At 43.5% G+C, this 72,089-nt stretch overlaps 1 protein-coding gene across 1 annotated transcript; it reads left to right on the top strand.

Annotated features, from left to right (window-relative positions):
- The first annotated feature begins 20,212 nt into the window (after positions 1-20,212).
- Positions 20,213-45,733, top strand: LOC147455837 (receptor-like cytoplasmic kinase 176). Its single transcript, XM_086514487.1, has 6 exons — positions 20,213-20,586; positions 22,030-22,346; positions 43,417-43,552; positions 43,897-44,039; positions 44,219-44,342; positions 44,689-45,733. Exons 1-6 carry the CDS (start codon positions 20,529-20,531, stop codon positions 45,273-45,275), a joined length of 1,365 nt encoding a protein of 454 aa, XP_086370613.1. The 5' UTR covers positions 20,213-20,528; the 3' UTR covers positions 45,276-45,733.
- Positions 45,734-72,089: the final 26,356 nt, after the last annotated feature.

The raw sequence follows: 72,089 nt of genomic DNA, 5'->3' as shown, positions 1-72,089 counted from the left end.
ACACTTCTACACACACACACACACATACTTATTTCTCTCAATCCCTCACTCAAACCTGCACCTTCCATGGTTTCCCTTACCTTCTTGACCATTAACCTCCCCTCTTACTTTCATAGCTCTCATATGAGCTCTACATGTATATACACCATCTCTATGCCTCTCTTTATTACTTCCAAAGTACAATTCCATCTTACCCCTTCTCTATATACATAAAATTAAGCATGTAAACCATGCTTAAACTCTGCAAATTAAGAGATCTCATCAACCGAATTTCCATTTTCCTCGTGATAATCAACCTTGGTGGCAGTGGCGTAAAGAAGAGAAGACGAAGAAGATGATCGATAGTCATTTTGGGAACCGACACAAGTAAGTACTTCTTCAAGCTTCACCATCACAAGGATTTCCTCACTTCATTCAACCATCTTATTTCAACCATCCACCCCATTCTACCCATTGTAAATATATCATTAAATTTCTAGTGATTACTAACACTAACCACTAACATACTAACACAAAATAGCCATTGACCTAACCATAAAAAACACCTCACCTCAAGACATGTGCATAGTAACTCTCTCTCTCTCTCTCTCTCTCTCTCTCTCTCTCTCTCTTCTTAAAACTCTACTTTCACCTTATCTACCATCAATAATGCTCTCTTTTGAGCCCACATCCATGACTTAAGGAGACAAAGAAGACCCGCAATGTTTTGATATTCAAAAAAATCATAATTTTGATTTGTTAGCTTGTAAATTAGGATTTCCAATAATCTTAATGAGGGGTCTCCAACCTATAAATAGGCCCCTCTCCTTCTTGTAAAACAACCTCCAATATCTCACATAGCACCCCGACACTCTATGCGTGAGGAGAGACTTAGGCGTAGCAACCACTTTGTGAGCTTCACTTTTGGTGTAAGAGAAGCTTTCAAGCTACACATTGCAAGTGAAAGAGTGTGAGTTCAAAAATCTCAAAATCACTATTGTATATGTTCCTCCATCATCAATGAATTGAGGTTTGGTACATCAAATGCGTGATTCGACGTTCAAATCTTCGTCCTTCCACTTGTGCAATATGGTTTGGTAATTTCAAGGTGACTTGTGTATTTTGAGTTTCTATCGTTTGATCCTTGTTTTAAAAAATGTTTTAGTGTGTTTCCATTGCCAATTTTGTGTCCATTGTAAGAGGGTATTGTGGTGAGAGGTCTCCCACACCCTAAGACAGTGTGTGGGTGTATTGACACAATGTTTAGCATTCACTAAGCATTGAGTTAGTTTTACACAAGCTCTACGATAGCATCAATAACCAACCATTTCTTTGCAAGTCACAAATAAGGTATTATGTAAGATCCATTCCTCTCTCTCTCTTCCCTTTGCTCTAGCTCTCTCTGGTCCATTTTGTGTGCGTCTTGGTGTGAGGTTGTTTCTGTGTGTTTTGTGGCACATCTTCTTGGTTGTGACAAAATCTCTCTTGCGTCCTAGTTCGCATACCATAACTAGGTGGTGCCCCTATCTTGTTTGGGTTTGGCTGTGGGTTTGTTGTTATGTTGTGCTTGTGGTTGCCTCAACCCCAATTGAGCAGCATGGGAGCTTTGAGGGGTGTTTAGAGGTCGCCTCTCTTGTTGCCCACCCCGGCCAACCTCAACAATATTAACTTTTGGTCGTGAAAGTGTATCAGCCACTTGATTGTGCTTACCAGCAATGTGAGCAATGTGGAAATTAGATTGTGAAAGAATCTTTGCCCACCTCATTTGTTTGTCGGAAAGCTTTGTTTGCGTCATGAAGTACTTGAGACTTTGATGGTCTGTTCGTAAGATGAATGGAGTCCCCAATAGATAGTGCTTCCATGTGTCTAGGACATGTAGAACAACTAACAGCTCTTTCTCATAAATGCCTAAGACCCATTCATCCGTGTTGAGCCTTCAGCTCTCATATGCTATGGCATGCCCTTCTTGAAGCAAGACTGCTCCAAGGCAATCACCACAAGCATCACATTGGACCTCAAATGGATTTGAGAAATCCGGAAGCATAAGGACTGGTTGGGAGATAAGCTTCTCTTTGAGATTGTCAAAAGCACTTTGCTCCTTAGTAGTCCATGAATACTTAACGTTTTTCTTTATTAAATCATGTAATGGTCCTGCTATTTGAGAAAATTTTGCTATGAAGCGAACATAATATGCACACATACCAATACAACTTCTTAGCTCATGTAGATTCCTTGGATTAGGCTATGCTTTTATTACCTCCAACTTTGATGATCCATACGGATATCATCTTGAGAGATAATATGACCTAAGTATTGAATCTCTTGAAGGAAAAATTCGCTTTTCTTTTGATTGAGAAAAAGCTTATTCTCCCTTGATGCTTGAAAAATCACTTAGAGATGTTGCTTGTGTTCCTCTAAGAAATTGGAGTACATGATGATATCATGAAAGAACACTCTAGTGAATGTGCGATAGGATCTAAATTTTTTCTCCATTAATCGATTGAATGTAGCTGGTGCATTAGTCAAGCCAAAAGGCATAACTAGATATTCAAAAAGGCCAAACGTTGTACGAAATGCGATCTTTAGGATATCTTCATTCACTATCCTTATTTGATGGTAGCCACTTTTAAGGTCAATTCTACCAAAGTAGTTAGAGCCTTGTAGCTTATCAAACAGATCTTCTACCCGAGGTACGAGAAATCTATTTTTGATAGTTATATGGTTTAGTGCGCGATAGTCCACACAAATGCGGTATGTACCATCTTTCTTTTGCACTAAAAGGACTAGAGAGCAAAAGGGAGAGGAGCTAGGCCTCACCATTCCTTTGTCTACCAATTCTTGTACTTGCCTCATGATCTCCTCTTTTGAGCTTGTGAAACTTGATAGGGAGGTTTGTTAGGCGGTGAGCTTCCTGATAGGAGCTCAATTCGATGGTCATCATCCCCTCATTTTGGAGGTAAGTCCATAGGGATATCATCAATGAACACATCTTGGAATCCTTTTAGAAAGTTAGGTAAGTTTAACTCTTCTTGATTCCTACCATTCACCTTTGATGAAACATTAGGACCTTTTAGGGATTCTTTGACAAAAATCATGTATGCAGAAACTCAGCTTTTCATTGATTTATCAAGGGCGAGAGGATTTACAAGTGGTATAGTACGACCAGACTCATTAGCATCCATATACATATTCTTTCCCCTGTAGGTGAAGTAGATTCTCCTTTCAGGGAACTTCATGTTGGCAGCCATGCGGTTGAACCATGGTATCCCTAGGATAGCATCCTCATGTTGGAGAGGAGAGATAAAGAAGTCTTCTTTGTCGACATAGCTTTGGACATGAAGCTTCAACTTCCCAATCAAGGGAGTAACGGAGGCTTGCTGTCCCTTGAAAGCGGCATTGGCAGTTACAACATCTCCCATCTCAAAAGCTTGAATGCCCAACTTGGTGGCCAACTCCATTGATATGAAGTTGAGAGTAGAACCAGGGTCAAACAAGATGAAGGTATCATGCTCCCTTACCTTTTCCCAAGCATAGGAGAGAGGTGATCCTTGCAATGAGTATCCTCTTTTGGAGCTTTGATGGTGGAAGCTCTAGGAGTTTCATTGCGAGCATTTCTTTTGGGGCAAGAACGATAGCCATGTCCTTGCTCCCCACACTTAAAACATTTGTGATCCTTGTGAAAAGTTTCAAGATCTTTAGGAGAGAGAGTTTATTTTTACCTTTGTAAACTCCTTTCTCCTTGGACCGATTATTGTTGTGTTGTTGGAATGGCCGTGGGAAAAATTTTGGGCATTAATTTTTCCCTTTGCATCACTTTTGTCTTTATTTTCCATGGGTTTGACATTCCGTCTAACGCCTTATTGGAAATTGATGCGTGAAGCAACCATGGTATGGTGGATTACTTCGCTGATAGAGTCAGGCCGTTGAGTTGACATACTCGGCCATCTCTTCAGGTAATCCCGCACAAAATTGTTATTTTTGCTTAGCAAAGTCTATGTTTTGAAAGACAGTAGCCTTGAGATGTAAATCTTAAAACTTGTCCACATATTTGTGGATAGACTCATGAGAGAGAAGCCTTAAACTCCGCCATTAGGTGAGCACTTTGTCCTTTGCATCACTTGTAAGGAATTGCTTCATGATGGAAACTTGTAGAGTTTTCCATGTCTTTGGGGCTTCGCCATTGCCTCGAAGGCTAGTTCACCATTGACGAGCCAATTTTTGGAAGTGCATAGCAACATGGCGTAGCTTGGAGGAATCCGTGAAGCCCTCGTCTCCAAAGGTCGCATCAAATTGTTGGATGAAGGCCAATACTTTGTCGGTAGCACCAAAGCTGCCATCATAGAGGAGAAAAGAGATAGTCTTTCCTCCCTCTTTGAACTTCTTGAGTTTTTGTGACCTTCGCCATGCAGGGTAAGATTTGTGATGTCCTCCCCTCTTATATTCTCTAGGAGAATAGCCATAGCTTTCATCCGTAGAGGAGGAAGGTGAAGAAGAAGGAGAAGAGGGTGACCTCTTTCTTGCCCTTTTCTTCCTTGGTTTCCTCTCTTCCCTTTTGGAGCGACGAGGAGAAGGACTATGGGTTAACCGTTTCCTCTTGGGAGGAGTTGGCGATCGTTTAGTCCTCCTTCTTCGTGGAGCCACATCTTCAGAGGAATTTAGGGATTCATTGCTTTCTTGAGCTTTGGATTCCTCCTCTCGTATGGGAGAGAGTCTTCTTTTGGGGGTCTCTTCAAGAGGCCTCGTAAGCTCTCTCTCCTCTTGGAGAGGAAAGGAAATCCCATAAGCACGAAGTTGTTGAGTAACTTCGGCTTGCAAAGTGGGGTTGCCCATAGCTTGTTGCAACCTAGTGACAAGATAATTAATAAACATGGGGGCATCATCATTGGCAACTTCATGTGCAAAATCAAACTTATCAATGTTCATTCTCCTCTCTTGGTTATTGTCAACCATGCTAATTAAACTTATGTGTTTACTTAGTGTATACTTTCGCAATTCAAAACCTTAGTTGCTACTCCTCTTAGCCTTTGAAAATAGGCACTTAAGTATCTACACCCACAACTCGAATTGGTTAATTATAGAGAGTAGTGGAGTGAGTCTAACATAGCGAAGTTGTCGAGGGATAGCTCCTTTCCGACTTCTTATGGCTCAATAAAAGTAAAGCCGTAGGCCAGTCTAAAAGAACTCCATTATTAAGACCAGAGCTCCCGAGGTGTGCACCATATCCCACATAGTGGGCTCAACAAAACCGATAATAGATCCCAGACCCACTTACCCTAATATAATTAACAAAAACAACCATTAATAGGCTACTTAAGGACCTGTCTTTTTAAGCAAGAAAAGAGAAACCAAATGCTCTGATACCAATGTAATGGAAATTACCTATGAACTTTGAGAGTAGCGGAATTAAGAAATTAGGTACAACACTCTTGAGAGATTCTTGTGAGCATAGCGGTTGAACTTAATTGATGGTAGCAACATACACATGGTACTTAGTTAACTTGGCATGAACAATAATTTTGCAAGAGAGAGAGTTTAGAGAACATGACAATAGTTGAGGACCGGATTCGTATAGAGCCGGTCCCCCTTCCAATAGGCATTTGTATTATAGTTTCTCCCATCAAGAGAGAATTTGTACAATAAAATCATTGTGTTCCTTGTAACCTAGGTGATACAATGAAGATGGAAAGCTTCATGCATCACAAGCATAACATAAACTTGAAGAAAGCATTAACTATCCCAAGCCTCAGTCCCAAGGCCTCAAACACCCTCGAAGGTGGAGAGAGCTAGCAGGGAATGAGGAAGAAGAAATATTCCATAGGAGAAAGAAATAGTTCCTCGCTTATCATTACTCTTCTTGCTAGCATACATAATAGCATAGTAATGAAGATGGAGAAGATGGCAGGTTTAAGCATTGAAGCATGACTCTTGGTTGGATTTGCATACCATAGCCAAGAGTGTTGGTGTAGGCTTTCACTCTCCCAAGCTTGGAGAAGGAGGTGGTGTTCCTCAACATTCACCAAGTGAGAATGGCCTTGCAAATGAGTGTGTGTGTGGAGTATATCCCCCTAGCACCCCCCCTCCTTGCTTTGGGCGAGTGGTGACCTTTCTGGATGTTGCAAGCTCATTGGACCCCTCTCCCCTAGCCAATCACATGCAGCATGCAGTCAAGTACATGGGTAGTCTTTTGACAAGTGTCCTCCTTACCCCTTAGAGAGAGAAACCTTGAAAATATCTAGATATTTGTTAGATGGAAGTAGAATCTCATTGGATCCCTCTTTAGCCCAACCAATAGCATTCAAGCACACCATGTGGTTAAGCTTAGTGAGAGTCTGACATGTGTCCCATGTGCTCTTTTAAAATTCCCCTAACTTTGAGATTTTTATGCATATGAAGTTTCTCAAGCAACTTCCCGATTAAGTGTGTAGGTTCTCTTTTTGACTCAAGCATCTTACCTCCCATGCATAGGTAGCTTCTCAAGCAACTTCCTCATTAAATGTGACAAGTACCTTAAGTACCTTAGTCATCAAGCATGACAAGCACCTTAGGTGGAGTTCCCACCTCAAGCACAGCCCTAGCTTGCTTATGTTTAGGTCAGGTTCCCACCTCAAGCACAGCCCTAGCTTGCTTAAGGTTCCCACCTCAAGCACATCCCTAGCTTGCTTAAGTTTAGGTCGGGTTCCCACCTCAAGCTCAGCCCTAGTTTGCTTAAGGTCAAATGACTTTTAACACTAACCATTGGAGGTCTTTAATGAAGCTAACCCTAAGGTCTTTTAAGCTTCATTAATTAACCTTACTCTTTGACAGAGCATCTCTCATTTGGGCCCCTTTACCATTGGCCCCGCGTTGAGATAGATCCGTAAGCACATGTCTATATTCTAACCCTTGTTCCCGTTTATTATCCCATATTAAATGATCAATTTAATATGAGAAAATCATTTGGGTTGGTTGAATATTAGATATTTAATGACATTTTCTGTGGGCTTAAAATTTCTTTAGCCTCTGTTTGGAAATTGATTCGAGAGGCCACTATAGTATGGTGTATAACCACCGATATGGTGCGTGGCCTTTGGGAGTTGACATACTTTGCCATTTCTTCAGTTAAGGCCACACAAAATTTGTTGCTTTTGCTCTCCAAAATCTAACTTCTTGAAGACAGTGGATTTGAGTTGTAAGTCCCAAAACTTGTGTACATATTTGTGAATGGATTCATAGGAGAGAGCTTCAAGCTTCGCCATTCAGTGAGTACTTTGTCTTTGGCATCTGTGGCCAAAAAATGCTTCATAACGGAAGCTCTTAAAGCTTTCCATGTTTGTGGAGCTTCACCGTTGGCCCATAGGCTAGACCACCATTGCCTGGTGGACTTTTGAAAGTGCATAGCTACATGGCGTAGCTTAGAGGACTCCTGAAGCCCTCATCTCCAAACGCCGCATCGAACTGTTAGATAAAGGCCAAGATTTTGTCCGTAGCACCAAAGGTGCCATCGTAGGTAAGGAAAGAGATGCTCTTCCCTCCCTCTTTGAACTTCTTGAGCTTGGAAAACCTCTTCCACACGGCATAGGATTTCCTATGGCCTCTTCTTTTTGATGGTTCAAAGGTTGCACCATCACTTTCTTCAGAAGGTGAAGAATTTGAGGAAGATGGAGAAGAGGGTGACCTCTTTCTCGCCTTGATCTTCTTTGTCTTCAGCATCACTTTCATAAGAGGAAGAGGATGAAGAAGAGGGTGTCGTCTTTCTTGCCTTTTTTCTTCTCTTGCTTTTTGTCATCCCTCTTTGAAGTAGGGTGTGGAGAAGTATGTGATGGTTTTCTCCGTTTTGGAGGTGATGGAGAGCGTTTAGCCCGCTGTCTTCGTGGAGCCATCTCTGTCGAGGTGGCAGGAGACTCACTTCTTTCTCGTTCCTTCGGTGGGGGCTCTTGAATTCTCCTTTGAGAAGGAGATGCATCATCAAAGAGCAAAATTTTGAGACCTTCATTTGGATCCTCTTCTTCTTCCCGAATCGAAGAGAGGCCTCTTTTGGAAGTCTCGCAAGGAGGCTTCCTAGGTGCTCTCACGTGAACTCCCTCATGCATAAAGGATTGACCCATGGGGACGTCGCCATGTGAAAATCCCCTTAAACCAATGCATAACAGGCACTACAATACATCACGATCGCAAACACGTGTGAAAATGCAACCATTGATTGGTACCATCGCCACCATGTGGCACATGAAACGTGCACACATAGTTCACCGAGCGGGTGAAGTCACCACCATAGCTGCCTTCAATGGAGCTTCCTCGGCGGGGGCGGGGATGCTTCGCCTTTGAATATCCATGGAGATGCCACAAATGCTATTTAGATACCCCATGAGTTGTTTGGTTGACATAACATGTGGAATTACATGGCACCCCCACATTCCTTCAACTCTTTTAAACCTTAAAAGCGTCAAATCATAACCAAGAAATTTGGTTTTTGGCCATAAAACTCTCTTTTGGAATCCAAATGGAGTATCAAAAATCTCAATTGGACATGAGACTCCATGCCCACAATCCAAAGTATAGTTTTGATTGTCAAATCATCAAATTCATCAATCATTGCATAGTATTGGCACACATCTATAGTTTCTCGAAACTCATAAAATCCACATAAATGGTGCTATTTTCATCATATAGGGCCCGTTATGAATTTGATTCAAGCTCAAAAACATCAGATTCATTTCTAGAATCAAGTTCCACCCATTTGGCTTCGTTTTCAAAAAAAAAGGTACAACAACGTGGCTGCATGAAACCACGATGGAGGATGGGGGTAGAATTTAATAGGAGAGCTATATCGGTGTTTCCGTGTGCTACATGACAACACTCCATAGAGCTGCAAGAAACTCCCTTGAGGTATAGGATGCCACGAAGCTAAGGGCGTTGTGATTGAAGTGTGGAGAGAATGGTTATTTAAACCCAACCCTCCTACACTCGCCCCTCATGATCCTTCTATCATACACTCCAATCTTGATGTTCGACCTCCTACCCCACACACACACACACACACACACACAAAAAAACAAGGCCAAAGTGCCATTAGAGGTAGGTAATTGGGTAGCAAACACCCCCCCCCTCTCTCTCTCTCTCTCTCCCTCTCTGGTCGGGATTCATAGTTCGGGACAAGCAATATGGCACGTGTCTTAGTAGAAAGATTTGACTTGCCAAAGGATCTCATGGAGGAGATGATTGAACCAAACTTTCTTTTCAAGGGTTTTTAGCCTATGTATAGTAATCAAGGATGCTAAGTGAATGCAATAAAAGACCAAAAACTTGCATGCATCCAACAAATGAGGTGTTCATGGCATCGACTATATTCAAGTTTCAGACTACTAGTTTCTACTACTCGGTGCAAAATCAAAGAATTCGTTAATTAATTGGGAAGATTCCCTTTTTCTCAGATCGAAAAGTTGAAGTCTTTCCATTGTCCGCGATTCTTGCACCTCACCCCATCGTTGCCCTTGCGATCGTCATCACTAGACTCTGCTCCCCGCCTTCCCCTACCATCGCCATGGTATGCTTCCATGCGCTCCGTGAGGCGATGAGCTTTGTGTTTGTCTCTCCTCATGTCCCAACTCCCCCAATTTGCCAAAGTAAAGCACGTTGACCCAAACCAAGTCCGCTCTGCTCTCGCACGATGTTCACTCCCTGCCTGGGTATTTGCTGCAAGACATAACGTTCCGCCCGATGCGAAGCTGTTGCCCTTCCCTTACTATCCCCCAACTGAGCTACCCCGTGGAGATGCACTGGCCTTGCTAGAGTGCTTGCCGTATCCTCCGCTCCAGACACACACACGCAGGCATAGTGCCAAGGGAGATGTCCGTCGTGCTAAGCAAAATAATATCCCATTTTCTCCACCTACGCTTGAGACACCACGAGGTGTTGCCTCTGCGAGGTCTTTGCCGTTTGTTGACCTGACAAGATTGTCTCTCTCTCGCGTCCACGTATTACCTCCTTGGCTTTTCACTTGAAAGAAAACCACTCCAAAATGACGAGCAAATACTCTATCATAGACCGTGCTAAAATTCGAGCTGTTTATGAATTGGTTCAATATTTTTAGACATCATTGCCTTTTGTGCAAGGTATTTTGTGACAAATTACATGCTAAGCACTCAAAAACGGATCTCAATTGTCAAACCGAATCTCTGAAGATTCAATGCATAGATCTACAACCACGAATGGGTAACTTTAAAAAAAAAAATTGATACTGCACCTTAGCCCGCGCAACAAGTATCCCTCCTCACCCCAACTCACACACCCTCCCGTTGGGTTGCCTTGCGATAGCTTGCATAACATGGCCGCACACGTCCCCCCAAAAAACAAAAACAAAAAAAAACCAAGTCAACTTATGAAACCAATAAAGGAAAAGTTTTCCCTTTGCTTTTCAATTAAAACTAAAACACTCAACTTTATTTCAAAAGTATCTCCTAAGATTCTACCCAAACAATTGGTTTCAAAAATTGGGTGGGCCTATTGGATAGATTCCTTCCCTTGTTCAACACTTTCCCAAAAGAAAGGGAGTTGGTATCCCCGTCATCACCCTACATGCTCCTGTGCACCTTGCGGTGCCCCCCAACCTACATCCATCCATGATCCCCTCCTGCTAGTTGAAGTCGCGGAGCGGAGCGTGGATCTACTCACACACACACACACACACACACACAGATACACAGAGAGCTTACACAGTAAGCAGAGAATCGTTTGAAGGGTTATCTCCCAAAACCCTATTATCCACAAAAGTATATGTGAGTATATACAAAGAGTTAGTGATAAGTGAGTTAGGCGGGCGGGCGGCCATATCCGTATAAGACGCCACTTGGGCTTTAATCCCAACAACCTCCCACTTAAATAAATGTACAAAGATTTACATGGCTGCCACCTATCCAATGCCCAATAACTCACGACAATGCACAAAGCCCTCTCTTGGAAGTCCCTTTGTGAGTAGATCAGCAGGATTGTCCTTGGTGTGGATCTTCAGCAGTTGTATCTGCTTGTCTTCAAGTACTTCTCTAATGAAATGATATTTCACATCAATATGCTTAGTCTTCAAATGGAACACTGGATTCTTTGCCAATTGTATAGCACTTTGACTATCACAATATAACTCTGGCATATCTACTTTGATTCCCAAGTGTGCTACCAATCTACCAAGCCAAATAGCTTCTTTGCATGCCTCATTTGTTGCAACATACTCAACTTCTATAGTAGACTACGTAACACAATCTTGTAATCAAGATCACCATGATATGGCACCTCCAGCCAATGTAAAGACATAGCCTGATGTAGATCTCCTCTTATCCAAGTCTCCTGCATAATCTGAGTCAGTGTATCCTCTGACACTCAAATCGTGACTACCATAGCATATGCGCATACTCTTTGTATGTTTTAAGTATCTCATGATACCTTTCACTGCCTACCAATGTTTCTAGCCCGGATTTGACATATATTTGCTAACCACTCCCACTGCAAATGCAATATCCGGACGTGTAGCAATCATTGCATACATCAAACTACCCACTGCAGACGCATATGGAATCTTGTACGTTTCAGCCTTTTCTTCCTCGGACACAGGACAATCTTGTTTGCTAAGTTTCACATATGGTGGCAATGGAACACTCAATGCCTTTCCCTTCTCCATATTGAAACGTTGCAAAACCTTGTCAACATACTCTGTTTGAGATAACCAAACCAACTTCTTTGATTTGTCTCTCTCAATGCGCATACCAAGTATATGACTTGCCTCACCCATGTCTTTCATGTCAAACGATTTTTCCATCTTTGACTTCAAAGCTGAAATTTCTTCCAAGTGTTTGCCAACAATCAACATGTCATCCACATACAGAATAAGGATCAACCAACTGCCATCCTTAGCCTTCTTTGTATATAGACAGTGATCGAACTCACTACGTTTGTAGCCTTGAGAAAGCATAAACTGGTGGAACTTATGGTACCATGCCCTCGGTGATTGTTTTAAGCCATAAAGACTCTTTAACAACTGGCATACCAAATCTTCCTTGCCTTTCTCAATAAACCCTTCTGGCTGCTGCATGTAAATTTCCACATCTAAATCACCATGCAAGAACGCTGTCTTGACATCCATTTGGTGCAACACCAAATCCAATATGGCAACCAATGCAAGAAAGCATATCAATTTAGTCATCTTGACCACTGGAGAGAAGACTTCATCAAAGTTAATGCCTTGTTCTTCTTAAAGCCCTTGGCAATAAGCCTTGCTTTGTACTTTGGCTGACTATCATGAGCAGTGATCTTATACCTGTAAACCCATTTACAAGGTAGAGCCTTTTTGCCCTGTGGTAATTTAACTAGCTTCCATGTCTGGTTTTTATGCAGAGCTGTCATCTCTGACTGCATGGCCAACTGCCATTTTTTCGAGTCAACCAATTGTAATGCTTCCTTGTAACAAGATAACCACAACTGATTCTGCCTCTCTATCCACTATAGGCTGTTCCTGAGCCTGACCATGCTGTCTTGATGTGCTAGCACTAGGTCCATCTTCCCTGAAGACAACTCTTCTGATCTCCTCTGCCTTCTCTGGCTTAGCGTGAAACTTGGCTTCATTGAAATGCACATCATTGCTACGAATATCTTTTCTAGACTCAGGATCCCAAAGTCGGTAACCCATCTCGCCCGATTCTTCGTAGCCAAGAAATATACACTTCTTGCTCTTTGGTTCTAACTTATTCCTGAACTCCTTAGGAATATGGCTATAAGCTTCACAACCAAAGACTCTGAGATGCTTATATGAAGGTGCCTTGCCTGTCCATAGCATCTTTGCCACTTCACTCTTATCCAGAACCCTACTAGGAGACCTGTTGATCAAATGGACTGCTGTAGCCACTGCTTCCGCCCAAAATCCATTAGGCAACTCAGCATTTGACAACATGCTTCTGACCTTCTCTTGTATGGTCCTATTCATACGTTTTGTAACCCCATTCTGTGAAAGATTATATGGTGCAGTAAGTTCCCGCTTAATCCCTTTTGCTTCACAAAAGTCTTGAAAGGCTTTGGAAACGTACTCTCCACCATTGTCAGTTCTCAAGCACTTCAGCTTCTGACCACTCTGATTCTCCACAAGCTGCAAGAATGTCTTAAAGACCTTGAACACCTCATCCTTGTGCTTCAAGAAGTAAACCCATACTTTGCGAGAATAGTCATCTATGAATGTACAAAAGTACACTGCTCCCCCTAGTGACAAACTAGGCATTGGTCCGCATAGATCACTGTGCACAAGAGCTAACCGTTCGTCCCTACGATTCCTCTTTGATCTGTGCGGTTCCTGTGTTTGCTTACCATAAACACAATGCTCACAAAACTCGAAATCTTGAAATGAAAAGCTAGGCAAATAACCATAATGAGAAAGTATTTCCATTCCTCTTTTTGGCACATGTCCTAGCCTACGATGCCACAATGACACACTTGGTTGCTCAATCACATTAATTACATGGTTTTTAACCTCTGAAACATGTAAAGTGTACAGAGTTCTTGATTTGCTGCCATGTGCTACAGTCATCGAACCTTTGGAGATCTTCCAAGCGCTGTTCCCAAAAACTGTCACATAACCCGCATCATCCAACTTCTCTGTACTGATCAAGCTCTTTCAGATTGCTGGAACATGTCTGACATTCTTGAGCCATAAAGAAGAGCCATCCTGAGACTTCAATTGCACATCTCCCACTCCAAGTATGTCACAAACCTGCTCATTGCCAAGTCTGACATAATCTTTAGTAGTCACATATGATGTAAACCACTCTTTGTGTGGAGAAACATGTAAAGATGCCCCTGAGTCGATAATCCAAGCACTCATAGCATGTCCATCCTGTGCAGTCAAGAAAACCGAATCAAGATTTCTTGTGAGGAAGATGTCACCAGCTGCTATGCCAAAATCACTATTTGAACCAAATCCTGTGACATTCACCTCTTCAATCTTCACTGAACTCTTCTTTTCATCTTGCTCAGAACTCTTTGTTTTGCCTTTTTCTTCTTTCCACTTCGTACAGTCTCTCTTCATGTGACCCTTCTTGCCACAATGGTAGCATTCTATGTCATCCTTTTACTTCGAGTCACGAGACTTACTTCGGTTTTGTGCCTTCATACCCTTCTTCTCTTTAGACTGTTGTCTCCCTCGAACGACCAAAGCACTGTTGCCTTTGCCTTTGTCAATGTTCTTCCTGTTCACTTCCTCTGTGAGCAAGCTGCCTTCTACATTGGCACTTGTAAGACCTTCTGGCGCGACAGAATTACTTAACGCTGTGCGAAAAGTATCTCAATTTTCTAGCAAAGTGATTAAGAGAAACATAGCCTTCACTGAATCTGGAAAGATTATCTCCTGTGCTGTTAACTGGCTGAAAATTGTGTGAAATTCATTGAGATGATTTGACATGGCTGTCCCTTCCTTCATCTTCAAATCCACCAATTTCTTGAGCCAGTAAATCTGAGAAGCAGCACTTTGTTTCTCGTACATACCACATAGCTTTTGCCATACGCCATACGCTGTAGTCTCTTATGTTACGTTGAAGTAAACATTTTCTGCCAATGTCAGCATGATTGTAGAACAAGCTAACTAGTCAAGCTCTTCCCACTCATCTTTAGCCATACCTTCTGGTCTCTCTCCTTTGAGCTTCAGTGGCTTCACTTGTTTTTTCTGCACCAAAACCTTCCAAATCTGCTTCTTCCAGAATGGAAAGTTTGTGCCATCCAGCTTCTTTATGTTGTAAAGAGTCTCACTTTGAGAAGATGCCCTATCTGCCAAACTGTTTACTTCTGGGAAAAATCTAGCAGAGTTTCCCCTGTAAACTGGCCTCTGTACACAGTAAACAAGCTGAATACCTCTCCTCAGGAACTGTCAGTATTTTGAAAAATTTTGACAGAGTCTCCCCTGTAAACTGAGCTCTAGAAACCAAAAGATATCTCAAAAAACAACCATAAATAGTTGACCACTGACAAATCTAAGAATCTCTGTAATATGCTATCCTGTAAGCATACACTGTCTCCTGTCTGGGCGATCACAGAACCTGTATTTGTCTCAAGACTGAACCCTGAACAATGCCTCAACGGCCTGATGCATAAGATGCAATCCAGTGTCTACACAAAGTCATACATCCTATGGGATAAAAGTCGTCGAAGAGGATGCGTGTAGAGGGGAACTCCAACAACCTAATCCACCTCACACTGGGTAACCCAACCCCCAGTGCTTGGCTTCAAAAAACCTTACACACGACCCTCACAGATGGCTCAGCAAACTGCCCAGAACTAGCATACATCCTACAATAGACCAATCACTGTCCTATGACCGCTGCGGTGTCTGTCTGCTAGCGTGACTCACAACTAGCAGACCCACAATCACAGTACATCAATCTGCAATACATGCCAGTGGTGTCAAGCCGTCGTATGGCCACACCTCCCCTGGAACTTGGCAAGCATAAGAAGTAGCAATGCAAACTGCAATATATATATATATATATATATGATGATATATATGTGTACCTGGTCTATAGATGATGCTTTGAAGATGAATGAGTGATGTATGTCAATGCCGGTTTTGATGCCGACCACCTCCTGCTTGCCAATCTACACAAGACGGGTTTCTTTGCGACTGAAACCTATCTTCTGATGTAGTGCTCATAATGAAATTATGAGGGCATAAACGGCTTTGAAAGGGGGGTAAAACGGTAGGCGCCAAGTGTGAATTTCCAAGCTTCGGATCCAGAATCTGCCCGAAAAGTGCGCGCGCGCGATTACGCAAAAATGCACTACACCTCGCTCTGATACCAATTGAAGTCGCGGAGCAGAGTGTGGATCGACTCACACACACACACACACACACACACAAAGATACACAGAGAGCTTACACAGTATGCAGAGAATCGTTTGAAGGGTTATCTCCCAAAACCCTATTATCCACAAAAGTACATGTGAGCATATACAAAGAGTTAGTGATAAGTGAGTTAGGCGGGCGGGCGGCCATATCCGTATAAGAGGCCACTTGGGCTTTAATCCCAACACTAGTGAGCTGCGCAATGTAGATAGATAGATAGATAGATAGATAGATAGATAGATAGAGAGAGAGAGAGAGAGAGAGAGAGAGAGAGAGAGAGAGAGAGAGAGAGAGAGAGAGAGAGAATCAATTGCCTCTCTTTCTAGTTCATGCGGCCCTGCAAAAATGTGCCCTAGAATGAGCTGCTCTACATGCAGGTTCTTCTCGACCCCTTGGCCCCTGTCCGTCCAATCCTAGTGTCTGCACAGCTTCTTCCTCTCGATGCATACCATTCCTACCTCCTTGCAGACTAGTCCATTGTTGATCCATTGCTTTCGAGCACACGCACATACACACGCACATATGCCCTATGGAAACATGCGCGCATGTGAGCAGAGAGAGACAACATGGACAGAACCGATCCGAGAGAGAGAGAGAGAGAGAGAGAGAGAGAGAGAGAGAGAGAGAGAGAGAGAGAGAATTTGAGATAGTCTTCGCCCTTGCCCTCCCAGCTCTTCTACGATCCCAACTCTGGCCCTTCCCCCTTCCCATTGCGCCTCTTGCACTCCAAACCCCTGCAACCATTACACTCCTGCTAATTGCAGTGCTCTGCGGCCCAAATGCTTGCAAAGCCCGCCTTGAGAGTGTGGCCCCTTCACTTCACCACACCTTGCAGCACTTGCAGGGCACCTTTCCGTGGCATTGTAGCAGAGCAAAATGATCGACCACTTTGATCTTTCTTCCTTCCATCACACAATCGTCTGTGGATGCTCTCAATGCAATCGACCGCCTTCCATCGAACTGAGAAAAAATCATCTCTCTCTTGCACCAATATGCACCTTTCTCCCTCCTCCACACGTCATCCCTCCTATCTCCCCTCAAAGCGTTGAATTCTTCGCCTTTTCCTTGCCATTCGAATCAAAATATCTTTGGTTGTGCCGCGTGTCATTTCCCTCATTTTTCCTTTAAATGCAAAACAAGCATCTACTCAGATTCCGCTTAATGCACCTCTTTCCCAAAAATTGGGAGGACCTATTGGATCAATTTCGTTGTTTCATTATAATGTGGAGATGTGACCAAGACTATATATGCATTGCAATCATTAACATCATTAGAAGCTGAGATTGTGTATTAAGTTGAAGTCAATTTATTGAAACGATATTGGTTTTGAGCTTCCATCATAATCCCCATTAGAAAGAGTTTAGAATAATGGCTTAGAAAATATGGACATTTGATTCTAAGTATTCTTTGCACATTGTTATAATGTGCTAGACTTTTGGGCAAAAGACCACTCAAAATGCTCATCTCTTATCATGTGTAGGTGGTACGTTGTGCTCCATGCCATATAGAGGTCATTACTTTTATGTGTACATTTTCCTACCCCATTGGATATAGATACACGTCACCAAATTTAATTTTAACTCTACCTATATTATTTTCTCTCTTTAGAATTGGCCATTCTAAAGCGAGAAAATAAAGAGTGGAATGACAAAAATTACGAAGATAGCTATAAGATGCGTCTCAGAGCTCTACAGTGCCAAAAGGGTGAAGCAACCTTCAAAAGTGCCAATGCACTTATTGGCACTTAGTTTAAGGTGCATTGTAGGACCTTAGGGTACCAAATGTACCAATGGAATTCTTTTCGAAATCAAATGTGCTTTCATGGTATGAAACTAACTAAAAATAGGTCTTGAATGCCTCCAAAAGTGTGAAAGAATGCCAACTAAAAGGGAGATGTGGGCTAGCTTTAAAATGGCTCTAGAACCCTTAATTATCCATGCACATATACTTCTTAAGGAGTAGTGGATACACCTCAGGAAGAAAGTAGTGGGTAAAGAAGTAAAGGAAAGGCCCAAAAGGAGACCCAATGAAACTATTTTCAAAATATCTAATGATAGAGAGCTGAACTCTAAAAATGACTCAAGATTTGGACAAAAAACAACAAGTTCTAAAACTTTTGCGTTGAACACTTTTCGGATAGAGGAGTGTAAGATGGTGAAAAATATGAATTACTATTGCTTAGGAGGCTAATCTCATTGAACTGGTAGTGTCACCTTGTGCATGGCATTTGTAACTTTGACTGGGTGTTAGTGAGTGACGAAAAGCAGGTTGCCGCCTTTTGTGGCGTGTACCCTATTGGTAGATGATGATGATGAATGCAATGATGACGATGGCGAATGTTGCCTACTAGGCATGGGTTAAGGTTGTTTCCATGATTGGGACTAAAATTAGTCTTTTCATGAGGGAGATGGACCAAAATACAAGGCAAGCTCTTCTACCCATGTGTTGACTGTCGTGTTCACTGCTATTTATACAATTTTACAGAGGTTACAAAATAGAAAGAGATAATTTATAAGTTGGGATATTTCTATTATTAAAAGATGGGCCTTATCCATGTGCATATGACATCCTCCATTAAATTATGAAAGATAGTTCAATGATTTAGATTTCCTTCCACTTGTCAATCATACAATAAATATCTTAATGTACCATAAATAGATACCATTACAGTAGTAGTGGTACATCGGGCCTTGAGGCAAGGGTGGCGGCTAGCATTGGTGTTGCGGGCTATTGTTTTGGGCGACAAGCTAGAGGTGGTTATCCCCATCGCAACCAAACTGAAAAAAGTGTGTCTTTAACCTACGCTTAGCTACAGATGCATACATGTGGAAGTAAAACCTTTTAAATAGAAGCATAACTAGATATGTGATATGGGGTGCGGCAAGAGGGGGTAAGTAGCTTTCAGCTTTAAGGTCATGCCAAATGCAAGAAGCTTTTTAGCACTTTTAGGAGGGCAAGCCTCAAAAGACGTAAGTGTCAATCTACTACCCATTAGACAAAGGCATTGAGAAAGTGCCCAAGGACATACTTACTCGAACATACACACACACACACACACATACATATATGTTTGTTTGTATATGTGTGTGTATTATCTCTATTTCCTTGTTCTTCCTATTCTTCCTTTTTGTCATCGTAGGTGGCATTGCCACCTCTGGCAGCGAGAGTCTCACTCGTGTGAATTAGGCCCCTATCACACTTGGGTGGGACAAGTGATGGCCAAGCCGAGGTAGCAATCAACTATTCGTTTAGCCAAAAGGGAAAGATGAACTCACACTGTGTCAGAGGGGCAAACTTCTCTCTCTCTCTCTCTCTCTCTCTCTCTCTCTCTATATATATATATTTGCCACCTTAGCTTGGCCATCACCTACCCACCCCAATGTGACAGAGGCCTAATTCACACGAGTGAGACTCACGCCGCCAGAGAGGGCAATTCCACATATGATGACAAAAAAGAAGAAGAGGAAGAAGAAGGAAAGAGAGATAACACACACACACACACACACACACACACACAGACATATATATATATATATATATATGCCTCTCTGGCGGCGTGAGTCTCACTCGTGTGAATTAGGCCTCTGTCACATTGGGGTGGGTAGGTGATGGCCAAGCTGAGGTGGCAAATAACTATTCTTCTAGCCAAAAGGGAAAGATGCAGGAGGCCAATCGCAAAAAGGGTGGGGAGAGATGCTGTGACGAGGCTTGCAGTGAGCTACATGCGTGGGAGCTCTACCACTTTCCTTAGTGTGATTGGGTGCTCACAATGTCCAACTTTTATCACAAAAGCCTGTGTGACACCGCAATGGTCACCACAAACAAAATGCGAGGGGGATGGGTGCCCCGCTGAGAGCCGGGCCTTATAGCCGTGTCCCACTGAGGGTCATAAAGGACATGTAGCGCTTATGGATTCCCCCTCCAATCCCACTACGCCCTTGGGAAAACTGCATCAACAGCTTCAAATGCCCCCATTCACCACCTCCTGTAAACCCAGCGACTGGCTCTGCATCATAACAAATAATTATGTGGAACATTGTGTGTGTTGAGCCAGAAAAGGTGGCAACGAACAAGGGTGGCATAATTTAAATGGCTACAAAAGGTGAACTCTACGGGCTCGAGCCAATCAAACTCTCCAAGCACTACAAAAATTGAGGGAAATTTGAATTTTTATAGCGCTTGTAGTGTAATTCCCATGCGTTGCATGTCTCCCTCTGTGTTGTGGTGGGACTCAACACATGTGACACCTACAACACGTGAATGTGCTGCAGGTCCCCAGTGGGACGCAGCTCTTAGAGAAGAAAAGCAGCTATGCAAAAGCTCGTGGCAGCAAAAAATGCGGCTGCGTACATACTTTTTATGACCATTTGAGGACATCTATTGATCGAGCTGGTCGGCAGTGCGGCAGAAAGTGTACTCTCTCTCTCTCTCTCTCTCTCTCTCTCTCTCTCTCTCTGTGAATGTGTAGGTGGTGAGAGAGTCCTGATTCCTGAAGAAGATGGGCATTGGGAACCCATCTCTACTCGTGAGAGAGAGCGCCTCGAGCTTCGCGCGCTTGCGTTCAAGCTAAGCTTTGTATCCTATTTGCCAATCCACATTCCAGTAAAATTCTATTCTTCTGTGGAGAAGATCGGCCCCACCCTTTGAATTGCAGAATCGCAGGCAAACTCACACTTTTCATGAGATTGGAGCAAGAAGCACTTCGATGGGCAACTGCTGGGTGGCCCCTGTGAAAGCAGAAAGCCCTGCTCATGAGATTCCAAGTAAGGTTTCTACATGCATCTCTCTCTGTTTGATCTGAGGGGTACGCCAGCTCCTGCATTTTCTGCTATGTATTTGCCTGTTAGTGCACACCACCAGGCACGGAGATGCATATATGCTCACTTACACTTACATAGTCACCGACACACATACATAGAGAAAGCAGGATTCGCCTGTTCTATAGTAGTTATGGAGGTATGATGCATCCATGCACACATACTCTCTCTCTCTCTCTCTCTCTCACACACACACACACACACACACACACACACACACACACACACACACACACACACACACACACGCATGCATGCATGCTCGTGCACACAAGCATCCACGCAGATACAGAAAAGCAGGGTTGAGTTCTAGATGTTATTGATGGTGAAAGTATGAAACGCGTGCACATGCATGTGTGTGTGCATTGGTGCACCCACATGTGGTCTTTTATCAATTACACAGCAAGCCAGGAGCATAGTACTTCTAGACTGGCATACGTCAAGCATTATTGAATGGCACAAAGATTTAACTCTGTGTGTGTTTGCGCGCGCACGCGCGCCCTCCCTTGTTCCACATCCACTCGAGTTCCAACTTTCAGTTCAGATAAACCCTTGAGGTGTGCTAGCACGTCTTTGAATTTTTTGGCCCGACAGTCCAGTGTTTGAAACTAGTTTGCAGTTGTTACTGTGCGTTTTATAGCCCACAATGATAAGCTAGCAATGAGAAGCAGCAGATTAGAACTAGACACAAGCCCAAGGGATAAGCTATGCAAGCCCAGGAAGCCAGTTATAAGGATAATGTTAAGTACACATTTCGATTCTGGTTGTCGCTTCTCAAGTGCAACTGCAGTGACTGACAGTGTACCATGTTCATTTTGACAATGCCCTACATAATGTGCCGAGTCCTTAAATCATTGGCAGTGTATTGGATATTAAGGATGAAAACACTTTCCCTTTGAGCCAGGGTGCACCGCAAATGAAAGCCCTAAACATGGACTTGAAGATGGCGGTGCATTGGATTATGATTGGAGTTTTGAAGGGGTATGGGATGCACTTGAACGAGGAAAAGTATTGCATTTGAAATTGCACCTGTGCAAAACAGCTTTTGACACTCTCGTGACTTGATCCAAATGGCGAGACATATCCACATTTATATGCTTCTTCTAGTCACACTTTGCTGTTCGTTTTGTGCTAGGGAACTTTGTCACCTTTTATTTCTCAGAGCAAGAAGACAATTCACCATTGCAAAACTGTTGGTAATTGGCAAGGACAATTGACACATCACAATTATTGAAGGGTATTAAAGCATCAAACAGGTTGCGACAACATTAATTAAAACAAGTCCAAAGAGCTTGAGATGCTCAATATAGTTTTATGCTATGCAACGTGCACAATTCTATATATACTAATTTTCGAGCAGGCTAAAGTATCTGTACGGTCCATCTGCAGGTCAAGAAGGTAAGAAAAGTGACTCATTTCAGAAGGAGTCTTGCAACGGCAACAAGTATGTACCATGTGCAGATCTGAAAGACCCTTTGAGGACTTCGACAAGCAATAACAATCTAAAAGCTTTTCCTTTCAATGTCTTGAAAACTGCGACCCGCAATTTCCGACCAGACAGTGTTCTAGGTGAAGGTGGCTTTGGGTGTGTTTTCAAGGGCTGGATTGATGAGCAAGGTTACACAGCCAGCCGACCAGGAACAGGATTGGTAATAGCTGTGAAAAAGCTTAATCTAGAAGGATTACAAGGTCACAAGGAATGGCTGGTATGGAGGTGTCTCTATCTTTTGGTTGGTTTGTGTTTCACAGTGTTTTTAAACTTGGAGTCCATGTTAGCTACAATTATCTGCTTTATATATTCAAGTCATTTTCTTTGTGTCGGAAACAACATAGGAGCACTACCTGGCAAGGAAGGTTGTTTTGATTAGTGTGATAACTGACATCTGTTATGTGTATCATTTGCTGTGTCGGACATTGCTGGAGAGCCGGCGAGAGAGAGAGAGAGAGAGAGAGAGAGAGAGAGAGAGAGAGAGATGATATAGAGATTAATGTCTTCAAAAGGCCAAATTGACCTATGAGACAAAAGAGTTTACAAATGGCGAATCTAATACAATGTCTGTGTAAAAGACTGACAAACTGAAAACTGAAAGATTAAAACTGAACTGCACTAAAGTGAAATGGAATGAAAAGGAATGGGATGGGATGAAATGAAATGAAAGGTTGAGATGTTGGAATCAAGATCCTATCTTATGATATCCAGCATCGGTCTTTGGCGGACCTCATCAATGTCCTCAGTTAGTACTCTGATTGGGCGTCTCCCATGTGTGTGTGTGAGAGAGAGAGAGAGAGAGAGAGAGAGAGAGAGAGAGACCCTACTCGCGAAACCTAACCTCCTGTGTCAAAACCCTAACCCTAACCTGCTCGCGTTGCCCTCCTCCACCCTCGAAGCCCTGTCCCGTCGTTGCGTGTCCTAAGTTGCCTTTGTGTTGCCGCTCCTCCACCCGCGTTGCCCTCGTGCCGCATGCTCTACCTCTCCAAGCCTTTCTTGACCTTGTGACGGACCCCTAGCCCTGCCCCATCACTCCCCTGCCCTACCGTGCCTTGCCCACCACTCACCTGCCCAACCCTACCCTGCCACACCCATGCCGCCACTCACCTGCCCATTCCGTCAATCCCTCAACCCGTCCCTTCTTCCTTACCCTGTTCCATCACAACCCGCTTCAACATACCCTCACTATCCTTCATTTACCTAGGGATGAGACGTGAGGAGGGAAAGGTTAAGGTTTTGGCCATTGGCTCCCTCTCAAGTCTTATGGCACCTTCAATGGTTATTCCTGAAGATCTTCAACGTAAGATTGGTGACCGGATTAATATCCTGTCACGTGACACATCCAACCCTATGTGTCCGTGGACAAGCTACAACATAACAGGGTTCAGTCAATCCAGTCAGTTTAGATTAGCAGTGATCTGGCACTTTTGTGAGTCTATTCGTAGACCGTGCATGCCCAGTCACTTAGCAATATATGCATATGCTCCGGTTGCACACAACATGATTATCAATATTCCCTTCAGAATCCATCAGATTCAGTCAGGGGAATTTTCCAGTGCATTTAGCCTATTTTCCCTATTTTTGGTATTTTTCACTTATTATTTTTAAGTGAATTTCCAACAAAAGTAGGTAGGGCAATTTTGCTAAGTTAATATATAAGCAAACCCAAGTTAACACTTTCTGGCAGAAGAGGCAGTAGGAGCTTCCCACTCAACAGGCAACTTCTTAGCAGTACCCCCTCAGCACCCTAGCATTTTCTGGATCGCCACCCTCTAGCCATCCTTGGCGTTTTCCCCCATAGACCATCGCCATCAAGCACCCCTTTCTTGGCGTTTTTCCCTAGGATCGGCAACCTGACACCCTCACAAGCCCTAACGTTTTTCAGCCAAAAACGCTGCAGCTCATTGGCGTTTTTCAGCCCAGCACATAGCAACAAAAACGCAGATTTCAGCAGATAGAAACGTAGCAGATTCAGCCTAAGTGGTTGCGGCAGTTCCCCCAATTTCAGCCCATGAAAACGCAGCCAAAACAGTCATCAACCACCGAAACAATCCCGAAATTCAGCAGTTAGAAGATCTCAGATTTCAGCCATCAAGTCGTCGTCGTCATCACCGTCGTCGCCATCGGCATAGTCCAAGTTGCATCAGTCCATTGCATACATTGTACCACTTTGTGCAATCAAAAGTAGACCACTCTCGCTGATGAGGGTGGGGCCTTCGGAGGAGGGTTTTACAACGTCTCTGGTGTCATATCTCTCTTCTCTCTATCTCTCAGTCTTATAACTTGCACGCACAGTGTCCATTCACTTTGTTCGTGATCATAGCACATTCCATTAAGAACGGAAGGCTCTCCCTTCCATAAGAACTAAAAGGAACCTTGAGCACAGTTCGGAGCACTCATCTTGAGCAAAGCGCAAACAATCATTCCACTGCACCTAACATTGGTATCAGAGCTTTGGTAGTGTTCTGTATCACTCAAGGAAAGAACCACAAGAATCACAAGAAATTTTTTTGCTTGTTGAGGTCGCACGAACCCAAGTTCGCTTGGGTGTGTCAATTCCTAATCGTGTTTTGTTGAAGAGTGACAGGAATCCCAAGAAAGAAGGGCTTGTCCAGCCTCCCCTTGTGTCTCTTTTCACTCATTGAGAGCGGACCGTGCACTTAGCGGTCGGCCAATCGACGTGAGGTGGGAAAAAGCAACCTTGGTGTGAGCGCAAGGCCGCCAAGGGGTGCGTCCGCCGAAAAGAGTAGAACTCGGGTGAAGAGAAGATTCTTCTCAAACGCGATTTGCAAGCGAAAGAAAACCTCAAGAACCCAAGAACCTCAAGAACCTCAAGACCCTCAAGAACCCAAGTTCCTCGTGAACTTAAGAACCAAAGATCATAGTGCATGGTCGTCACCCGAAGCGGTATGGATACTTCGCATACAGGTGATGAGCATGAGAGAGGCGGCGAAGATTTTTCCCCACCAGGAGATTTTTTCGACCCTCCCCCTTCGCCATCTACGCCACGAGTTGTACTAACTCCTATGGAGATGATGGTCAAGTCGATGTTGGATACGATGGCACAACAACAAGACACGAATCGAGTTGCGTTGGCACAACTCGCAAGCAAAGCAGAACAACAAGAAGCTAAGGACCAACCTAAGCTTACTCCAGATGAAAAGGTAGCACAAGGAATTGTAGGAGGATACATCACGTCAGAAGAGCAATGCACTTATTCTATGGAAGGTCGTTGTTTTCATTGTCACATTAAGGGTCACATAAAAAGAACATGTCCTAAGCTTGAATCGAATGAATCTAAAGAATCCACAGAACCCACTTCCTCTGTCAATGCAATGAATGATAACACGAGTGTGCCCCTCGCTTCTCCTGACCCTCCCATTGATGATTCTCTCATTAAATGTTATGGTCGTACGTCGGGGCAACGTTTTGTCATATTATTTGACCCAGGTAGTATGCATGATGTGATCAGTTCCTCTCTTGTTGAGAGAGCCCGTTTCGAAGTTAGTCCGAGATCTCCTATCGAGATCTCTGGCTTTCGTCCCGGTATGGACGCTCTCATCACGGAGGAGTACCTTGATGTGTTGTTTGGAATTCAACAAGTTGCCTTCACTAGAAGATTTGTTGTTTCTCCTCTCGCAGGATGTGATATGATTTTGGGCATTCGATGGTTTTGTTATAATGACGCTCTCATTGATTTTAAGACTAACACTTTAACTCTCAATGCCAAAAGTGATTCTCCTATTGTCATTCATGGAGAGGACATTGTTCATTCTCCATCTCGCATTGCTAATATGCAGGACAAGATTGAAAGGATTCAGGTGTCACCAGCCAGTGGCAATTCCATTTTTGTTTATTTCTCTTTCTTTGGGGAATTTCGTTTGTTTTACCTTTTGGAAACACCCCTCTGGAAATCTAACTGCCCTGCATTGCATAGCCAGTGTGGAACTGTTCAGAGAGAGTCCAGGCGTGAGGGCTAAAGAGCACTAAGGTTGGACAAGGACTATGGTTAGCCAAAGTGGGGTCATTGGCCAGCCAAAGCGGAGTCCTTTGCTACATAGGCTACATTTCAGTTCTGGGTGTGGCTGCAGTGTACAAAGAGGGTCAGATGACCTAGAAGAATGAAATGGCAGAAACTCTTAAATTTTAGGGACTGCTATTTTTGGACGGCAAAATGTCTTCGCGTCATTACGTGCAGTTTGACATGGGGATCATTTTGTTACTCTGTGGCCAAGTCAACACAAGCTGCAGGTGAGATATTTTTAGACCCAAGGATCTAAAGCGGGAAAATGCACAAATGAGTGACACTTGGCACTCTGAGGCCAGTTTACTACTTAAAGAGAAGGCAAAAACGTGATTTTCAGCTGTGAGCTCGTTTTTGAGTGCTGTCATAAGTGGGAGAGCTTCAATGGAGTGCTTGCTTACCCTCTATGTACAGTGAGGTGCAGGATGTCATGACCTGCACACCTCTCACTGCTCTCTCTCTCCCCTATTCTTTATGGTTATGCCCCTCTAGTGGGCTCATCAGATTGACCAATGTACAGTTGTGTGGGTTCATGCGCGATTGCCGAGGCAAGAGCCTCTTGCACAGGTACTGGATTAGCTAGCGGCTAATCCCCCGCAGGTACAGGTGAATTCGGAGAGGTTTCACGCCCGAAATCTTGTTCGATTAAAAGGCAAGTAGCCCTACAGGTGCGGGAGCTCGAGGTCTTGCTACAGATGTGACCGGCACGCGAAACGGAGCCCAAAACAGGGAATTACAGCCTGCTGTGTATTTTTGCAGGTTTAGGGTTTCGGCCCTAAACGGACCCTAATACCCCCAGGAGGTTCGGGGATGCGAGAGGACCGTTGTACAAGTGATCTGGCGCATTTTCGGGGCAGAAAGCAGAGAATTCAGCGTGCTGCAGATTCTCGCCAGGTTTTGCAAAGTGTCCGTATGCGTCGGGAAAGTCATCTAATGTGTGGGGATAGTGACTGTGAAGGGTCCTAGTACAGTTATGCTACCGAAATCGGGCCAGAACAGAAGAAATTCAGCCCAGATTGTGCGGGGCAACTTGTAGGGAACCACAGCTTTTATTCCCTCTTTTAAAGAATAAAGAAATACCGAAAGGGGTGCCTATTTAGGGGCCAATATGATGTCTGACTCGCATACAGATGCATTCTAGCAGCTGTATCCCATTCCCCTCTCTTGTGTCATTATAGCACAGGTAGAATAGACGACTAATAATGGGTGAAAGCTAAATCAAGGTTTGAAGTAAAGTCTATAGCCCTTTTTGGATTGAACAGGCCAGTTACATCAGGAGAAGGAGACTCTCTTAGTCTCTTTTTCTCCACAGCATGACACACAAAATTTGCATGATGATTTGAATGATAATGATGAGCATGGTGATTTGCATGAAGAAGATGTGATTGTTCACAAGGATGATGTGTTAGTGGATGCTTTTTCTAGCGAAGCTAACCTCGTTGCAGATGCGATCAATCACGAAGGATCGATCTTGGCTCTCGAACCTAGATCCAAAGAACCCTCACAGGAAGTAGTTATGTGTTCGCATGATTGATACGTACGCATTGTTCGAATGTTTCATTCGTGATCATTTCTTGTATTTTAGTCAGCATCATTATGTGATCCCTTTTCCTAGGCATGACATATTGTATGTTGAGCATGTTTCACTCATGGATGAGCACGAATGTATGCGGATTTTTCATGAAAAGCTGAAAAGTATGTATGTTAGGAAGTCACATTCCATGTCTCTTCCTTGGCATGAGACAGTTTCCGAACGAGCACATGAAAGTATGAGAACCAAGCATGGGCATTTCCGTTGTGAATTGCCACAGTTGATTGCTCTAGATCATACGAGAAAGATTCGATCTCATTGTTTGCGTGTATGTGGTGAACGGTTTGGCACTCCGTCTATTTGTTCATCCACATTGCATGCACTGTCTTTGAGAAAGCCAAGATTTTTTCCACTCACTTTACATGGAATAGGTATGTTCATGGTTTGTGTTGCAGATGGTTTCAAGAATTTTCAGCTATGGAGATTCTTGAAGACGAAAGAAGCAGGTCTCTAGACGAAGTTGAAGCAAGGAAGGAGCCACAAAAGCCTTTGTGTCGCTTTCGGCGCGGCCCAAAGAAGCAAGCGTTGCAAACATTTATGAAGTTCAAGTATCGCACGACCCACACATCAGAGTGGGCCGACGAAGAGTCCCTTCCAAGATTGCGGATGCTATTGGCGATCTCCCTTGACGCCATACAGTTCGGTACCAGTACCTCACTTTGAAAAGGAGGGGATGTCACGTGACACATCCAACCCTATGTGTCCATGGACAAGCTACAGCATAACAAGGTTCAGTCAGTCCAGTCAGTTTAGATTAGCAGTGATCTGGCACTTTTGTGAGTCTATTCGTAGACCGTGCATGCCTAGTCACTTAGCAATAGATGCATATCCTCCGGTTGCACACAACATGATCGTCAGTATTCCCTTCAGAATCCATTAGATTCAATCAGGGGAATTTTCCAGTGCATTTAGCCTATTTTCCCTATTTTTGGTATTTTTCACTTATTATTTTTAAGTGACTTTCCAACAAAAGTAGGTAGGGCAATTTTGCTAAGTTAATATATAAGCAAACCCAAGTTAGCACTTTCTGGCAGAAGAGGCAGCAGGAGCTTCCCGCTCAACATGCAACTTCTTAGCAGTACCCCCTCAACACCCTAGCGTTTTCTGGATCGCCACCCTCTAGCCATCCTTGGCGTTTTCCCCCACAGACCATCGCCATCAAGCACCCCTTTCATTGCGTTTTTCCCTAGGACCGGCAACCCGACACCCCTCACAAGCCCTAGTGTTTTTCAACCAAAAACACTGCAGCTCATTGGCGTTTTTCAGCCCAGCACATAGCAACAAAAACGCAGATTTCAGGAGATAGAAACGCAGCAGATTCAACCTAAGTGGTTGCAGCAGTGCCCCCAATTTCAGCCCATAAAACGCAGCCAAAACAGTCATTTTCAGCCACCGAAACAGTCCCGAAATTCAGCAGTTAGAAGATCTCAGATTTCAGCCATCAAGTCGTCGTCGTTATCACCGTCGTCATTATCGGCATAGTCCAAGTTGCATCAGTCCATTGCATCGCATTGTACCACTTTGTGCAATCAAAAGTAGACCACTCTCGCCGATCTGCGAGATTGGGGCCTTCGGAGGAGGGTTTTACAACGTCTCTGGTTTCGTATCTCTCTTCTCTCTATCTCTCAATCTCATACACTTGCACACACATTGTCCATTCACTTTGTTCGTGATGATAGCACATTCCATTAAGAACGGAAGGCTCTCCCTTCCATAAGAACTAAAAGGAACCTTGAGAACAGTTCGGAGCACTCATCTTGAGCAAAGCGCAAACAATCATTCCGCTGCACCTAACATATCCCCTCTCAAAGAGGGGTTGTCAACCGCTTAGTGGGATGCTCCTATGTCCGAGTCAACATCCGAGCGTGAATCTCGTGCACTCTAGCTGGTTCGGATGAAGGCAAAGTAGAGGACATCATCTTACTAGGCAAAGGCACTTTCATGGCTATTTTGTTACAGACTTGGGCACCTTGTCACAATTTGCTAACGGATCAAGCCACTGAAGAACGAAGCCGACATGTAGATCTCGACCGAGAGGCCAAAACCCTGAGTGAAGAAGCAGAAGCAGCAGAAGAAGTTTTATCAACTTGCAAGTCTTGTCGAGGGGCCTACCTTTAAAGAAGAGTTCTCACCAACTTATGGGACCTCGTCCGATGGGGCCCAAGTGACATAAAGGCATTAAAATAAAGAAGAACCAGCGCACACACAATTGATGATGTAGCAGCAGCTATATGGAATTCCGTAATTCACGCTGACAAGCTGATGTGGCAGGTAGTACGCTAGTAGTGCCACGTGGCACTTGTACGGATTTCCACGTTTAGTGGGCTGATAGCTTTTGGACAAGATGCTTTTGACTTTAACTGCTTTTCAAGGCCAAGGGCCTTCAAATATGTGTAGAGGGCTCAGTCTTTGGCATGCTTCCTGGAGAAGGTGCAGAGCGCGAGTAACGACATTGTACTGAGCTCAAGTAATATAAAGAAATACCGAAAGAGGCGCCAAGGTTTGGAGCCAATAGTCTTTGGGGTGGAATTTTGCCACTCTGTGTCGCGTGTGCTCTCTCTCTCTCTCTCTTTTAATTTCAGTTGTTATTGAAGTGCTAAAAGTTTGTTCAGTCTGTACTTTTCTATTGGCACGTGATGTCCCTCTTGTGACAGTGGTATCAGTGCATCAAGCGTGTGCTTTTCTAAAAGCATACTGGTATTACAAAAGAGCAGACAAAGCAAACCGGTGCTTCCAAAGTCTATTGGAATATTATTTGAAGAATCTTCGTGCCTCGACCCCAGACTCACTAGCCACTCCCACCCTTCATCACGCATCGGGTGAGCTTCCGTCTTCTCCGCTCATGTCTTACAGGGCATAAGCCATAAAGATCACTTGCAAGAGAAGGATCCAAGATTTGTTTCGAGCTTCTGTTTTTCTCAGATGCAGTGTCATGCAGTGGAGGAAGTTGATAGCTACCAAGCCGCACACACCAAAGACTTGGCAAGCTTTCAATAAATTTTTTGCCCGAAGTTATATGGTTGCAACTTCTGGCAGAGTAGGGTATCTTGAAATGCTTGCCATGGAAACCCTAGCAGATTATAACTTGAAATTTCTCGACATCTCTCAGTAGGTGTCTCTTCTCGAGCTGATAACCTTGGAGGTCCAGTGTGATTGCTATGTCGTGGGACTATCATCATCGCCACAGGAACATTTTCTGTCCAACAGCTTATGAACCATGATGCGGTCGGCTATGACCTTATGGAAGGAATCTAACCCTAATTTTTGGTGCAGGTTTCAAGACAGAAAGTCAATCGACTTTTCGAGCTCGACTGATGTCGAGATTGCTTTTTAAGTTCAACATCTGTTTGAACTTGTTTGGTGATCTTGTTTGGAATTTGTTTGAAATGGATGGTATCTGTTTTGAACCTGTCTTGGTGCCGATTTGAATTTTTTGACTCTAGTTTTAATATTGGTTTCAATGATTGGTTATTTTACTCTTGGGTGGAGTACTGAGAAATAATGTTTGAGAATGCTTATCCATACTCATGGCCGGGACCCTTGTGGTTATTTGTGGGGGGAGTATTGAAATGTTTGAAAAGTGCTGTTTTTACTCATGCCCCGGACCCTTGTGGTTATTTACGGGAGTTACTCATGGCCCGGACCTCGTTGGTTATTTACGGGGGGAGTATGTCTGAGCAGTGGTTACTCTTAGCACCTCCAAACGACGCAGGCTGTGGTTTGGGGGGCGTTTGGTTGTAAAAGACCTCTATATCTCATGGCCCGGACCTTTTTAGGTTATTTGCAGGAGGAGTGATGAGGGAGTCGTTGGACAACTCATGGCTCGGATGTGGATGGTTCTTTGCAAGGAGAGTGTTCATCGGCGACTTAAATGTTTCTATGTCTTGTAACATGCATATGTGAGCATTTGTGTTGCATTGTGATGTGCCAACCATTGAATATTCCCTTTTATATGAGATACTTTTGGGAAGTCAAGGACCCAAGGGCCAGGATATCAAGAGTTCCGCTCAGGAAATCAAGAGCTCCGATTTGGATTGAGAAACTGATTGTCCCTTGAAAATTTTTGAGCTAACTTGATGTTTTGCAGATATGCTGTAATCATGGACGATTATTTTCTTTCAAGGAGGGATGTCACAAATTCCTGATGTGACAAGCCACTAAAGAACGGAGCCACCGGCAGATCCTGGTCGAGGGGCCTAAACCCTAAGTGAAGAAGCAGAAGCAACAGAAGAAGTTTTACCAATCTGCAAAGTCTTACTGAGTCGTCTATTTTTGAAGAAGAGTTATCACCAACTCATGGTACCCCATCCGATGGGGACCAAGTGACATAAAGGTGGTGGCACCTGTACGGATTTCCGCATTTTGCGAGCTGACAGCTTTTGGACAAGATGCTTTTGAGACCGGTTGCTTTTGACTTTAACTACTTTTCATGTAATTGCTTTTCAAGGCCAAGGGCCTTTAAATATGTGCAGAGGGCTCAGTCTCTGGCATGCTTCTTGGAGAAGGTGCAAAGCGCGAGTACCGGCATTGTACTAAGTTCAAGTAATATAAAGAAATACCGAAAGGGGTGCCAAGGTTTGGGGCCAATACTCTCTGGGGTGGAATTCCGCCACTCCGTGTCGCGTGTGCTCTCTCTCTCTCTCTCTTTCAGTTTCAGTTGTTATTGAAGTGATAAAAGTTTGTTCAGTCTGTTCTTTTCTATTGGCACGTAGTGCCCCTCTTGTGACACACTTCAAGTCGGAAATCTGGCACGACACACAAAAGAATCACTTAAAACACTTCACAACTTTATCACACTTTAAAAACAGAGTCGACACGGCCTAGCGTAGTTCTGTACCCAAAGGTATTGGCCCCAAAATCTTGCGCTCCTTTCGGTATTTGTTTTTATATCAATGCTTGAGCAAAGTTACAGAGTCCGAGGGTCCTCTCTGCTCAACTGCTTGTCAGCAGACTGAGTTCAGAAGGCCCTCAAGTTCTTATTTATAGGCCCATGGCCTTTAAAAGCAAAAGCAGTTACACGAAAATCTGCAAACCCAAAAGCAACTGGCCCAAAAGCAGCCAACATGAATTGTGGAAATCCGTATAGCTTGCCACGTGGCACATCGCAAAACGCGGATATCCGTACTATTGCCACGTCAGCATGTCAACACAACGTCCGTACAATTGTCCACGTCATTATTGTCGGGCTACCACATCATCAGTTTGGGACATATCCTCCCTCTTAAAAGAATTGTAATCGCCCTTGATTATGCCTGCAAAACGAGACACTAAGCCGTAAACGAGTTTAGTAGACACTGACTCTTAAGTACCGACGCACTAGACGATACAAATCCAGCAGTTATACAAAGATGACAGTCACATCATATCACATTCAAGTCATGTCTCATAAAATCCATCCAGATCTAGGACAATGATTCCTGGCTACGTATTTAGCAATTGCAGCTAGATCTGGACCGAACCTCACTAATGTCGGATCAGCTAATTCTTATTGTGATCATGTCCATAGATTTTTCAAGACTAAATTGTTGTAGTCATTTCATCTTTCAATCCTGCACTCAAACACAATCACGTGAGTGAGTATTCAAAAATCAGGTTCATTTTCCAGTTCATCAATCACACACTGAGTTCATACTTAACAGAGTAATTCAATCATTTATTCTAGTCATCTTATCGCTGTGTAGCCATCCCATCCCTCTCATCCCTTGGGAATGCTTGATGTGCTCACCATAGTATCGAGTCATATCATTCATTAGCATCATTCAAAATTCATGATTCTTATTTGAATCGTGATCGGGTTCGTTTTGGACCTGTCATTGCTCCCAATTGCATTCATATGCAAATTCATCATCATCTCATTCTCAATTTCACTTGATGTGCTCATCTAATTCTCAATTTCAACTGTTATCTATACACAAATAGCAAGATCTTCCAAAACACATTGATTTCATACATAAATCATAATCATCTTTGGGAATTTCTATTTCAAAATCATTCATTCATAAAGTCATAAACTAAAATACTGTCAGCTCATCAATATCTTTTTCAATTTTCTATCCAGTATCTATTGTGGAGCGAGTATCTCCTCGCCTAGTTTTATTTCAGTCTCGTTTTCATTCTTGTGCCTTTTTGGGGCACGACACATATATATGTCCTTTTCCCACAGTCAAAACACTTCCCCGATTTGAGGTATTCGTCTTTTTGTTCTCATGTTAGTCGGGGGCGTGTGTCTTTGTTTCTTCAACTTGTGTCATCATTTGTCGAAGAATATGACACCAGAGACGTTGTAAAACCCTCCTCCGAAGGCCCCACTCTCTATGGCGAGAGCGGTCTACTTATGATTGCACAAATCTCTACAATGCTTGGACTTGCCGACGATGAGGACGACGATGAGACGGGCTGAAATCTATAAACGCTAGTGACTGAAATCTGCAAATCTTTATCTGCTGAATTCTGACTCTATGTCGGTGACGATGTTGATGGCGACGACAACGCGCTGAAAACGCAGATGCTGAAATCTGCGTTTTCCGGGCTGAATCTGCAAACTTTGCGGAATCTGACCGTATGCGAGGATCTGCTGCGGGAAGGTGAGATCTGCGAGGTTCGGGGGTTCTACTGTGGAGTCTGATTGCTGGAAACTGAAAACACTGGTGCTACTGCTGCTTCTGTCGCGAAGATTTGCAAAAACGCTAGGTCTCTGGCTGATCCAAAAGCTCTAGGCTGATTTGGGGTTTTGCGGTGGGAATCTGCTAACGCTAGGGCTGATATGCTGTGGGGGAATTTGCTAATGCTAGGGCTGATTTGCTGTCTACTGTCGCCGTGAATCTGCAAGTGCAAAAACGTTGGCTGATTTGATGCAAAAACGCTAGGCCTTCTGCAATGCTGAAAACGCTAGAGTTGTTGCCGGGTCGGTCTTGCTGAGAAGTTTCCTGTTGAGCAAGGTGCTCCTGCTGCCTCTTCTGCCAGAAAGTGCTAGTGCTAGGTTTTCTTATATACAACTTAGCAAAATTGCCCTACCTACTTTCCAACAAAAGTCACTTAAAAATAATAGTGAAAAATGTTAAAAATAGGGAAAATAGGTCTATGCACTGTAAAAGTGCTATTGATGGTTTCTGATTGGAATCTGATGGTCATGCTGTGTGCAACCAGAGGATATGTATCTAATCTAAGTGACTGGTCATGCACGGTCTGCGAACAGACTCACAAAAGTGCCAGATCACTTCCTATTCTAGACTGACTTGACTGAACTGAACTCTGGTTATGTTGTAGCTTGTCCACGGACACATAGGGTTGGATGTGTCACGTGACAAAGAAACCTAACCCTAATTTTGGTGCAGGTTACGGGATGGAAAGCGAGTCATCTTTTCGAGCTCGACTGATGTCGAGATTGCTTTTTAAGTTTGAATTTTGTCTGAGAACTTGTTTGGTGATCCTGTTTGGAATTTGTTTGAAATGGATGGTATCTGTTTTGAACCTGTCTTGGTGCCGATTTGAATTGTTTGACTCTGGTTTGAATACTGGTTTCAATGATTGGTGATTTACTCCCGGGTGGAGTAGTGAGAAATGATGTGTTGGTATTGTTTGAACCTCGGAACGACGCAGATGGATGTCTAGGGAGCGTTCGTTGTATGTCTAGAAAACCTTCAAACGACTCAGACGGGATGTTTGGGGAGTGTTTGGTTAAATGCTTGAAACTCCAAGCGACGTGGTCTGGGGAGCATTTGGTTGTACTAGTTGACAACACTAAGAGCACAAGATTACAAAGAAAAAGTGGGTTTTGCACTCATAAATACCAAAATATGACATGTGGTAAGAACGTGGCGAGCATGCGCCACACATGTTGACGTGATAATCAATCATCAAAAGGGAAAAAATTAATGATGTACAAGTGAAGAGTGGATTAATAGAGTCTAGTGGGCAACATTGACATATAGCTCAAGACTTTGAAAGCCCTAGAAAAAAGGTGTGGGGTCCCCTGTTTGCGTCCCCTCTGCATGTGTCACCGGGGACCCGTGTCCCAGGACGCGTCTCCTCTGCGTCCCATGTGAGGGATTCCTCTGCGTCGTGTCCCCCCGTCCTGTCATGCGTCCCCCGTTCCATCCCTACCAAAAAGGGTCCCGTCCCCGGGTCCCCTATTTCTATGGATGTCAGAAACTGTTGACGTGTCAAGCCACTGAAGAACGGAGCCAACCTTCAGATCCCGGCCGAGGGGGCTCAACCCTAAGTGAAGAAGTAGAAGCAGCGGAAGAAGTTTTACCACGTCCAAAGTCTTGCCGAATGCCTTTTTTAAAGAGTAGTTCCCGCCAACTAATGGGACCGCGTCCAATGGGGCCCGTGTCATGCGGCACCTACCAAAAAGGGTCCCGTCCCCGGTCCCCTATTTCTATGGATGTCAGAAACTGTTGACGTGTCAAGCCACTGAAGAACGGAGCCAACCTTCAGATCCCGGCCGAGGGGGCTCAACCCTAAGTGAAGAAGTAGAAGCAGCGGAAGAAGTTTTACCAACGTCCAAAGTCTTGCCGAATGGCCTTTTTTTAAAGAGTAGTTCCCGCCAACTAATGGGACCGCGTCCAATGGGGCCCAAGTGACATAAAGGCATTAAAATAAAGAACCAGCGCACACATAAGTGATGACGTGGCAAGAGATGTACGAAATTCCACAATTACGTCGACATGCTGACGTGGCAGGCGGTATTGAATTCCGTGTTTTACGTTGGCAGTGCCACGTGGCACTTGTACGGATTTCCGCGTTTTGCAGGTTGGAAGCTTTTGGACAAGATGCTTTTGGACCAATTGCTTTTGAGTTTACTACTTTTTAAGTCTATTGTTTGAGATAGAAACCCTTGATTTACTATTTTATTTTGGAGAGCAATGTAAGAATGTGGGTACGATGCCCAAATTCTCTTTGTCATTTTATCCACAGACCTTTGGACAGTGAGAGATTACCAACTCAATCGTATTAGACTTATTGGAGTGCTATTTCTTTGAAACGAAGTCTCAACGGGAGAAATATTTGCCATTGCGGAGCTTTCTTATAACAACATTGTTCACACTTTGGCCAACCATCTCTCAAGAAGTGTCAACCTGTGCACCTTGGGTCTCTGTTTGTTGTGCGTGACCAGCCTTGGGAGGTTGAGCGTGTGACGTCCTGCGAGAGGACGGGCCTTCGCAAGATGGCCCATCTATTCGCATATGAAGCACTAATTCGGGAGTTTTGAATACTCCATGCTTTGGCGGAGCCAGCTGCCACTCACCCTAGGTAGGACTACCTTCGGGAGAGTGAATGTCCCGAACCAAAATGCGTACTATAGGTATGCTTGCGGCCTTGGCATCGATTGAAGCTGAGACTGTCCCAATCTCGAAACCAATCGTGGATAGAAACAGGAGATACTCTCTCCTCAGGCCGGGAAAGCAAATCGAAATGGGCAAGTCTGCTTTCTTGACAAGAATATCAGAAGCTGGGTCGAAACCATGGCAATATTGTCGAAAATGAGCTTTGATTGCTCGGATGTCCAACGGGCTCATCGAAATGACCTTGGAAGCCATTTCGGGAGTCTCAAACTTGATCTGGTAGTAACCACGCCCAAGGAGCTGTATGTCGACGATCTTTCCCACCTCTCCAAGAAGGCGAGCTTGGAGGAGGTCGCGCACCTCTACTCTGTTGGGGTAGCTGCAGATAATCTTGTAGATGACAGAACTGGCGTGAAGGTGCACCAACTTTGTTGCAAGGCTCGCTTGCTCCGTCGGTGATAGAACAAGTCCGACGGTGGGCTCTGCAGGGTCGGGCAAGGGGGCTTTGTCCGAGTCCTCTTCTGGGGCGGAGCAAAAGCCTCCATCCTTATCTGTTGCTGTGAAGGAGGAGGAGGAGGACTTCAGAGGGAGGTACTTCTAGGAGTCATTACTCACAGGCAGTCATGGATTGCTTCTCGGCGTTTGGTACAACGAAAGAACAGGGCGTTTCTAGCTCGGCTAGAGCAAGATTTATATCAGTTGTTTTTGAGCCAGGATTCAGGTGAGGCATGGCGACTCTTCCATGAGCACTCTCCCCCACCAATCATCACTTCTACGGAGTTATGGGGTCAATATGCATCATCTCTCTAAACAGTGTCGGGGCAGCCACCTCTTCTAGATCCGCCAGATCCATGCCCACACACATGTGCTTTCTTTACTGCCGAGATGGTAAAGAAAGCCATCGATAGGATGAAGACTAGAAGAGCATATGATCACGATGGCATGGTAGTAGAGCATTTTATACATGCCAAAGATTTGCTTGCAGAGCTTCTAGCAGTGATGTCCAACCGTGCCATGTGCGAGGGCCTACCTGATACTTGGAGTTTGTCCACGATTGTACCTATCTTCAAGTCAGGGAACCATATGGAGCGTAGGAACTACCGCATGTGACACCATCATGACTGGACACACATTGTTACGGTTGTACGCATCCATCCTTGAGCAGCAGTTGAGTAGATGGGCAGAGAGAGAGTGTGTACGTGGACAGGACAGGCAGGTTTCAAGAGAGGTTTCTCTACTCTTGATCAAATTCTGACACTCAGAGCCATTATTGAGGAGGGGAGATCACGTGGGAGACGGCTTCCGCAAAGCCTTTAATACAATGCTAAGAGCTAGATTGATGCGCAGACTGCAAGAGATGGGGGTTCCAAAAGAGTTGATTTGGGGGATCATGGCTCTATACAAGTCAGTAGTGGGGCATGTACGCACTCCAGAGGGGAATTCAGATTTTGGTTCACTCCACTATTGGGGTGAAACAGGGCTGCCCGCTATCTCCTACACTATTTGGCGTGTATGCGGATGAGGTTGCTGACTACATTGAGAGGGATGGTGATAGAGGAGCACAGTTGGCAGGGACATGGATCCCACTATTGCTATATGCTGATGATATTGTGCTGATTTCCGACTCCCCAAAGGGGATGCAACATCATTTAGATGCTTTGTACACATTTGCCCACGATAGCGGATTGTTTGTTAACCTTGGGAAAACCAAGGTTATGGTGTTTAACACCACACCACACTAGGTCAGGAGGCCTACTTTTACATATGGCCAAGAGACGGTGGAGTATACAGATGCATACACCTATCTTGGGGTAGTCTTTAATGAACTGGCATTTTCATTTGAGGAGAGCAAGGGAGACTAGATTGAGGAAAGCTTATGCAGCCTTGGGAGGTTTGGAGAAGATGTGTTCGCAGGTTCAGTTTCAGGAACCTCGAACAAAGCTGTCGCTTTTTGACACTCTAGTGGCTTCAGCTATGATCTATGGGGTTCAGATTTGGGGGCCCTCGGTGGACCACCAGGGAGGATCTGGTAGCATTGATGGATGGAGATGTATGGAGAGGCCTCTAGTCTCTATGATCTCTCGGATGATTCAGGCTAAGGCCTCAGGCTAAGGCCTCAGTGCCACATGAGATTATTCGAGCTGAGCTAGCTGCTCCCCCTCAATAGTTGAGGCCCTTACTAAATCAGTTTCCTTCATGCATAATTTATGGGACCTTCCTAGAGACAAATATGCTCGGCTAGCCCTTGAGTCATCCTGACAGCTAGCGCTACAAGGGGACACAGCATGTTGGTATGGGCATCATGGTTTCAGTCACATGGCTTCAGCATGGATAGATTGCCTCCATTCTAGTACTCCTTGGATGCACCCTCTCTTTCTCTCATACGGACAGAGACCACTAGACTTATATGTCAGGATTTGATTCAACTAGATACCAGAAACACAAGGTACAGCCGGTACAAGAGTTAAGCACGAAGATGGCTTTCTATAGAGAGAATCTCCTCCAAACTAACAAAGGATGGATATGTGATTAGACCGGCCTATATGGACACTCATTTATCCTATGGGATACGATGTGCTATTGGTCACATGCACACATCATCCCATCAGCTAGAGATTGAGACTGGCAGATTAAGGAGAGTACCAGCAGAGGGGGCCGTCTCGACACCGACGGGACTACGACAGAGGATTCACACCATACTAGCACGACACAAGAGTCGCCAAAGTGCTCACTATGGAGGACATTGATGTTACTCTCGGACACTGATGTTCATTTTAGCTTTCACTTTACTTCATTTTATTTTTGTACCCAGACATTGGATTAGATCCACAAGGACTGTATTAGTTTGGTCTCATAGGTCATTTGGGCCTTTTGAAGACGTTCAATATAACATTTCATTTCATTTTTCTCCCTCCCCCCCCCTCTCTCTCTCTCTCTCTCTCTCTCTGTGTGTGTGGCCCTTGAGTCCTCTAAACACTTAGCTTTATAAGGAGACACATCATTCCGGTATGGACAGATGTCATCATGGTTCCAGATACAAGGCTTCAACATGAACAACTTGCCTCTGTTCCAGTACTCCCTTGATGGTCTCTTACACGGGTGGAAATTACTAGACTCATTCGCCACTAATTGACCCAGTTGGACACCAGGAGAGCATGGATAGAACCGACACAAGAGTTGGACATGAAGATCGTTTTCTATAGAGAGCATCTTCTCTAACTCACAGGGGATGGGTTTGTGGTTTGACCCAGCTATATGGATACACATCTATCTCATGGGTTACGGTGTGCCATTGGTCAAATACGAACATCTTCACACTAGCTTGAGATTGAGTCTGGTAGATTCAGTGGGATACCATCAACTAGCAGGATATGTTGCCTATACCACACAGAGCAAGAGACAAAGATGCATTACATATGTCACTGCATAGTGTATTACGAGATACGGGGTCGCTTCCACTGTCTATTTAGAGAGGGCTTCGGACCCTTCTCCAAAGTCATGAGCTATCGGGACCAGAGATGTCTTGGACTGTCTCTACTTGAGTTACATAGACACAGAGAGGTACACTTGCCAATGGAATCCGGAATTAGATCTCATAACTTTATGTATTGATCTCAAAAGTACAGAGAGACCCAAATATGTACATTCCAATCATACCGTGGGATAATCACCTTTGTGCATAGACTTCAAAGTGGGTATCTATGTATATTGATATGGTTGAGCAAATGTTAGGGAAGACGATAGTTCATACAGACCATGTCACATTTTCAAGAGGACTGGATAGCGCTCACACAATGTGGTCGTTGCTGCTCTCCGCCATCCCCCAACCTCCTCCTCCTCCCCCTCCCTACTTTGTACCTCCCTTCTCTTGAAGGTTGTCTTTGTCGCAAACTACTGACGTGTCAAGCCACTGAAGACCAAGAGGGTTAAGACTCCCTAGCCCTACCTTGCAGATTCCGGCCGAGGGGCCTAAACCCTAGCAGAAGCAGAAGACGCAGAAGATCTATCACCTTACAGATTCTTGTCGAGAGACCCAAATTTAAAGATGGGTTAGGCTTAAACATCCTGAAGCCCAACAACTTATGGAACCCTAGCCGATGGGGCCGAAATCAGAAGATCACACACACACTCCCACTTGCGCAAAAATTGATGACATGGCAGGCTGTATGGACATTCGCGAATTGCATTGATGGTTGATGATGTGGCAACATTGTACGGACAACCCAAAGGGCGCTAGCTTTTGGGACCGGATGTTTTTAGACTTGATGCTTTCCATGTAATTGCTTTTGGATGGCCAAGGGATGTACAAGGGCTCACTCTCTGGCATTCTACCCACGGGAGATCCAAAGCAGTGCCGCCAATGTTGTCCCTCATTGAAGCAATATAAAGAAATATTGAAAGGGACGCCACAGTTTGCAGTCAGTGCACTCCACGGGTCAAACTACGCCACTCCGTGTCTCGTGTTTCGTGTGAAGTGTCTCTCTCAGTTCAATTGTTTTTAAGTGCTAAAAGCATGCTCCAATCTGTTCTTTTCAGTTGGCACGTGGTGCATATCCCGTTACACTCTTCTTCGTATCCAATTCACCTTCCTCTGCTGCTGCATCCTGCAGTGTCTGTGTCAATATATAAGTGAGCTCCCCTAAAGGTCTCCCCGGATCCTCTGTGCATAAGCGTCTGTAGATACCATCTACGTAGACAGAATCAGTCTTTGAAGTAAAAGTGTATCGAGTATGCATAGGTGTCTGCATAGTGGTCTCGTACGGTCCCGTACGTTTTGTACACGTACGATGATGTGTGGTACTAAACGAACTAAAAAATATTAAGATGTACGATGACGTTACGTACGTTCAAAATAAAAAAACAAAGAATTCTTACGTCTAAGGCTCAGGCCCTTGGGTTTAAACTTTACACTTAAAGAAACTTGACATTATGAGATCTTCAATGGGAGCTTGAGAGGGAGAGACCCAATGGAGAGAAGATGGAGAGGCAAGACTCTAGTCTCTAGAGCTTGTCACTTGAGAGCTAGAACATGGGAGCATTGAGCAGTGAGAGCATTGAGAGCAATGAGCATTGAGAGCAATGAGCATTGAGAGCATTGAGAGCTTGAGAGCAATGAGCATTGAGAGCTTGAAAGTGTTGGAGAACAAGATGGAGAGGCATTGCTTAAATAGGAAGAGGCTAGAGCATGAGAGAGAGAGAGTTGGGCTGCTCAATGTAATCCATTCACAATTGTGAATTTTGCCCCCCCCCCCAAAAAAAAAAAAAAAAAAAAACCCGTACAAAACGTACGAAACGTACGGGACGGTACGTGACCCGCAGTACGGAACGAGACGTTCCGTACGTCATACGAAAACTACCCTGGGTGTCTGTGCCAGTGGAGCTGTGCTGAACTGGAATGATCTACGGAGAGAGAGAGAGAGAGAGAGAGAGAGAGAGAGAGAGAGAGAGAGAGAGAGAGAGATGAAATGAAATGTTATATTAACGTCTTCAAAAGGCCAAAGTGACCTATGAGACCAGAAAGTTACAATGTGCAAGATGACAAAAATGAAATGACAAATGTCACAATAAAATACTATGGAATCCTAAACTACTAGGTGTGAACTAAGCAGCTAGCTGGGGTAGCTAGATCACAAGAGATCCAGCATCGGTCGTTGGCGGATCTCATCAATCTCCTCCATGGTCAGTAGTCTGACCTGGCGTCGTGCATGTCGAGCCAAAGTGATCCGAATCCTCTGATGCAGCCTCCGCCGATGCTGTGTAGTCCTCCGCAGTCGTGGGTGTCTGGATCTCCCCAGCTCAGTCGCTCGGTCGATCAGTGTGCCTCTGGTGTGAGACGACGAGCTCTGCTGTGGTAGTAACTCCTCCGGGTGTCCAGTTGCAGCTCTAAAGAAATCTGTGATCTGTCTCTGAGACTGGCTAGCCTCTCCTCTCATCAGGCTCTCTCTGTGTCTGCGTAGCTCGAGCAAAAACAAACCCAAGCATCTCTGATCCTCGTACTGCATGACTCTGGAGAATGGTCCAAAGCCCTCTCTGAACAAGCAATGGAAGCGGCCTCGTATCTCGTAGTAGACGGGGCAGTGGCATGTATAGTGCAACTCTGTCTCAGGCTCGATGTCACACAGGGGGCATGTCCTGGCCTCTGCTGGTACTCCGCTGTATCTCCCAGTCTCGATCCGCAGCTGGTGTGAAGATGTGCGTATCTGGCCGATAGCACATCGTATCCCATGAGACAAGTGGGAGGGGGGGGGGGGGGGAGAGAGAGAGAGAGAGAGAGAGAGAGAGAGAGAGAGAGGTTCTTGCCTTGTTTGTGGAAATTTTTTCACTTGGACTTGCCTTTCAATCTCAACCATTCGGAGATAATGTGTGCCAGCAATTTTTGTTACAGGCAGAGGTGCACTTCCTTGGCCAACTTTATCATGCCAACCTTGTTCGATTGATTGGGTTCTGTGCTGAAGATGATCACAGATTGCTTGTCTATGAATTCATGCAACGTGGCAGCCTGGAGAACCATCTTTTCAGGCGTAAGTTTCTGTCCATCATGTGAAGGATTTTATTTCTTTGGATGTGTTTGGTAATGGAATGGACATGGGAGTTAGAAACCACCTTCTAGGAGTAGATCAGCTTCGTCAGCTATGATTCTAAAATGCAGGTATTAGCAGACAATCACCTCTTATAGATCAAAACGTAATTCAAGGGGGCATTCTATTTGAAATGGTTTGAGTTGGGTGTTGTCTCCTACTCGATGGTTTTGAGATTAAATGTCAGCCTTTGGGGTATACCTTTTGAGGTTAAGTGTCAACCTTTGGGTTGAGTTTTAGACTTCTTTTTTCTGGGCTGATATAGGCCAAGTGTATGTTGTTATCAGGTGGCAACTACAATCAAGCACTCACTTGGGCTATCAGAATGAAAATTGCGGTTGGTGCTGCCAAGGGTCTTGCATTCCTGCACGAAGCGGAGAGGCCAGTTATTTACAGAGACTTCAAAACGTCAAATATTTTACTTGATCTGGTTTGTGAGCCGTTTGAAAGGGCTGGGTATGATTTGTAGTGTGTGGGTGCATTCTTTAATCATGTGGTAGGCATCGTGCGTGTACGTGTGCACGTCGTTCATGTGCTTGTGCAGATTCTGTGTCTTTATGTGTCAAGTTTTTTTCATTTTATCAACTTTGTTTGTTTGTTTTGGTACAGCACTACAATGCAAAGCTTTCTGACTTTGGGCTAGCGAAGGATGGGCCAACAGGGGATAAGACACACGTGTCAACTCGAGTAATGGGCACCTATGGCTATGCTGCCCCAGAATATGTTGCAACAGGTTACTCCCTGGGAATTCTTTGTTTCACTCTAAAGCATTTGAATACAAGTTTCGAGTGGTGTGTTTTGTTTGTATTTTGCATGGGGACTCTGGGATAGGATTTTGACGTGCTTTAAGTTATTGTTTAACTTATTATCTCTATACGATGAATCACAAGGTAGAGCAACAAGCAAATGATTGTCAATGTGTCAGAAATTTGTAACATTGCTCAAATACTTTGTTGTTTGCTCACAGATTCTATATGTATGTGTTCTTGTCAAGTGACTTTGGCATTATTTTCTTAAATGTTGTGTCAGCTAAAGTTGTGACTGATTGCTGACCTATCCCTCTTTTTGTCTATGGGCAGGGCACCTCACAGCCAGGAGTGATGTTTACAGCTTCGGAGTGGTTCTCCTTGAGATTCTCACTGGGAGGCGGGCAGTGGACAAAACCAAACCTGGAGGTGAGCAAAACCTGGTTGAGTGGGCGAAGCCTTATTTAAATGACAAGCGGAAGGTCTTTCGAATTGTTGATCCTCGGCTTGAGGGCCAGTATTCAATGAAAGGAGCACACCGCGCAGCAACATTAGCTTCTAGCTGTCTTTGTACAGATGCGAGGTTGCGGCCCACCATGAAGGAGATTGTGGAGCTTCTTGAACCTTTCCTAAATCGGAGAGGGGCTTCCAAGAGCTCTCAGACTGTAGTGTACGACTCTTCAATTCGGGCTTTTAGTAAGGATCAGCATGGTGCTAGGAAAGCTTGTAAAAACCCAACAAGGAATCACAATGGCTCTGTGCAGCCATGTAGGAAAGGATTAATACAGAATGCTGATGACATTAGATATCATCAGCAATCTACAAAACATGCAACACATAGGCTGCAAGGCGAAGGGTGCTCTCCTTTGTCTACTTACAAAATGTCAAGAACACCAGATGGGACTGCAAAAAGAATGTAGTTAGCACTTTTGTGCACAGCGTTTTTGACGCAAAAAGAGCAGATGTAAGGTCACATCAGGGCTGGTGGATTTTAGTATTTACTTTTCGTTCTGTAGTGTGGTGTGATGGATGCAAACACCATCCAAAAAGGCTTTGCACTTTGACACTTCTGGAGGCCATGGATTTGAGTTACACACCTTGCCCATCATTCAAACCAGTTAGGCGCCACAGTTTATTGCAACAGGCATATCCAAAGGCCAAGCAATCTTAAACTTGGCCTCGGAGGTTGGGCAATGAGCCTAGGTTTAGCAGAAGCTTTCATACATTTGGCCCGACACTTGGAAAATTGGGATCTAGGTTTCAAGACTTGGGTATGTGGTGTTGGGATGTGCTTTCAAAAGGAAGCATAGTTTGTTGTCATCATAGCTTAAATTGTACATAAATCTCATGGTCGTCAATCAATTTGTGAAGCTTGAAAGGCAAAGTATGACAAAAAAATTCAACATTGAAAGTTTCTTTAATATGGTATTGGCTCCAACAACAATGAAGTGCCATGGAACTCGTGACAATCGGGTAATTTTGTTAAATTGAGCATTTAATGGGTTAGAGAAGCTTATTCATTAACTTTTCTGAGGTGATAAAGTTTAATTGTAGCTTAATCACGAGGGAGAAGGAAGAAACTGTGTATATCTCGGTGTATAGCAAAGGGCATATGGGTTTGTTAACCAAAAATGGTGCATAAAGCCTCACTTTGGATGGTTGAAGAGTTTTAATGACTGTTGAGAATCGTATGACCGCGAGGATGACCACTAACAAAGGAAATGTCAATTTGGTAGACTTAAATCTTGTCTACTTTTTTCCACACTAATGTATTTCCAGCAACCAAATGATAAAATGAGGGTGACAAACTATGTGCCTGAGAGTATAGACTATGAGATAGCTTTCTAATGGCTAACAACTGGTTGTTGTAAGACTTGCAAAGTTAAACAACTCTTATCACAGTAGTAGCCTACCTTTTTTTTGAGATGCCTAAGAAAACACATGAAGAATGCCAACCGAAAAACCCATTAGGAAAACTGACATGCTGTTGCTACCAATGTCAACTACTAGAAAAATTACAAAATGGGGTTTTGATCACAACAATGTAGTGATGGCATACGGGTTCCATCATGACGTTATTGGCCTTGCTCCTGCTTCTGCGAGATCGCCATCAACTGAAATTCTTGCGTCTTCTCTGTGAGATCAGGACAATTAGGTCGTACCCATCCTCGTCACTACATGTTCTTTTGATGGAGCTAGAGAAGATGGGTTCGCTTTATCCAAAGCCTATTCAAAATGAAAAATGGCCACCTCAAATTTGAGTAAGAAGGTTCTGGAGCCGGTTCAAATTATTGTTTTTAATCATAACATGAGATTTATAGTGTTATTATCCCTCTCAAATTTAGAGTTAGCATGCTCATTGCTCATATGTGTATAAAAAGGTTCCGAAGCCGGATCCACAAAAAAATGTTTCTCGATCAATAATTGTGATCCCTTGAGCAATAAAGGTCTCTCTCTCTCTCCCTCTGTCTTTTGCAAAGATTCCTCTCTCTCTCTCTCTCTCTCTCTCTCTCTCTCTTTCTCTCTCTCTCTCTCTCTCTCTCACACACACACACACAAGGACATGTATATACCAAATTCATTTAACACCAAGATTAATGTTTACAACAAGATTATTTAAAATCTCTCTCTCTCTACACACATCCTTTCTCACTCACTCATTCTCTCTCTATCCTTGCCTCTCTCTCAACACACACACACACACACACACACACACACATTGTGGTACTACTAAATGCTTTATTTTCACCCTCCGTTTATATACCCCCCCCCCCCCCCCCCCCCCCCCCCCTTCTAAAGCACTCATGGGACACTGCCTCATAACATGCCATTCATGGCTGGTGGGACTATGCCCTTGCATAACAAAACTCTCCTAGAATTAGGCGTGGGTAAAAACATTGGGCTCTCATGAAAAATAGTAGGTGGCCTGCGCATCCTGGGCTGGGATCTCCCCTTGCAAAGTTTCTGTGCATCACTTGAAGACGCTACACAGCAGGGCGGCTTGCCTCTCTCACCGATCACGCTCATGAAATGCAGCTCAACCTCTATAAATAAGGTGAGGGCGCACCTTGCCCCTCACTTAGCTTGTGTGTATTTTTGTTATTCTGACTAAAACCAGTATACCGTCTGCTTCACTGTCCGAGCTATGGAGCTCTCTGCGCAAAACACTCAGGTTTTTCTCGAAGGCTTTTTTTGAGAAAAAATCTTTGAAATTTGGTTGCTTCTAAATAGAAAAACATTTGATACTGCTTACAGTAAGCTCTCTTAGCATAAGCTTTGAACTGTATAACATTCATTTTCGTAGGGGTTTTACTTTAAGAATTTTGGCAATACTCTGCGTAGACGAGTTTTTTTCAAATAACTGTTGTAACCCTTAGATAGGGTAGCAAGGCATTCTCTGATTGAATGAAAGCACACCTAATGGGACTTAGGAGAAGGATTGGGGGGATTTGCTGTCGACTGAGCTTTTTAAAGAGAAAAAACTGTGCATTATTAGTTCTCTTGGCTTGACCTAAGCTGCTGCAGGTCTTGCTGTTTACCGACTTGACTAAGATTTTTTGCAAAAAAAGAAAAGGGCACTATTTTTGCCGTTACAGGCTTTTTATTGGGCTCTGTTTTAGCCGACACTGGTCTTCTTTGGGCTCTGTTTTGGCCGACACTGGTCTTCCTTTTGCAGGCCTAACAGTAACCTGACATTACAATTTTTTTATGATGAATAATCACTTGGATCTAAAGGAAAAGGGGTAAGTACATAGCTCTTGCGTTTTAGCTCTGGCCTGAAGCAAAGGCTAGTAACCACATGGGATGTTAATGGAACCTTGGGTTTTCGAAAGCTTGTGGATTGTTTTTGATAAAATTCTGTCTGACATCGACAAGGATACGACTGGCTTTTCTGTTTTAAGAAATATGGCAACTCTTGGACTTCTGCATAATACCTTCCCTCATGATTTCATATGAGGAGAAGGTGTTGGGGTTATCGTAACCCATCTAGCACCTATGAAGGTGGAAACTTGAAAAATCTTGGCTAAAAACAAGGCTGAACACTGCCGAACTGTATTGAATGCTAAATTTGAAGATTTGAAGGTAAGTATATACTCTCAGCTTTGGCATAAAAAACTGGCCTTTTGGCTCATGACATAAAGTTCCACTTGAAAAAAATGGGTTTTTTGATACTCTATTTCTGATTGGTAAGTATATGGTTGCCACTGTTAGTATAAGCATAGCTACCGAGCTATGGAGAAATCTTAGGAGGTTGAAGGTAAGTATATGGATGGTACCCTCAAACTGGACATAAATACCGAGATACGGCTCGATAAATGTGGTTACACTTGGTAAAAATGGAGTCTTTTTTGATACTCTATTGATTAGTATGTTTATGGTTGCTACTATGGGCTCAAGCATAGCTACCAAGCTATGGCTTAACAAGTAAACTTCACTATTCTTTAAAATTTTCTAAAGAAAACTCTTGATTGTTGGTAGACGTCACCACTCAAAGTAGAAGGTAAATTGTGCCATTGATTCTGGAAGGAATATGTAAAGACTGCTAAAAAATCTAATAACCTAAAGCTTGTCTAAAGTAATTAAATTCTGTAAAATGGACATGGATAACAACTGATATGGTCCATTGATACCTGTAAAACACATCCAAGGCTAACTGAATTGTTGTCTTGTTTGGATGGATGCAGGTAAGGACTCTATCTTATCTTGGAGGGTTTTCTTTTCTTTGGCAAGCAACATTACTGTGATGAAATACCCATTGAGGAACGGGGAAGTTTTTTTACTACCAACCCTACTGAAAGAGGACCTCTTTCCTACAATCATTGTACCTAAATAATTCTGATACTGAGTTATTTTGTACATATCAATTCATTGTTCCTTGGCCAGCTGTCTTTTGAATGTAAAAATTCAATTATGTCTTATTAGTTAAGGTTTAAACAGCTACACACACACACACACACACACACACACACACACACACACACACACACACACACACACACACACAATGACATGTATATACCAAATTCATTTAACACCAAGATTAATGTTAGTCAGAATAACAAAAATACACACAAGCTAAGTGAGGGGCAAGGTGTGCCCTCACCTTATTTATAGAGGTTGAGTTGCATTTCTTGAGCGTGATCAGTGAGAGAGGCAAGCCGCCCTGCTGTGTAGCGTCTTCAAGTGATGCACATAAACTTTGCAAGGGGAGATCCCAGCCCAGAATACGCAGGCCGCCTACTATTTGTCATGAGAGCCCAATATTTTTACTCACACCTAATTCTAGGAGAGTTTTGTTATGCAAGGGCATAGTCCCACCGGCCATGAGTGGCATGTTATGAGTCAGTGTTCCATGAGTGCTTCAGAAGGGGGGGGATATATAGAAGGAGGGTGAAAATAATGGATTTAGTAGTACCATAGTGTGTGTGTGTGTGTGTGTACCCGCCCTAACCCAGGCACCACACACAATGGGTCAGTAGTAGGCCCATTGAGTATGGGCCTACTACCTTATGAGAGAGATGAGTGTCATAATAATCAATATCTAATTCTCCTAAATGATTTTCTCATGTTAAACTTATCATTTAATATGGGGAAGTGCCAGGGGAGAAAAAGCTAGAATATTGGTTAAGCTAGCAGACCGGCCACAGTAGGGATCCAAAGGAGGGAAAATAGGGATCCAAAGGGGGGGCCTTCTGCAAAAGAGCCATGTGCAACAATGGGCTAAAAAGACCCTAAGGTTCAGCCCATTAAGACTTCCAAAATGCTAAGGTTCCAAAATTCAAAGGTTTTGTCCAAAGGTCAACCCTAGGGGAAATTGGATGCTTTGTGTGTGACCAAAAAGTCTTTTCAAATCCCTACATAGGAGGGGGCGAGCCTTGGGAGTAGGGGATGAGAGAGAAAGTCACACACACACAGGCTCCCTTTACACAAAGGGAATTAGGGACACATGTCAACTCCCTAGCCCAGATGCCCACAAGGTGTGCCCAATTGCTATTGGATGGCCTTGGAGGTGGACCAATGAGAATTAGGCTAGAGTAAATCTAGTTTAACTAATTTAAAAACACTTAATAAAAGAACCAATGAGAATTAAGTCTCCTAGATGACTATTGGACAGTCTCCCAAGGGGTCCAATGAGCATTCAGCAGCCCAATGGCTTGCCTGATTCCTATTGGCCAGGAGGCAAAGGGGTCCAATGAGAGTTTAGTTGAATTATTAATTTACCTAAAGCTCTCACAAAAGGGGAAAGGGGGACACATGTCAGAAGGCTATCACTTATGCTGCTTAATAATCGTTGGCTTGACTTGGGGAGGTCTAATGGGGAGATAGCAAGAGCAAATAGCAAGAGGGCTCGTCCAAGAGAGAGGGGGGGCTGATTTTTGCAAGGCATTATCACACACACACACTCACACAATATCATGTGTGAAGTAAAGAAGACTCTCTCTCCTTCTCAAGCTTTAATGGAAAGCTTACCACCTACTCCAAGCTTGTGAGAAGGGAGGCCTACACCAACAACTCTTGGCTTTGTGATGCAAATCCAACCAAGAGCCAAGCTTCAATGCATGCTCATCTCCTCTACCATGCTAATTACTAAGCTAAGCTATGCTAATATGAGTGATTATGTGAGGAGATGTACATCTTTCTCGTAAGATATTCCTTCTTCCTCTCAATCTACTCTCATACCCTGCTAGCTCTCACCATCTTCGAAGGTGTGTGAGGTCTTGGGTCTGAGACCGGAGATAATTAATGTTATGCTTTTTGTTGCTCTCTCCACCCAAGCACTCTTGTAATTCTCATTAGGAATCTATTCTAATGAAATGCCCACTATGTTCATGCTAATTTCCGCTACACACAAGTTTTTAGGCCATTAAATGTTACAGATGAGACTCTCTCTTTGGAATAATAGTCCAAGCCAATTGTGCCGAATGAGAGCTTGAGTGATGGTGTTACGGATCTGATTGCGATTAAATCCGTTAAGGTAGTATTTTTTAATTAGTACAAAAATTTCTTCCCAGGCCATGGATGGTGTAGATGAAGAGTAGCAAATTAAGTAAAGAAGGCCAATACAGGAGCAAATAGAGGCTTTGTATGGCCTATTGCTATTTCTCTTGATGAATTCTATGTGAGGCAGCTTAAGAAGATCCTTTCTCCGGATAAATCTAAGGTCATATCCACCTGTAGATGGGGAGAGAAGGATATTGAAAGGTTAAGAAATTGGGCTGGTTTGCAGAAGCTCCCAAGAGTCGAATTATCTGGGATGGAAGTAGGCTCAATTCTTAAGTAGTGGGGGTATATTTGATCAATCTCTGAAGAGAACAATCTGTTGTTGATACTAAGTAGGTCATCCATATATCTAAAAGTGTGATTGAATAGTGGAAGTTTTTTATGGTTAGTTTCCATGTTCTTAAGACACCATTTGTACTCAAAAAAGGCTAGGTAAATGTTACACATAAGTGGTGAGCAATAGAAGCCCATAGGGATGCCAAGGCATTGATTAAAGAAGCAACCACCTGCAATAATAGTAAAGTTGTTCAACAACCAAAAAATGTAGGAGCAAAGTTTTGCTTCATTGAAGTGTAGAGGGTTTACGGAGTGAGATGCTTGAATCCATCTAGGTTTCTTGGCTAGAGAGATAAAATGATGCTTTCTTTTTTTAGCATTGGTAAAGGCTAAGTTAATGACCTTGGCTAGCACCGTCTTAAGGCCAAGATCCCCACTAAGTGGGATGTTTTCGTAGCATTGTGTAATAATAGCTGTAAAGATGTGGAAAATATGTTGAGGAAGGTTGAGTGTGACTTCTGTAGCATTTTTTGTCAGCTAGAAGGGATTGTATTGGATATTTAGGAAATCCTTGCAGATTTTCTGTTTCTCTGCACAAATGAGTTCTAATTCTGTAAGAATAATATCAAGGCAAAGAGTAATATCTTTGGTGATATCTGTGAAGATACAGTTAGAGGCATCAGACATCCATCTGAATTTATGTTTGTGGAATTTATATGTAGGAAATAGTACTGGTAACTTGGTATTACTCATAGCGTAGCCAAGCTGTTCTAAATGTTTAGAGATCTTGTTAGAGATATCTTGTGGTGTTTTGTTGGTATGACATAATTCTTTTCCTTATACTCGATCCTGAGCTGCTTTCCAAGCAAGGTGTTTGCACATACTAGTAGGATAGTTAGAGCTTTTGTCAAGCCCGACCACCAACCATTTATCTGAGATTAGTTGAAAGTCAAAAGCTAGTTGAGGTGTAAGCCAAGAACTATCAGAAGAAAGCCACTTTCTAGGAAGTAGAGAAATTTTGTGAAAGAAGCATTCCTTTACTAATTCCTTTAAGTCCGGTAGGACAGTCATCTCCAGTCGGAGAACACTGACAAGGTCAGTGAGGCAGCTAAGTAAAGCTGATAGGGGAAGGTAAGGGTTTTTTGGATAGTTGCGTATGTGATTGAGTCCTTTGGCTAGTAACTTACGTATTGTGACATTATCAATAATGTTGAGGTTCTGAGTACAGACATGGTTCCCAAATCCTTCAAAATTCCTGCACAATCTGTAATCTGGATCTGCCTAGGTGCTGGTTTTAGATCCCTTTGGGTATCTTCTACCAAACTCCTTAATTGCTTGACTCACTCGATCTCCTCTGTAGGGTTTGGATAAGTTCCTATCTGCTTCTTGGATCCTGGCCATTGTGGCTCATGAAGATCTTCCTTCTTAGTTTCTATCTTAGTGGTTGTTATGGTCTTCATGGTTTCACCTGAATCAGAATCCTCTTCAGCGTCGTTCATATATGCGGGGTCGTCACCGGTCCCTATGTTGGTCTTTGAACTGGGGTTTGACTTCGCTGCTTTTTGCGATCTCTTTCTTCGTGGTTTCTTCTTTTTCTGAGATTGGGCAATTGATACCGCATCTCTTTCTTCAAGAATATAATTTTGTTTTTGAGCATCAATCATGTGAGTACGTTTATCGGTACCATAAGTGTACTTTGTGATGGCTCCTCGGTAGCCTCAATCAAGTTTAATGGCGTCATCTTCGGTGCATTTGGATTATTTGGACATTGGGCAATCAAATGATCTATGCCACATCGATTACACATGAGTATCGGAATTGTAGGTGCTCGCTTGATTGGTTTGCATTAGTGTGGTGTTATTTTGTAGCCTAATAGACACTCGGCCAAACAATGTGGACCTCCACACTCATAGCATTGAAGAGGTGGTCTCTTAGCAGTGTAATTGATATTTTGGCCTTTTGCAGCAAGAGCAGCTACTTGATAGACAGGTTTGTCTTGTTCCAAATAGTCCACCATATAGTATTGTGGACTTTCTTCAAGCGCATCCATCCCATAGGAAATATTAGGGTCTATATCTTCCTCATATCCTTCCAAACAAGCAATAGATGACTCACAACCCACTTGATTTCATAACTGATTCTCGGATGTGGTGGTTACGGTCCTAGCACTGGAGGTGGTAAGGGTGTTGTTTGAACAACATTTTGGGCCCTAGGGACCATGTGTTGTGACGTTTGTTCAAGAGGTGGGGCCGGCATCAATGTAGGCACTCGAGGTGTGTCTCTCCATGCTAAGGTTGGTCTATTAGCCATCATGCGCTTAAGTACTATGCAATCCTTAGCTTGGTGACCATACCTTCCACAGGCATTGCAGTTCCCATTGAATTTTACTCTAAAAGTAGGACATTCACTGTTATTATGCGGTCCATAGTATACTGATCACCATTGTTGCTCCCTTCTTAGATACATATGATTGTTTCACAGAGCACGATTGTCTCTAAGACTCTCTTGAATGGCCTTGGTGAGATCTGCTAAAGTTATCTCAGATATCTTTGGCTCCTTAGCAATAGGCTTTAGGGTCATTGGCTGATGCCATGATGCTTACTAGCTAATAGATTTAGACTCAACAGACACTCTTTCTCCTTGAATCATTAAATTATCCTCCAATTGGATCGCATTGGTGGTGACTGCTTCCCAAGTGGTGATACCTCTAATGACTAGACCATTGTAGATATCCTCATGTCGTAATCCCCTAATGAATCTATCAAGCAATTGATTATTATTGAAGCGCTCATTTGGATTACAATGAGAAGTTAAATGCTTCAAGCGACTAATAAAGTCTCTCACTGACTCTCCTTCCTCTCGTTGGGCTTTCTGGAGCTGAGAGGCTACATCCCAAAGCACTCCCTCTCGTATGTATTCTTTCAAGAACAGTCTCCTAGGAGTAGGGTAAATCGTTTTTTCTTCCACCCTTAGGGTTCTATACCAATCCCCAACCTTTTCACTTAAGGTTAGGCTTAAAGCATTACTCTTATGCAGGTCATTGTGTTCTCCTAGAGAATCACATATTTGTTCAAACACTTTGATAGGATTTCTCAGATCCCCGTCTCCACTAAATTTTTGTGTGAGCTTGGCTATTTGTACTGCTTTACTTCTAGGTTCTCTATCAGGCATTTTACGCATATTCTCAGCAATAGATCGATCGATAGCTTGAGCAAATGTTGCCAACTCACGTAAGTGAGCAGGAACCGTGGGTGGAGGTGCTCCAGAGACTACATGTAGAGTAGGTATGGCATTGCGCTTGGCGCATAGGAAGCCCTTGGATTCCACGTTTGGTACGGTGTTGTGCCATGTGGCGGTCCAAACTTCATATGTGTGGCCCTAGGCATAGCAGACGTTGGATGTGACATGCTAATGCTAGCCGGTATGGTCCCATGGAAATAAGAGCTTGGGTGTTGTGGTTGTGGAGCATAGGTAGTTGAAACAATGGGAGGGGTAGGGACTACATGAGTACGAGGACCTATAGGTATTTACAATTGGTACACACTTGTAGGTACTGTTGTAGGCATTGAGCTTCCATGTAGTGGTGCTTTACTAAACAAATGAGGTCCATGGCATGTTTCTTGGCATGCCCATCATTGGGGTAGGCATGGTAGCCGTGGTGTCATCAAGGGAAAGATGATCTAGATTTGGAAAAGTAAAGCTATCACTTGTAGGCTCAGATTGCACTGAGACCCCTGGCGAAACAACATATGGGGGATCCATCGGACTTATCAAGGGAGTCTCCATTTGTGGTAAGGTTGGTTGTTTAGCCTTCCATGTATCCAAGAATCTCATGAGACCTGTTTGTCAGGACAACGGCAAGGCCGGAGACAAGGGCAAGGCGAGGCTAGGCACTGTGGAAAGGGAGTCCAACCAGGGAAAAGGGCTAGGAGCCATGCTATATAGTGGGTGGTTGGGAGGTGGACTCCTAGGTTCTGTTGGGGTATAAAGCCCAATGTGGTCGCCCAGGTAAGTGGGCGGGCCGCCAGGTATGTACACATATTCTTTTGTAAAAACCTAATAAGAACTCACTATGCTCTACACATTACAATATATGTGCTCTCAGAATTTCATTCTGGGGTCATCTCGGCCACCGTTCGGCTTCGACAAAGGTCTGCGCAGGCCATTTTCGACTACGTGGTCACGGCGGGTGCAGATCGGACTCTGCAAATTTGGGGTTTTCGTCTTACGACTGTAGGTGCTGAGGATATCGACACTCCCAGAGTGTTGATTTGTGGCTGTCTACACATCGAAGGAGGGCTCATAGTTCTTGGAGGCGTGTCACATACGACACGGGCGCATCTACACACAGACTGTAGGCGACATCCACTAGTTCATAAGGTAGCTTGTGTTTGCTGCTTGATATTCCAGATTTCATCCTGACATTGCAAGTACTTCCACATGGGATGTATTGTCAGAGATGATGTATGTTTGTTGAGGGTTTGCTGGCTGTGAGTCACGCAGCAAACAACCGCCGCAGCGGTTACAGCATACAGTGGGAAATTTGTGGATGTATGACTTTGTGGGAAGTACTGTCAGATTTACTGCAGCCTCTGTTGAGGGTGGAGTGAGGTTTTATTGAGCTGGGGGATTCTCTAATGTTGAGATCCTTTCGGTGATACAGGTCTTGGAGCGATCCCTCGAGCACCCTTAGATAGGCAGCTAGGATGTATTGACTGTGAGTTAGACAATTGGGATTGCATCTTTGCTTTACTGCCGTTGAGGCATTGTCGCAGTCTATGCTTACAGGACAGTGACAGGACAGTACAGGTGCAGGACAGGTTTACCCGTAGCTTACAGTGTCAGAGAGACAGTGTTTTTTGAGCTGTTTTTTCGTCTGTTTTTAGTACACCAGAGCCATTTTACAAAGGAGACTCTGCCAAAATTTCTGCACAATCTGAAGCTTTCTTGGTTCATTTGACAGGTTGATATTGGTTCAGAGGTCAGTTTACAGAGGAAACTCTGCCGAATTTTTCCCAGAAAAGTAAACTACTGTGAAGCGTAGCTATGGCTGGATCACAGGACACTGCTCTTTACAATATCAAGAAGCTGGATGGAACCAATTTCCCATTGTGGAAGAAGCAGATTTGGCACGTGTTGGTACAAAAGAAGCAGATAAAACCTATAAAGCTCAAGGGGATAAAACCAGAATATATGGACGAAGATGAATGGAGCGAAATGGATGAATTGGCACTTTCTACCATTATGCTGACTTTGGCAGAAAGCGTTTACTTCAATGTAGCTGACGAGATGTCGGCTTATCAAGCATGGTTAAAGCTGAGTGATCTTTATGAGAAGCAGAGTGCAGCTTCACAGGTATACTGGCTTAAAAAGCTTGTTGACTTGAAGATGAAAGAAGGGACACCTATGTCCAATCATCTGAATGAATTCAACACAATCTATAGTCAGTTGTCAGCTCAAGGTGTCAAGTTTGATGAACCTGTTAGAGCTATGTTACTATTGATCACATTGCCGGAAAGTTGGGACACTTTTCGCACAGCTTTGAGTAATTCTGCACCTCCAGATGGTTTGAACATAGCAGGTGTAGAAGGAAGTCTGCTTACTGAAGAAACCAATAGAAAGACAATGGACAAAGGCAAAGGAACAGCCTTAGTTGTCAGGGGAAGGACCAAAGAAAAGTACAAAGGTGGAAAGAGGAATCAGTCTTGTAGCAAGTCCCGCAGTGCTAAAGGCAAGAGTGACATAGAATGCTACCATTGTGGCAAGAAGGGTCACATGAAAAGAGACTGCAGAGAATGGAAAGCAGAAAAAGGCAAAGAGAAAGCTGAAGACCATGGTGAGAAGAACAAGTCCTCAGTGAAGATTCAAGAAATAAATGTGACAAACACTGTTGCAGAGGATGACAGTCTAGTGTCAGGAGACATCTACTTCTTGAAGAATACAATGGACTCAGCTCTTCTTACAGCATCTGATGGAAATGCACTGAGTGACTGGATTATAGAGTCAGGGGCATCACTTCATGTGTATCCAAACAAGGAGTGGTTTACCTCTTATGTGACCACTAAAGATCATGTTCGGCTAGGCAATGGGCAGACATGTGAGATCTTAGGTGTTGGAGATGTTCAATTGAAGTCTCAGAATGGCTCTTCTTTCACGCTGAAGAATGTGAGACATGTTCCCGCCATTACAAAGAGCTTGATCAGCACAGGTTTACTTGATGATGCTGGCTACGTCACCACTTTTGGACAGAACATGTGGAAGATATCCAAGGGTTCTATGACAGTAGCACATGGAGTAAAGTATGGAGGACTTTACATGATTTATGTATCAAATGTCTCTAAAAATGTAATCAATGTAACCAAGCAGCCGAACGTTTCTTTGTGGCATAACCGGTTAGGACATATGTCCAAGAAGGGAATGGAAATCTTGTCTCATTTTGGTTATTTGCCTGGATTTTCATTTAATGATTTTGAATTCTGTGAACATTGTCTGTATGGTAAGCAAACACAGCAGCCACATAAGCATAGAAGCAGTAGAAGAGATACACAGTTGGCACTTGTTCATAGTGATTTGTGTGGACCTATGCCTAACCTATCTCTAGGGGGAGCTTCTTAGTTTATGACATTTATAGATGATTACTCGAGGAAAGTATGGGTTTACTTTCTCAAGCACAAGGATGAAGCGTTTAGTGTTTTCAAAACGTTTGTGACACTTGTGGAGAATCAGAGTGGCAAGAAGCTTAAATGCTTACGCACTGACAATGGTGGAGAGTATGTTTCAAAGGCCTTTCAGGACTTTTGTGAGTCAAAAGGTATAAAACGTGAACTTGCTGCTCCTTACAATCCTCCTCAAAATGGTGTTGCTGAGAGGATGAATAGGACCATACAAGAGAAGGTCAGAAGTATGTTGTCTAATGCACAGCTGCCAAATGGGTTTTCGGCTGAAGCTGTATCAACAGCTGTTCATCTTGTAAATAGATCTCCTAGCAAGGTTTTGCAGAAGGATTCAGTGCCAGAGATGGTATGGTCAGGCGAAATGCCCTCATACAAGCATCTCAGAGTCTTTGGCTGTGAGGCATATACTCACGTTCCAAAGGAATTTAGGAACAAACTTGAGCCAAAGAGTAGAAAGTGCATCTTTCTAGGCTATGATAATTATGGTGAGATGGGGTACAGACTTTGGGATCCCGAATCCAGAAAGGTTGTCCGTAGCAATGATGTTAACTTTCATGAATCCAAATATCATTCTAAACCATAGAGGGTTGAGGAGATTAGAAGAGTTGTCTTCCAAGAAGATGGACCTGCACGTGCAAGACAAAATGTCAGGGCTCAAGAGGAGCAAGGACATGATAGAGTGGAACCACAGGTTGTGGCTGAGCCTGAGCCACCTATTGTGCGTAGATCTGGATGTGTCACGCGACCTCCTGATAGGTTTGTTCCATCTATGAACTATGTCATGTTGACTGATTGCAATGAGCCTTCATGTTACAAGGAAACAGTGCAAATATAGGACTCTGGGAATGGGCAATTGGCCATGCAGTCAGAGATGACAGCTCTGCATAAAAACCAGACATGGAAGCTAGTTAAATTACCATGGGGCAAAAAGGCTCTACCCTGTAAATGGGTTTACAGGTATAAGATCACCGCTCATGATAGTCAGCCAAAGTACAAAGCAAGGCTTGTTGCCAAGGGCTTTAAGCAAGAAAAAGGCATTGACTTTGATGAAGTCTTCTCTCCGGTGGTCAAAATGACTACATTGAGATGCTTTCTTGCATTGGTTGCCATATTAGATTTGGTGTTGCACCAAATGGATGTCAAGACAGCGTTCTTGCATGGTGATTTAGATGTGGAAATTTACATGCAGCAGCCAGAAGGGTTTGTTGAGAAAGGCAAGGAAGATTGGGTATGCCAGTTGTTAAAGAGTCTTTATGGCTTAAAACAATCACCGAGGGCATGGTACCATAAATTCCACAAGTTTATGCTTTCTCAAGGCTACAAACGTAGTGAGTTCGATCACTGTCTATATACAAAGAAGGCTAAGGATGGCAGTTGGCTGATCCTTATTTTGTATGTGGATGACATGTTGATTGCTAGCAAGCACTTGGAAGAAATTTCAGCTTTGAAGTCAAAGATGGCAAAATCGTTTGACATGAAAGACATGGGTGAGGCAAGTCATATACTTGGTATGCGCATTGAGAGAGACAGATCAAAGAAGTTGATTTGGTTATCTCAAACAGAGTATATTGACAAGGTTTTGCAACGTTTCAATATGGAGAAGGGAAAGGCACTGAGTGTTCCATTGCCACCATATGTGAAACTTAGCAAACAAGATTGTCCTGTGTCTGAGGAAGAACATGCTGAAATGGATAAGATTCCATATGCGTCTGCAGTGGGTAGTTTGATGTATGCAATGATTGCTACTCGCCCAGACATTGCATTTGCAGTGGGAGTAGTAAGTCGATACATGTCAAACCCAGGCAAGAAACATTGGGAGGCAGTGAAAGGAATATTGAGATACCTGAAAGCTACAAAGAGTATGCGTATGTGCTATGGGAGTCAGGAGCTAAGTGTAAAGGGTTTTACAGACTCAGATTATGCAGGTGACTTAGACAACCGAAGGTCTATGTCAGGGTATGTCTTTACATTGGCTGGTGGAGCAGTATCATGGCGTTCTAGATTACAAGATTGTGTTACTCAGTCTACTACAGAGGCTGAATATGTTGCAGCATCAGAGGCATGCAAAGAATCAATTTGGCTTAATCGACTAGTAACAGATTTGGGAATCAAAGAAGAGATGCCTGTATTATATTGTGATAGTCAAAGTGCTATACAATTGGCTCGCAATCCAGTTTATCACTCAAAGACAAAGCATGTGGATGTGAAGTATCATTTCATCAAGGAAATGCTCGAGGATAAGCAACTTCAGCTTGTCAAAGTTCACACCACAGAAAATCCTGCTGATCTACTTACAAAAGGACTTCCCTCAGAGAGCTTTGCGCATTTTCGCAAGCAGTTAGGTGTAGGGTAGTACATCACTTCTCTACATCTCTTGTATATTAGCTTGTATAGTAGCTTCTCTCACACTTAAAGTACCACATTGGACTTTAAGTGGGAGGTTGTTGGGGTATAAAGCCCAATGTGGTCGCCCAGGTAAGTGGGCGGGCCGCCAGGTATGTACACATATTCTTTTGTAAAAACCTAATAAGAACTCACGTTGCTCTACACATTACAGTAGAGCGAGTTCACCATATCGTCGTGCTCTTCTTCTCGCACTTTCTCTCGCGTCGCACTTCTGCTCGTACTCCTTCAGGTTCTAGTTCCCTTTGTATAACATTAGTATCAAGAGCAAGGTTCCTATTTTTGGGAAGGGACAGGCGTGGTGTTGGAGAGCCACACAAAGATTTGCATGTTTTTTGCATGTCGGGGTCAAGAACACCGTGGAGTTCACCCCCTGCGAAGAGGACGAGGACGAGGATTGGGTGAGCAACCCCACTTGTGAGGAGAAGGGGCCAACACAGGGCCTACACCAAATTGCCTCCTCACGGGCTTGACGGCATCGTGCGACCCCTCTGAGCAATTCCCGTGCCTGTGGGGCAGGCGCTCTCGACCACCACACGGGGTGGGGTGAGCAAAAGATCTCACCTCACGCTGCCTGTGAGCTCGCCATCGCTATGTTGAGTTCTTTTTTCACACTCGGTGGGCGCCGAACCGTTTGGGGTTAGTGGCTACAATATTTTTTTCCCCAACCAAGGGACGATACCCACAACAGGGTACCCCCCCTTCCTCTTGTGAAGCTTCGGGCAAGGCGTGCCATTCCGACAGGGCCAAGCAAGGGCAAGGCCGGGAGAATACCAAGCAAAATTTTATGTTCTGCTGCGTATACTGCATATAATTTTTTCAAAACTTCATTCAAGTCGTCTTCAAGTTATCCAAACTACAAAGATCAGTGCAGTACGGGTGCTCAAGGCAAGCACACCTACACTATCGGATTGTTTTCTTGGAACTGGGAGCAAGATTACATCCTTAGCGGAAATTTGAGCACGAAAAAAATTAGCAAGGCTAATTATTGGTATCAACAGGATTCTTTATCGATATTTATGGGTTGCGGTACATCCTACATCTACGACACATATTGTCGACTTTCGGTATTTTTCTTGCTAGTCCTTTCACTGCACTGTGTCGCCATGGATTCAGATATCGATATGACTTTTGATTTCGAGAAAAATATGCGTGATCCTGCCCATGATGGCTCGTGGCCGGATGCTCTCACGCAGAGTACCCGCGACTTTACGGCAGGTGACGACACTTATGAATTTCTCGACATTCAAGAATTTCGTGCACTTCAGACACAAATATCAATCATGGAAGGAAATTTTAAATCTTTAAATGAAAACGTCACTAAATTATCCACGTTAGTGATCCAATTAATGCAATAGCAGTCCAAGGGTCCTGCTGACACGCACATGCATGATCACGTTGCTACACAGGGACAAGGTCCATCTGCTGATACTTTGCACACTCTCACTGCAAAAGAGGTGGATGAGTTGTTGAAAAACACCAAACCACCGACTTTTAAGGGAGAGGACCGCGATCGCAATAAGGGTGCAGTGAATATCTTTCTCAACAAGTGGGATGGAATTCACGCCTTGTGGCGTACTCCGGACGCAGTCAGAGCACTGCAAACAATTTAACTTTGGAAGGCAAGGCCTACAAATGGTGGACGTCTCTCAAGGAGAAGAATATCATACCATAGAGTTGGGTAGCTTTTGAAGCCATGTTTCGAAAGAATTTTTGCCTACAAATGAGGCAGATCGGAATTGGACGGCTTGGGACACGTGTTCCATGCGCCAATACCCATCATTAGTTGAATATATATCTCACTATTGGGATGTTATCCTCAAGTTGGAAGGCCTCGATAACTTTTAGCAAGTACGTGGGTTTAAACCATACATGGTCTGACACAAGAGCTTAAGAAGGACGTCAAGACCCAAGACCCTAAAACACTTGAGGAAGCCATAGTGAAAGCACATATTCACGATGGTCCAGGTGAAAAAAAATCACATCATAATCACGTGCCTGCTAATACACATGGTAATACACGCACACAGTATGGGTACAATAAAAGGAAATTTATAGTAGCCAATTCAGAAGCATCTAAAAAACCCACGGGGTCCAGAGGTCCTCTCTCTCCTGAGGACTTTGATAAAGCTAAGAAAGAGAAATTATGTTTTCAATGTTTAGGAAGCGGTCATGGCAAAAAGGATTGTCCCAAGGGGAAACCTGCTGCTCATGGCAAGGAAAAAGCAGTGCACACGATGCAATTGCTGGCTCTTGAGTCTTCCTCACGCTTCTCTATAGTGGAAGTAACACACACTGAGGTGGTGCATACTTGCTGTCTCATAGCTTCCATGTGGCACGGATCTCTGCAAGGGCAGAAGGTGCACATCTTGGTAGATGACGATGCTACTCATAATTTTATCAATTACGGATTGGTGAAAAAACTCAAATTGCCTCAAACTCCGAGTACCCACCTCTACAAGGTAGTAATGATGAATGGACATGATACCGAATTCTGGGATACTCAAGTCCGAGCTGTTTCGTTAGAAGTTTAAGGTTACTCCACATCCTTGGATTTTCAGGTTATGAACATGGAGAGGGCAGACGTGGTCCTTGGTAGGAAATGTTTGCATAGCCTAGGACCATCATTGAAGCGTAGCTGTGAGCACAACAACTTGATGCGCAAATCCCATGGCGCACATGTGTTGTTGTTAGGAGAGAAGGATGTACTTTCTGCACCATTGATATGTACAGTTGAGCTTATGCACCCCGTTTTTGATAATGAAATAGATCAAGTTCTATTGTGTTACTCATTGTCTCATTTTGTCTCTAACATTGAATCTGTTGAACATTCCTCAATGCTGCATGCTTCTCTCTCATCTCTTCCACCAATGGCTACTTCCAAACAAGCAAAAGTTGCTAGTGAGTTACAAAAATTATTAAAGGAATTTCAAGATGTTTTTCCTAATGATTTTCCATCAGGATTACCGCCGACATGATCGGTGCAACATAGCATCGATGTGGTTGCAGGCAGTAAACCTGTCAGTAAACCGCCCTACTGTATGAAATACTATGAAGCTACTGAGGTGGAAGTTAGCTTGCTGACTACCTTAGCAGAGGGTTTATCCAACCTAGTTCTTCACCATGGGCTTCTCCTATCCTATTAGTGAAGAAAAAAGACGGCAGTATGCGCATGTGCGTAGACTACCTTGGCTTAAATGCGGTTACTGTTAAGAACAAGTACCCATTGCCACGAGTGGATGAGTTGTTCGACAAACTCACTGATGCTCGCATTTTTATAAAAATAGACTTGGGGTCAGGCTATCATCAAGTCCGTATTCGACTGGCTCATATATCCAAAACTGCATTCTGAACAAGGTTTGGACACTACGAGTTTTTGGTTTTGCCCTTTGGGTTAACCAATGCGCCCGCAACATTAATGACACTTATGGATAGTGTCTTGAAGCCGTATTTGGGCAAATTTGTCATTGTTTTTCTCGATGACATTAGGTCTACAGTGCTTCTAAAGAAGAACACTTACAACATCTGAGGTAAGTGTTCGAATTGTTACGAGCAAATAAATTATATGCCAAGGAATCTAAGTGTGATTTTCTGAAAGAAGAAATTCACTATCTTCGGCATGTTATTTCAGCTAATGGGATATATATGGATCAATCCAAAGTAGATACAATCCGGCAGTGGCCTTCTCCTAAAAATCTGGAAGAGTTACATGTTTTTTTAGGATTTGCAGGTTTTTACCTATGGTTTGTTAAAAACGATGCTAATATTGCTGTTCCCATGACGGATCAACTGAAAGACAAAGGAAAAACTTTTCAGTGGGGACACGCTCAACAACACAGTTTCGATACGCTCAAGGATGCATTAGCTACAACTCCCATACTAGCTATTGTAGATCCTTTGAAACCATTTGTTTTGGAAACAGATGCCAGTGACTGTGCTATTGGAGCAGTCCTGTTACAAGACGGACGGTCAATTGAATTTGAAAGCAAGAAGCTTGATGCAGCTCATCATAACTCCTCTGCTTATGAGCACGAACTCTATGCAATAGTGTCTGCCTTAAAAACATGGCGGCATTATTTGTATGGTACTCAATTTGAGATTGTGTTTGACCATGAAAGCATTAAATGGTTTATACAACAAACGGATTTGAAGGGTCGGAAAGCTAGGTGGATCGAGATTCTTCAGGAATATGATGCCAAGCTATGGTATTGTAAAGGACGATACAATGTGGTGGCTGACGCTCTAAGTCGTATGCCGGAGATCAATTCTCTCTTGTTCACGGAACTTCGTATGAATTTTTGGATTCTCTAAAGGGCAAATATGAGCATGATGAAGCATATTCCAAAGTGTGGAGCCATGTACAAATGAGGGATCCTTCTCACTCCAATGATTGTAGTGTAACGTTAACCTCCACACATAGTTCTCCTCTATCGAGTGATGAACTACAACAATGGAAGCATTTCATCATCGACAATGGGTACCTACTCCATGAGGGGAGAGTTTGTGTACCGACAGACATAGACATTTGGTGCCAAATTCTTTATGAATGTCATGATAGTCCAAGTGCAGGGCACCCGGGTATTAGGAAGACTTACGCTCTTGTACGACGACAGTTTTACTGGCCAGGTTTACATGCCTTTGTTCAAGCGTATGTCTTGCATTGCCAAAAATTTCAAGTTAACAAAGCAGAGTGCTTGAAAGCGAGAGGACTCTTACATCCTTTGGAGATTCCCAATGGAAAATGGAAAAGTATCTCTATGGACTTTATTGTGGGTTTACCAACCACTGTACGAGGTCATGACTCGGTATGGGTGGTTGTAGACCGATTGACTAAACTATGTAAGTTTATTCCAACCAAATCAATGGTTAAGACTCCAAAACTAGCCAAGTTATTTGTGCACAATCTATACAAGTTGTATGGTTTGCCAAGTAACATTGTCAGTGATCGTGATCCCAAGTTTAACAGTCATTTTTGGAGGGCTGTGTTCAAACGATTGGGTACACAACTAAACCTCAGTACAATCGATCATCCAGAAACAGATGGTCAGACTGAACGAGTTAACCAAGTGCTAGAGGATATGCTAAGAGCATACGCTAGCAAGAAATAGTCAGATTGGGAAGAATATTTACCTATTTTTGAGTTTGCCTACAATAGTGCTAAGCATGTCACAAATGGATTTACTCCTTTCATGCTCATGTATGGGTTTCAACCTAGGTCACCTATTACGGTGGGGTTGGCAACCGAAAAGCTCCAACAGGTTAAGGATTTTCTCCAAGACCACATGGATATGCTGAAACTCGCTCGTCAGAATGTCCGACAAGCGTAGGATCGGTATAAGAAGTACGCTGATGAGAAACGTCGGCAAGTTACCTTTGGGGAAGGGGAGGAAGTGTTTTTACATGTGCCAGAACACTCAAAAAATCTGAAAACTGGGCCAACACCTAAATTATCTCCACGATATTGTGGGCCTTTCCAAATACTCAAGCGAGTAGGTGATCGTGCCTACAAATTATTGCTACTTGCACATTCTCGTATTTATCCGGTGTTTCATGTAAGCCGTTTATGTAAGCGGTTACATGGGGACGACAATGTCATTGACTAGCAGATTTTGGTTGATTTCTTTGAACCTCCTACCTTACCGCATGAACCTGAATGTATTCTCGACTATCATGATCTACGTATGCATCATCATGTATGTCAACAAGCCTTAATCAAGTGGAAAGATCGACTTGAGGAAGACACCACTTGAGAAAACATTAGTGTTCTTAAGAAGAATTTTCCCACTTTTATTTTCGAGGACAAAAAATCTTCTTTAAGGGGGGAGTAATGTCAGGACAACGGCAAGGCCACACTAAACAAGGGCAAGGACGGGCTAGGCACTGTGGAAAGAGAGTCCAACTAGGGCAAAGGGCTAGGAGCCATGCTATATAGTGGGTGGTTGGGAGGTGGAATCCTAGGTTCTAGTTCCCCTTGTCTAACACCGTTGAAGGCATATGGATCCCCTTGTTCTGTCTGTCTAGCTCAATAACCCTGTGGATGACCTCACAAACTCTTTGTTGTTGATCCTCCACGCTAGTAGCACCCGTTGTAAATTGTAGGACATCCAACCAACCCACGTGATAGGTGTGACCTATGTATAGGTCGGTTCGAGTTTTCGTTTGTAGTTCATACTCCCAACTCTCATTTAAGAACACTCCATCTAGGATTGAGGTGCTAGGGGTGTCCTTTGAGCTAGATGCAATGTTGCTCTCTATGGGTTGACCCTTAGTGGTCGCTAATTCAAGAGCACTCGATTGCTCTCCTAGCAAAGATATTGACATAGGGGATTTCTTTTTTAGCTCTCGTCGTTGCTCTGCCTTGCATAAGCTCACAATTTCCTTTTCCCTAGCTGCGATGATATACCGCTCAACTTCTTGTAGTTCGGCAAGGCTTCTACCATCTGGTAATATAACCTCGGAGGGGAATAACTCTGAAGAGTCAGTGGGTGCAGTGAATGGAGTATTGATGTGCACATTCTCTAAGGGCATGGGGTCTACGTTGGTCATGAATGGCTAATTTACTTCCCCACCCCCCTCATTTATATCATTAGCTCCATGTTCGGAGCGAGTGGCTCTACTAAAGGTTTCCTTCAAGCGGCTAAGCACGCTCGGCCCAGACCATGGACCCATGGCATGCATGTCTTGGCTTGAGCTACCGGGATTAGGAATTGGGGAGCCCTCCATGACGTCGTAGTCAGAGGAAGAGTCACTAGCTGCTATGTTTGGGTCTTGGTTTGTACTACCTTGGGTGCCCATCGAGGGCCCGGAACCTAAGGTAGGTGGATATTGAGAACTCGCGTAAGTCAAAATTCTCTCTGGTTGCAAGGCCTCTAGTACACGGCCAGAGCACAGATGCATATGCCTTTGGCACCCTAGAAGCGTCAACGAATAACCTCAAAGGTTAACCGCTTACTTTTTTAGGCGTCCGTTTTCACTTGTTTTTTTGATGTTTTTTAATGATCAATTTTTGGATTAGAGTGTGTGATAGCTCGAAACAAGCATATCGCTTAGTGTGCTTTACAACACAGCATTTGGTTACCCGAAGCTCCATTGGTCCTCAAAAAGGTCGATTTTTACCTACGCGTGAGACTAAGATACGTGATTTTAAAGGGGGGCTGAGGCCTGAGCCTGAGTGTGGGCTTGGGCTGTATGGGGGATATTCTTGATCCCGGTTCTACCTTTAAAATTTTATTTTTTTTAATTTGTTTAATTTTTTTTGGGATAAGGTCGCCGTGGCCGCGCTGTGCGCGCGAGCACACACACACCTAACCTACAACTAATACAGCTACTGTTACACACTAACACACTACTACAACAACTCCTTAGCTAACATAACTACTTACTATACTTTACACAGAACTAACAATATGGATCTACTACCTTAATCCTAACACCTTATCAGAGAGAAAACACACTACCTTTCAACACCTTATTAACAAAAAAAACACAGTACCTTTAACAAAACAATACACAGTAGCAAAACAAACTCCTTCTCAACACACACACCTTCCTTCTCTACCTTTCCTACAATTCAAAATGCACCACAAAGGAGCATAGAGTGCTACTCAAGCTTAATGCAAGGAATTCCCCGGCAACGGCGCCAAAAATGTGCGCGTCTGTCGTACGTGTCAATGTAAGGGACTTGTCGATACACTGTGTGCGAGCCAAAAATGGCTCCAAGCACACAATTAGACTAATCTAGCAAGCTCAAGAGAGCAAGGGTGTGTCACTTATCTCCCTACGCTCGCCTTCGTGGAAGATTCCTCTCCGCGAAGAAGAAGGAGCTGCCGCTGCGCCGCGCTCAATCGCTTCGTCACCGTCGTGCCGTCGTCGCAATGCTCGATCGCACACACACACACACACACACACACACACACACTCTCTCTCTCTCTCTCTCTCTCACACATACACACACATACACTCTCTCTCTCTCTCTCACATACACACACACTCAAGGAGATGAAGAAGAAGAAGATGGAGATGGAGCAAGAGCACTCTTCAATTGCACAAATGAGGGAATGAATGATTTTTAGGTTTAGGTGACTTTTATATGAGCTCGCCCCATTCACACTTGGGCGCCCATACTTAGCCAACTAACCCTTGAATGTTCCTGTTAGAGTGCACCTCTCATCGACGATCACTCTTACCCTTTTCCTATTGGACCGACAAGCCCGATACCTGACTCTACCAAATAAATAATACGACATCTATCGTAGGTGATAGGATGTCCGTGAGCCGTGAGGGTTAACATTTTGGAAGTTGCTGGGATCTATGCCTATACTGCTTCCACCCAAAGAAGCCACCTGTGGCAAGATCTAGCCAAATACCCTTGGTGATTGCATGCATTTTGGTGTGGGAACTTTATTAATGTGTATGCAATCACTGACAATACATCTGGTCATTTGATATGCTGAGTCTGAGCGTTCCTGTTGGGATAATATGGTCAGTGATGTGGGTATTTTAGATTTTTTGGCTCTCCCTAGCTCTAAGGTAGAGGTTACACTTTTGCTCATGATGCACATTCAAGATATCGAGCACGTTGGCTCGTTGGTACCTGCTGGGTACCCAGCAATATGACATGTTTGCATGTACCATGAGGGTTGATTGTTCTTTTACATTGTCTGATCATTTCCCTCTTTGGATGTTGATTTATTTTGATGCATCTTTCAATGAGGCTCCTCTTCCACATAAACGGTTAATGCATATCAATAATGCATATCTTTTGCACAAAGATTTCCGAAATATGGTTGAAGTAGTGATTCCTCCTCTTGAGGCTCATATGTTTTTTGATGTGGATGTAGCTTGGTATTGCTTTGTTATGCATATCCATGCAATCATATAAGACTATGGTACTTGGTATATGCAATGAAAAAGAGACAAGGTGGAAGCAGATAAGGCAATATGCCAAGAGTTGGAAACTCTTGCAAATTCTAGACAGCTCTCTGTCTCTGAGCAAGAGACCTTATGTGCTGCTAAAGTCTATTTGATGCATAATACCAATTGAAAACTGGACAAATGGAAAGTCAGATCAAGGCAATATGCCCTTATGGATAAAGTCTGCTCATTAATTTTTTTTAAAAGTGTTTGCATGATTCATGGCAATCTATGGCCATTAGAAGAGTGAAGGACAATGCTGGACAATGGACTACCAATAAAATACAGTTAGCCCATTGCATAGTGAATCATTTTTGGCAAGTGTTTGCAGCTCTTGAAATTCCTTCGCAAGGGGTCTTGCAAGCTAGAAAATTTATCTTATTGTATGTACGTCCTATTGTGATTGTGGAGGATGCAGATACACATGAGGCTGCTTTTACTGAAGCTGAACTATATAGTAGTCTGCTTCATCTTGGTCATTGGAAATCCCCTGGGTGGGATGGTATGACTGCTGATTTTTTCCTCCACTTTTGGGAACCCTAAAAGAATCTCTACTTTTCATGATGAACCATCCGTGGACTACACAATCGTTAACACAATCATGGAAAGAAGGTCTAGTGAAATTGTTGCCTAAGCACGCACTTTGTGAGATATTTTCTAATTGGCAGTGTACCCTATGCCTGTCATTTACAAATTTATTCAAGAAATGATTGCTACATGGATTTAAGATCACTTGTTTTTTGACATACATACCGCCCAATATGGATTTATTCCTCGTAGGCAAATTATGGATAATCTTGCTAATGCTTTCATCGGCATTGAGTATGCAAAGTATAGTGGCCGAGATGTGCTCATCATGCAAGTTGATATAGAGAAAGCATTCGATACTGTTCAGTGGGACTTTATTGCAGAAATCATGGCCTCATCATGGCGGGCTTAGGTTTTGGATTGAAAATGCATTGCGTGGTTTACTTTCTCTAGGAACATAGTCAATCTTTTGGAATAATTGACGGTGAGATTACAGATGGCATGGAATCTTGGTTGTTCAGTTAAGCAAGGATGTTCGTGAGTGCTTTGCCATATGCTATTGCCACTCATCCTCTACTTATTTATTTGGACTCCTTAACAACATCTGGTCAATTGCATGGATTGGAATTACCTTCTTGTAATCATTTTGTGGCGCAAGCAGATGATTCCATGTTTTGGCCTAGGAATCATGTAGATGATGTTCGTTGTATCATGGATTCCTTGCACATTTATGGATTGGCTGTTGGGCGTCATGCAAACTTCCAAAAATCTAAGCTTTTGCCATTACACCAAAAGGAATGGCACTCTATATTGGCTAGGTAAAATAGTAAAGCCTGATTAGATAGCGAGGCACCTTGGATACCCGTTGGCTTGGTCGATGAACAATACTAAATGTTTGGATTGGGTTGAGCACAAGATTACATCCAAATTAGAGTACTATTGGAAATCTTCCACTTGGCCATTACATGTGCAACTCAAAATAGTGCAGTTCATCTTGATAGAATATGTGCAATTTTTCTTACATTTGTTGCATTGGCTTGCCGACTTTGGGCCTCGATATCGCAAATCTTGGATCATTTTTGGTCTACTTCCTCTCATAAAAGGGGTTATGATTGCTTTCTATGGATAAACTATGTACTTCAAAGAAGTGTGGTGGTATGAATATCCTACACTTGTGTTCGCATGTTATTGCAAGGAAGGTTATGCTATTATTGGTACTGGTAGACAAAGAGAAACCTTGGACGTTGATGTTTGGTTTTTTGTGCTCTCATGCTGTTTGTACACCTGCCTTTGGCCATTGGTAGCCTTCTTGCTGGGATGTTGTTTTTGATTGTTTTTGATTTACAACATGTAATGTTTCCCATGGATTTTCCTCACCTTGAGGTTTCCCATTAGTAAATCAAATGATATTACTATAAAAAAATGTGTGTGTGTCACGCGTGCGTGCAAGCAATGGAAGGCCTCTCCTATCAGAACATGTGTAAGCTTGTTGTTGCAAAAGCATGGAAGGGCATGGAAGGGCATGGAGGTAGCCAACCCACTTCACACACAGCATGAGGGGTAGCTACTCTCACTTGCCAACATGTGTTTCTTGGTAACTTTTCTCATCAACAAATGTGTGTGTTTGTGCGTGCGCGTGCACATGTGTGCAAGCATTGGAAGGCCTCTCCTATTGGAGCATGTGCCCATGGCCATCTCAAAAATCAAATGTTTCAATTTTTTTGACTATGTGTGTTGTGTAGACCATGGGAGGTAAAAAAACATAGGTTTGTAGTATGCTCAAGTTTACATTTGTGTGCATGCATAAAAGCTCTTTGCCCTCTGCCTATGGAAAGATCTTTCATTTTAAGCTAGCATGATGCACATATACATTTTGTGTGCAGGCATTGGAGCTCTTTGCCCTTCCTTCTCTTTCCAGCCTTCATCCGTGCATCATGG

The sequence above is a fragment of the Adiantum capillus-veneris genome, chromosome 6, assembly GCF_014529385.1.
Source record: "Adiantum capillus-veneris isolate H3 chromosome 6, ASM1452938v2, whole genome shotgun sequence".
In the NCBI taxonomy this organism is placed as follows: Eukaryota; Viridiplantae; Streptophyta; class Polypodiopsida; order Polypodiales; family Pteridaceae; genus Adiantum; species Adiantum capillus-veneris.
The sequence above is the reverse complement of the archived record's forward strand: the minus strand, read 5'-3'. Positions and strand labels throughout refer to the sequence as shown.

Bases quoted from the DNA above. Each gene is read 5' to 3' on its own strand.
- LOC147455837 (XM_086514487.1), top strand. From the start codon at position 20,529: ATGGGCAACTGCTGGGTGGCCCCTGTGAAAGCAGAAAGCCCTGCTCAT. The intron at 22,347-43,416 runs GTATGGAGGTGT...TTTTTGTTACAG, and splicing joins AAGGTCACAAGGAATGGCTG to GCAGAGGTGCACTTCCTTGG. The intron at 44,343-44,688 runs GTTACTCCCTGG...GTCTATGGGCAG, and splicing joins CCCAGAATATGTTGCAACAG to GGCACCTCACAGCCAGGAGT.